Here is a 65,456-nt window from a genome sequence, read left to right as displayed (position 1 = left end):
TTGACGGAGGCACATCATTGAGTGAGACAAATCCATGCTCGGAATTGGCAGACAAAGCAAGAGGCAGTCAATACGGATTATGGCTAAGCCGCCCCACTTTGGCGAGGCACTTTGGACTGGCATCGATAGGCTCTCGCAGGTCTGCCAGRACCCCCAGCCAGCCCCCACTCAGTCTTACCAGGCATGGGGGAGACATTGGGTTGGAGGAGGGCTGGCGGGCGGGCGGGCGTTGGCATGGAGGGTGGGGGAGGATAAGGAGGGGGGAGGCAGAAGGGAGGCTGGGCATCATGCCACGTCTACCCCTCCCATCCTCCCTCCTCCCCCCAAGCCCTTGATCCCTCTCCCCCCGGGCGTGGTGCTGGCACTGCCATGGGCTAGGGTTTGGTGCCAGCTGGGCAAACACTCAAGTCGTTGACAAAATAAACACCTTGTAAATAAAGGCAGAGGTGACACTCAGGCAGCTCCAAGCACTAAACAGAGCAGTAGAGAAATACATCGGCTAGATTTTGCCTGCTTACAGATGGTGATGGATGAAGGACCATCACCTTAACAACTAGTCTGAAGAGTCTATCCATTCTATCTGGTCTTTCCCATAGTTTTTGTATACATATTTTATTTTGCTGATATGGTTTTAGTTCAGAGTATTGTCTCCTGTTGCTATGCTTCTCTAGAATCCCAGGGTGACCTCATACACTCTTAGAAAAAAAGGTTATATCTAGAACTTAAAAGGGTTCTTCGGCTGTCCCCATAGGAAAACCCTTTGAAGAACCCTTTTTGGTTCCAGGTAGAACCCTTTTGAGTTCCACGTAGAATCCTTTACACAGAGGGTTCTAAATGGAACCCAAAGAGTTTTACCTGGAACCAAAAAGGGTTCTGCTATGGGGACAGCCGAAGAACCCTTTTGGAACCCTTTTTTCTATGAGTGTAGATAGATGAATGAGAATATTTTTTTATCGTCTGAATTTTTTAGACGGGTGTCTGTGTTTGGGAGTGTGTGTATGGGTTTGTGTGTGTGGGAAGGAGGGGTGCAATATGTGGACTTGTGATTGTTGACAGTGTGTACGTGTGTACGAGTGTGTTAATATGTATGAGCGTGGTTATCTCCAATGTTGTTGTGCAGGTGCTTGTGAGTATGCATGTGTGCTCGTTTTGATTTAATTTGATTGGTTAGGATCCCCATTAACCGACGCCGATGCCGACAGGTAGTCTTACTGGGGACCTGACACATAACGATAAAGATATTACAGACAAAATACTTTCCAATTTACGCTACCATTCAAAAGTTTGGGGTCACTTAGAAATGTCCTTGTTTTTGAAAGAAAAGCAATTTTTTTTGTCAATTAAAATAACATTAAATTGATCAGAAATACAGTATAGACATTGTTAATGTTGTAAATGACTATTGTAGCTGGAAACTGCTGATTTTTAATGGAATATCTACATTATCAGTAACCATCACTCCTGTGTTCCAATGGCACGTTGTGTTAGCTAATCCAAGTCTATCATAATAAAAGGCTAATTGATCATTAGAAAACCCTTTTGCAATTATGTTAGCACAGCTGACAACTGTTATGCTGACTAAAGAAGCAATAAAACTGGCCTTGTTTAGACTAGTTGAGTATCTGGAGCCTCAGCATTTGTGGGTTAGATTACACGCTCAAAATGAACAGAAACAAAGACTTTCTTCTGAAACTCGTCAGTCTATTCTTGTTCTGAGAAATTAAGGCTATTCCATCCGAGAAATTGCCAAGAAACGGAAAATCTCGTACAACGCTGTGTCCTACTCCTTTCACAGAACAGAGCAAAATGGCTCTAATAGAAAGAGGAGTGGGAGGCCCCGGTGCACAACTGAGCAAGAGGAAAAGTACATTAGAGTGTCTAGTTTGAGAAACAGAGGCCTCACAAGTCCTCAACTGGCAGCTTCATTAAATAGTACCCGCAAAACACCAGTCTCAACGTCAACAGTGAAGATGCGACTCCGGGATGCTGGCCTTCTAGGCAGAGTTCCTCTGTCCAGTGTCTGTGTTATTTTGCCCATCTTCATCTTTTATTTTTATTGGCCAGTCTGAGATATGGCTTTTTCTTTGCAACTCTGCCTTGAAGGCCAGCATCCCGGAGTCGCCTCTTCACTTTTGACATTTTAGACTGGTGTTTTGTGGGCACTATTTAAMGAAGCTGCCAGTTGAGGACTTGTGAGGCGTCTGTTTCTCAAACTAGACACTCTAATGTACTTGTCCTCCTGCTCAGTTGTGCACCGGGGCCTCCCACTGCACTTTATATTCTAGTTAGAGCAAGTTTGCATTTCTTTCAAAAACAAGGACATTTCTAAGTGACCCTAAACGTTTGAACTGTAGTATACGTACATTTAAAAACAGTAACATGTAGTGTGTGTTTCACGCCCTGACCATAGAGAGCCTTTTATTCTCTATGTTGGTTAGGTCGGGGTTTGACTAGGGTGGGTTATCTAGGTTATTGTATGTCTATGTTGGCCTGGTATGGTTCCCAATCAGAGGCAGCTGTTTATCGTTGTCTCTGATTGGGGATCATATTATGGTAGCCGATCTTGTTTTGAGTTAGTACATTTAGCACCTCTTATGTTACGGTTCGTTGTTTGTTTCCTTTTGTTTTTGTAAGTTTCACTAAAATAAAGATGTGGAACTCAAAGCACGCTGCGCCTTGGTCCGACATTCATTCTAACGAACGTGACAGTGTGTGTGTGTGCATCTATCAGTTACACATACATGTCAGTACATACACACAGCAAGTAGGTCACATGGAGAAGAGGCGTTGTGCCGTGAGGTGTTGCTTTATTTATTTTTTTAAACCAGGTATGCTGTTCACTTGCGCTATAAAAGATGGAAGGGAGTTCCTTGCACTCATGGCTACTGGACATTTCCTTAAATTTTTTCTGGACCTGGGGACTGTGAAAAGACCCCTGGTGGCATGTCTGGTGGGTTAAGTTTGTGTGTCAGTGCTGTGTGTGAGTTGACTATGCAAACAATTTGGAATTTCCATCACCTTAATGTTTCTTATAAAACAAGACGTGACGCAGTCAGTCTTTCCTCAACTCTTAGCCAAGAGAGACTGGCATGCATAGTATTAATATTAGCCATATAATTACAATGAAGAGCAAAACTTGTTCTGGGCCAGCTGCAGCTTATCTTATCTGTCTTTCTTTGCAGCACTTGACCATATGACTGGACAATAATCAAGATAAGACAAAACTAGAGTCTGCAGGACTTATAAAATATTTTAATTATGGACAGACCTTTCCCAATCTTTACAACCATTGAATCTATATGTTTTGACCATGACAGTTTACAATCTAAGGTAATACCAAGTAATTTAGTTTAGTCAACTTGATCTACAGCCACACCATTCATTACCAGATTCAGCTGAGGTCTAGAACTTAAGGAATGATTTGTACCATATACAATGCTCTTAGTTTTAGAGATGTTCACGGCTAGTTTATTAATGGCCACTTATTCCAAAACAGACTATAACTCTTTGCGTATATGCGTATARAGTTGAATCATCAGTATACTTGGACACACATGCTTTGTTTAATGCCAGTGGCAGGTCATTAGTAAAAATAGACAGAGTAGAGGACCTAGAGAGCTGCCCTGTGGTACACCACACTTTACATATTTGACATTAAAAAAGCTTCCATTAAAGAAAACCCTCTGACATGTTGAGTTCCTTATTATGTGGTTCTTTGAGCAATATCTTCAGTGTATGTGCATTACGTCTCAGTACTCTGTACTGATTGTGGTTGTGAGTGTGTATGTGTCTTTCTTTACATATGTGTGTCTTTTGGTATATTTTGTATATATCTCTGCATGTATGCAGTTGTTCCTAAAGCCCTGCTAAACTGGTTAATATAGCTGGTCTTACCACTCAAACCCTTACTATGGCACCATTACCCCCATCCCCTTTATCAGTCAGACCCTCAGTAAAGCATCACATTCATCCCTCCACTCCACCCTACCCCAATATCTGTTTACACCTCTAAACATGCACAGCTCAAGTGGCGAGAACACCCACCATGCATCCCCTGGCCCCCTTAAGTCAACATATGTTTAGGCCCAAATCAAAACAAATAATCCATTAAGAAGAAGAATCACCCAATTATCCACTGTTGTGTGTGTAGAGAATGGACAGGGACGAACGTCGAACATTGTCGGAGATATGGACATGTGTGGATATTATAAAATATGTGTGGATATTTTGTATTCATTTTATTCATTCGTTTTTCCTCATTCTTTCGCATGTTATTCTTAAATGTTTATGTTAATGATGGCGGGGGATGGAGAGAGAAAGGTTTTTTTGATGCCATATCTCCATTGGAGATCCTTTGGTTGGCTTAGCGCCACGTCCAAAAATAGCGGTGAAATCAGACAGAATAATGGAGAGGGGGGAGGTGTGGGGTGAGGACAGGGGGGAGGGATTTGGTGCAGCTGAGGCTTTGCATTCAAATCGGTGTCCGTCTCGGCAGAGGGCCCCACGCACTACGCTTTATCGTGTCCGTACAGCCAGCCCTGCTTGTTTATGAATAAGAAATGTGGCACGAGACCAGAGAAGTGAGTTGTCTTTGTTTTGTCAAGTGTGCCGCGACAAAATGCTTCCCCCCTCCACCCTCTTCCCTCTCTCCCCCTCCAGGGACTAAAGAGGGCAGCTCAGAGCCCATGTCGCCTGCCTACCTGACGCACTGTTGCCATGGGAATGGCTGTTTACTCAATGAACCACACACACACACACACACACACACACACACACACACACACACACACACACAACACACACAACACCACACCACACACACACACACACACACACACACACAACACACACACACACACAACACACACCACACACACACACACACACAACACAACACCAACACACACACACAACCACACACACCAACCTCTATTCTTCTTTCCTACTCCAAAAGTTCTGTTAAATATTCATGAGGTGTGACTACAGGAGGGCCCCCCCCCTCTCTCTCTTCCATCTCTCTCTCTTTCTTTCTCTGACTCACTCTCTGACTCTCTTGCTCTGACTCCCTCTCTCTCTTCCATCTCTCTCTTTCTCTCTCCCTGCTGGCCTTTGTCTTAGACTCCTGTCCTGCCTTGAAAGCCGGAGCGAAGCTGTGAAGTCAGYCAGCCTTTGAAGGATTTATTAGACCCTACCGGTTGTCTTTAAAGACAGGCCTGTGGAAAGGTTGATGCTCTGCCTGTCATCTCTGCAGTGAGCATCCACCCCAGCACACACAGCAGCCAGGTCACCCGTGATACAAGTCAGTATTCAACATCCATTCATGTCTGAGGGCATCGGGAGATGACGTGGAAACTGGCTACCAGGGGCAACAGTGTGCGCTCTTACCTTCAAGTAGGTTTCGATTTTGCTAGGGCATTATGGGATGGCGGATGGAAATTGTGGATGGGCGTAAGTATCTGCCTCTCATTCCAAGCCTCTGATTCCAAGCATCTGTTTCCAAAGGTTGCAAGTTTGAATCCAGCGATAGAAAGTTTTTGAGATTTTTGTTTTAAGCCTATTCCAAACCTTAATGCTTACCTCAACCATTCAGAGTTAATGCCTAAACTTAAGATTTCTGAGTTAATGCCTAATCTTAACCCTAACCTTACCAAAATACCCCAAAAATATCAACATAAGCTAAACATGAAATGGACAGAGATGGACATTACTAAAAAATGACCGAAATCTACCCAACAAGAGACCAATAAACATAACATCCAAAGCCAAAGACACAGGACAGAACTCAAACTACAAATGCCTGTGGTGATTTGCTGCATGACATCATCACAGTGCACCAGTGTGATCTCAGCCCCTGGGCTGGTGTGTGTGCGTTTGTTCGTGCGTGCTTGTGTGAGTGCGTGAGTGTATCTATGTTAAACTAGCTCTCACAGTCTCACCTCAGAATTAGATGTTCATCCATGTTTCTCAAACTTCAAATTTCAAAGTTGTTAAAACATCAGAATTCAAAGTGTTTAAGGTTAAGTTTTAACTACCAATTTGGTAGAGTTAGGCTGTCGTAACCAGTTTGAAGAGAGACTTTTATTTTCAGTGGACAGTTTGCGCTTATTTTCCTCGTATTCAAGCAGTCTTTTCAGCATGTCCAAAGGCAAGGTGTTCCCCCCTGTATTTGTGTGCGTGTGTGTGTCTACTCTAACCCCCATGCTGGGGGCTGAGCCCTGGAGGTGGGAGTGGGTTGCCGTCGGGGTGTTCACCCAGGAGGGTCATCACAGTGTAGGCAGGTTTAGCCCTCCTGCCTCTCCCTCCAGTGGGATCATGGTGGTGCCCGCTGCTAGTCTGCCCGCTGAACCATCTGACACACATTCACACCTTGCCCTGGCGGGCACTGCCAGCTTCTGCCACCATGCCTGGGAGCATGTGGCTCTGAGTACACACTCGCCACAGTGTCAGGCTTTACAGTGTCAAAGTCAGTCTTGGTGGCACAGGTGACACTAGGTTTGCAGCCAAGTAAAGTACAGTCCTATCTTCCCTCTTCGTCTATCGCTCTCTTTGATTTCCCAACCCCTTTCTCATGTTCTTTCTGTGCTCTGCTTTCATTTTTTTTCCTTTAAATACCTAGTTTAATATTTATAAGTTTATGATAATTTTTAATCATGGTATGATTTAAATAATATAATATAATTTAAGTTGAAGTTATCTAGGAAATTTTTTTTTTCTATTCTATTATTTGTAACCTTATTATTTATAGTTATTATTGTTTTTATACCATTTTCTTGTTTCCACGTATTTTTAATTTTTTATTTAATTTTTATTGACTATTAAATATTTTTTTATATAAATAATTTTTATAATAATTATATTTATTATACAAATGACTATAAAATTTTTTGTTAATATTTTGGATATCACTATTGTTTCATTTTATCATCTAACCTCAATAATATAGATCAGTCACGATTTTAAAAAATATTTTTTACTGTCAGTTATATATGTAATATTAGCTCAGATTTTTTTCTTCCAAAATTAGTCAACATTACATATTTGACTTATTTAGTTTCAAAATAAGTCAGATTACGTTCAATATTATTTTTTTTAGTAAATTAGTGATACAATGGATTAACGAAGAGTTAGCCTTATACTGTGCGGAAGCATGACTGGATAGTAGTATCTGTGTTATCATTGTTATATAAATTATTTGTATTTTTATATTTTTATTAAATTTATATTTATTTTTATTTTTATATAAAAAAAAAAATATAATATTGTATTTTTTTTTTTTTATCTACTATCAATATTTATTTATTAAAAATTTGCTGTTTACATGGTTTATTAGATTAATTTATAGTACAATATTTATTCTGTGTGGATTCTATCATTCATGTGTTATAATTTTTTATTAGTATTATAATTTATTTATTCATTTCTGTATGGTTTTGTCTAACTGGGTTTTAATTTATTTCTTTTTTCTTTTATATTTTTATATCACTCTCTTTTTATTTTTGTTTTTTTATATTAATAGATAGTGTCTTTATTCATTTGTTTAATTTAATATCTCCTCCTGTCTATGTCTTCGGTATTTGTCACTCCTTAATTGCATTTTCTAGTCTGAGTCATACTCGGGGACCTCTAACTACCTACTCTTTCCTGATTTTAAATGTTGCGCTTCCTCTCTCTCCCACCCCCCCTCTTTCCTCTCTCTCTCTCTTCAGCTCTATTTTCTCTCGCTCGACTGGGAATCACCTCAGCTCTGACGTAGTGTCCGTTCTCCGTTCTGTCTGTCCATATGCCAGAGCCTGACACCAAAATATGGCTGCCCATGTGTGTCTTTGTTAGCTAGTTGCTAGCTGTTTAAATGTGGCTAATCTCCATGCAGCCTTAGCTCAGCGTTCTCTCTGTTCTCTCTTTCTCACACTCCCTTCAGCATTTCCATCTATACCCTCTTCTCTCTTCCATTCACTCTATCTTCTCTTCTCTCTCTCATTGTCACTTTCTTTCCCTTGTTCCCTCCTTCTCCATCGCCACGGAAACTCTCTTCCCCCTCTTTTTCCTTTTTGTCTCCTTCCCTCCTGCCCTTTCTTTACTCAATCGCTTACACTCTCTCCTCTTCTTTTAGCAATTCTCTACGCCTCCTCTCCCTCTCCCTCTCTCTTTTCCTCCTCCTCTCTCTCCCTTCTCTCTCCTTCCTGTCTCTCTCCCTCTCTCTCCCTCCTTGTCTCTCCCCTCTCTCCCTCCTGTCTCTCTCTCTTCTTCCTCTCCCTCTCTCTCTCTCCTCCTGTCTCTCCCTCTCTCTCTCCCTCCTGTCTCTCTCCCTCTCTCTCTCCCTCCAGTCCTCTCCCTCTCTCTCTCATCCTCCTTCTTCTCTCTCTCTCCCTCCCTGTCTCTCTCCCTCTCTCTTCTCCTTCCTGTCTCTCTCCTCTCTCTCCCTCTCTCTCTCTTCCTCCTTCTCTCTCCTCCTGTCTCTCTCCTTCTTGTCTCTCTCCCTCTCTCTCTCCCTCCTGTCTCTCTCCCTCTTCCTCTCCCTCCTTTCTCTATCCCTCTCTCTCCTTCCTGTCTCTCTCTCTATCCCTCCTGTCTCTCCCTCCTGTGTCCTTCTCCTTCCTGTCTCTCTCACTTTCCTCTCCTCTCTATGTCTCTTCCTTCTCTCTCCCCTTTTCTCGTCTCTCCCTCTTCTCTCTCCTCTCTCTCTCCTCCTCCTCTCTTCCTCTCCTCTTCCTCCCTCCTCTCTCCCTCCTCTCTCCCTCCTCTCTTTCCCTCCTCTCTCTCCTCTCTCTCTCTTCCCCCTTGTCTCTCTCCCTCTTCTCACCTTCCTGTCCTCTCCTCCTCTCTCTCCCTCCTGTCTCTCCTTCCTGTCTCTCTCCCTCTCTGTCTCTCCTTCATGTTTCCCTCCCTCCCTATCTGCCACCTCTCTCAGTGGTAAATCCTCTAATCTCCTCCTGCTCAGACTGTGTGGCACACGCTGGCCTCTCGCGGCACACACATGCCCTCTCGTCCGCCGCCATCGTGGGGACGCTCCGGCGCAGGTGTGCCATGGGGCGCAGTCGGCAGGGGGCTCCGGCCGCGGGCATGGATCAGGGAGGGGTGTGGGGTGCAGTCAACGTTCCCAATCTTTCCCAAACGCTCCAGACTGAGAAGGAGAGGGCAGACCAGCCAGACAGAGCTACTTGATAAATACTACCTCCTGCCTCAGTCCGTGACGTTCCAGACATGTGCCGTTCCTTTTTCCTGCTGACTCCATAGGATTTTTTTGGGTTGGTTTGTACTTTTCCCCATCGTTTGGATCTTTTTAATCAATGTTAATTGGCTGTAATTAGTATATGTTAATTAATGATATTTACTACAAATTAAAGGTATGAACAGTCCCAGAGGGTTTCCTGTTCATCTCATTAAAACCAATTAGCTGCAATTAACACGTGTAAATGAGACGCCACTGAGTCCAAAACAGTGTGCAGGCTGCCCGCTTCCCATGTCGTTTAACCTGGCCTGTGTGAGTGTGTGAGTAAGCACTGATGGCTAATTGGACCGCTTGAATCAAACACTACAGAACAAATATCAGATGCACACATTTAAAAGACATACTGTACATTTACAAGACATACTGTACATTTACAAGACATGTTGTACATTTACAAGACATGCTGTACATTTACACTACCGGTCAAAATTTTTAGAACACTACTCATTCAAGGGTTTTTCTTTAATTTTACTATTTTATACATTGTAGAATAATAGTGAAGACATCAACACTATGAAAAAAACATATATGGAATCATGTAGTAACCAAAAAAGTGTTAAACAAATCAAAATTTATTTTATATTTGATATTCTTCAAATAGCCACACTTTGCCTTAATGACAGCTTTGCACACTCTTGGCATTCTCTCAACCAGCTTCATGAGGTAGTCACCTGGAATGCGTTTCAATAAACAGGTCTGCCTTGCTAAAAGTTCATTTGTGGGTTGTGTTGTGACAAAGTAGGGGTTGTATACAGAAGATAGCCCTATTTGGTAAAGACCAAGTCCATATTATTGCAAGAACAGATAAAATATGCAAAGAGAAACGACAGTCCGTCATTACTTTAAGAGATAAAAGTCAGTCATTACGGAACATTTCAAGAACTTTGAAAGTTTCTTCAAATGCTGTTGCAAAAACCATCAAGTGCTATGATGAAACTGACTCTCATGAGGACCATCACAGGAATGGAAGACCCCGAGTTACCTCTGCTGCAGAGTATGTTCATTAGAGTTATCAGCCTCAGAAATTGCAGCCCAAATAAATAGTTCACAGAGTTCAAGTAACAGACTCATCTCAACATCAGCTGTTCAGAGCAAACTGTGTGAATCAGACTTTCATGGTCGAATTGTTGCAAAGAAACCACTACTAATGGATACCAATATGAAAAAGAGACTTGCTTTGGCCCAGAAACACGAGCAATGGACATTAGACCAGTGGAAATTTGTCCTTTGGTCTGGAATTGGAGATTTTTGGTTCGAACCGCCGTGTCTTTGTGAGACGTGGTGTGGGTGAACGGATGATCTCCCTATGTGTATTTTCCACRGTAAAGCATGGAGGAGGAGGTGTTATGGCATGGGGGTGTTATGGCATGGGGGTGCTTTGCTGGTGGCACTGTCTGTGATTTATTTAGAATTCAAGGCATACTTAACCAGCATGGCAACCACAGCATTCTGCAATGGTACGCCATCCCATCTGGTTTGGGCTTAGTGGGACTATCATTTGCTTTTCAACAGGACAATGATCCAACACACCTCCAGGCTGTGTAAGCGCTATTTTACCAAGAAGGAGAGTGATGGAGTGCTGCATCAGATGACCTGGCCTCCACAATCCCCCGACCTCAACCAAATTGAGATGGTTTAGGATGATTCGGACCGCAGAGTGAAGGAAAAGCAGCCAACAAGTGCTCAGCATATGTTGGAACTACTTCAAGACTGTTGGAAAAGCATTCCAGGTGAAGCTGGTTGAGAGAATGCCAAGAGTGTGCAAAGTTGTCATCAAGGCAAAGGGTGGCTATTTGAAGAATGTCAGATATATAATATATTTTGATTTGTTTAATACTTTTTTGGTTACTACATGATTCCATATGTGTTATTTCATAGTTTTGATGTCTTCACTATTATTCTACAATGTAAAAAATAGTAAAAATAAAGAAAAACCCTTGAATGAGTAGGTGTTCTAAAACCTTTGACCGGTAGTGTACAGTACATGACATGCTGTACATTTACAAGACATACTGTACATTTACAAGACCATATGACTCCACATTGTCATTAAACACAGTTATGTAGTTACCTTTTCCTTACATATTCACAGAATCCCTTATTTTGAACGTGTTTTTTCAGTAGTTTAAGTCCTACATTACGGGAACCAATATTGTTGTTTTACATCAGACCTCTTCCACATGTAAAATCCAGCGGCTTTATTAATTGAAATTCAGTCGACAACGTATCTTGTTTTTGTCTGAGAAACCACCATCCGTGTTGAGTAGGGAGAATAATCCCACGCGGGGAAAATTGCCAGGAAATGAGGTGATGTAAACGAGGAAGGGGAGAGCAAAATAAACATAACTCAGTCAAGCATCTATGGCCTCACAGTATAGCCACTATACACTATTAAAGTATGTTGTTCTGTATATATTTAAGGTGACACAATCATTTCTGGACAGTTTATATCAAAGAAAGAAGCATTTACCCCACATTCTACCAATGGCTCTCTCCTTAGCCTATGCAATCTTCTCTCTCCCACTAGCCCTCAGACTTGTAGAGACCAACAAAGGGAGGAATACATTTCTACATTTCCACAGATACAACACAGCATATTTCATTTTACCTGGGTATTAAAACTCTCAGTATTCCCATTACGGGTGCATCCCAAACCTCAGACTTCATTACCCCATAAACACAGCCCAGGTATCAATAAAGCACACAAAATTGACATCAAAGTTTACACTTTGGACACCTTTCTAACGGTGAATAATGCAGATATTTCTCATTGGAGTTTTTTTTGATTTATATTCCCCACCCTCTTAAGGTTGAATGAAGAGAAAAAAATACATCTTTGAAATCCCGGTTCAGAGCAAGCCCTAATCTGAGTTTTTGTGTTGTGTCACGCAGCGTTGACAGGCATCTTTCTGGGTGTAGGGAGCGTCTATGGGAGTGTGTGTTGCCGTTAGTCCAGGTTTAGCAGAGGAACCGTCGTAAGCAACGCCTGCCGTACTTTACCGCTGTAACAATCAGGGCTTTGCGGCTGAGAAGATGACGCTTTGTTCGGCGGATAAGAGTGTGTGTGTGTGTGTTTGTGTGTGTGTGTGTGGTGTGTGTGTGTGTGTGGTGTGTGTGTGTGGTGTGTGTGTGTGTGTGTGTGTGTGTGGTGTGTGTGTGTGTGGGTGTGGTGTGTGTTGTGTTGTGTGTGTGTGGTGTTGGGTGCCGTGCGTGTGCGTGTGCGTGTGCGGATCCATCGTGCGTGCGATCTCTGGTGATGAACAAAAACGTGTGCTGTATTGTGGATGGTAAACACGGCTGCAGTAAGAGGCACCGGATTTACCGTTTCTTATTTTTGAAGGGGTGAGAGAGGGGGCAAGGGGTGCCTTATTTGGAGTGACAGCACAATGAAGAATAGAGAATTTGGGGCAGAGAGGAGGAGCGAAGGAATAAAGGTGGGGAAGATTTCAGGAGTGCCCCGACATGGACCATGTTTGATAAAGGAGGAATTGTAACAGCCGACAGAGAGAGAGAGAGAGGAGAAAGAAAGGACTGTGTAAGTCAAAGATAGTTCAGGCAGCTCTGAGTCCTCATTACCCTTCAGATCTCCCCTCTAAACTCACAACAAGAAAGTGTCACCCCCTTTTCTCTCCCTCCTCTCCCTTGCCCCCTCTCCAGCTCAAAGACCCTGGAGGTGCTTGATGTTCCATGGTGTCACACTATAGCATTTTTAATCAGGGCCAGACAATCAGTCAGACTTTGTCTCATATTCATTACTTTTTCATCAATGTTCTTTGATAGGTTCTCAGAGACAGTCTACAGAATGGAGCCTTCATTTAAAAGAGCGTTATCCATGGGTCATACATATGAATTTCACTTTACTACCACTTGAACTTTTGATGGCCATTAAAGATATGCTCACCCAAATTACAAAAACACACTGGTCCTTACCCTGTAAGAAGTCTATATGGACATTGTATTACATCAATCCATGCTTTGGTTTTAGCTTCCCTGGCACTGTTTCCAAATGCTAATATTCGTGCATTTGTGGCACAAGTCATGGGACAGATATTAGCAGTTTTCGCCATCATGTCCAAAAAATCCAAAAGCATCTAAAATTGATTGTGACGCTCAACAAAGTCACAAATAGATAATTTTAGCAAAAAATGCTAATATCAGTCCCATGACTTGAATGGAATTTTTGCCACAAATCATAATAACGTTAACATGATGTGGATGCTACGCTACAGGACTGTTTTGCTAGCACAGACTGGAATGTTTTCCGGGATTTATCCAATGGCATTGAGGAGAATACCACCTCAGTCATCGGCTTCATCAATAAGTGCATCGACGACGTTGTCCCCACAGTGACCGTACGCACATATCCCAACCAGAAGCTATGGATTACAGGCAACATCCGCATTGAGCTGCAGCTTTCAAGGAGCGGGACACTAATCCGGACGCTTATAAGAAATCTCGCTACGCCCTCAGACAAACCATCAAACAGTCAAAGCATCAATACAGGATCAAGATTGAATCCTACTACACTGGCTCTAATGCTCGTCGGATGTAACAGGGCTTGAAAACTATTACAAAGGTAAACGGACTACATAGGTAAACCCAGCCGCAAGCTGCCCAGTGACACAAGCCTACTAGATGAGCTAAATGCCTTTTATGCTTTCTTCGAGGCAAGCAACACTGAAGCATGCATGAGAGCACCAGCTATTCCGGATGACTGTGTGATAATGCTATCGGTAGCCGATGTGAGCAAGACCTTAAAACAGGTCAACATTCACGACGCCGCGGGGCCTCTCCCTGACAGAGTTTGTAATATCTACATGTTTCAAGCAGACCACCATAGTCCCTGTGCCAAAGGAAGCTAAGGTAACCTGCCTAAATGATTACCGCCCCATAGCACTCACGTTGGTAGCCATGAAGTACTTTGAAAGGCTGGTCATGGCTCACATCAACAGCATCATCCCGGATACCCTAGATCCACTCCAATTTGCATACCGCCCCAACAGAACCACAGATGATGCAATCTCAATCGCACTCCACATTGCCCTTTCCCACCTGGACAAAATGAACACCTATGTGAGAATGCTGTTCATTGACTACAGCTCACCGTTCAACACCATAGTGCCCAAGCACCCTTGGACCAAACACACCTTTTTCTGCAAATGGATCCTGGACTGTCTGACGGGCCGCCCCCAGGTGGTAAGGGTAGGCAACAACATGTCTGCCCTGAGGGGTGCGTGCTTAGTCCCCTCCTGTTCTCCCTGTTCACCCACGACTGCGTGGCCAAACACGAGAGTTTCAAGTTCCTTGGTGTCCACATCACCAACGAACTATCATGGTTCAAACACACCAAGACAGTCGTGGAGAGGGCATGACAACACCTTTTCCCTCACAGGAGACTCAAAAGATTTGGCATGGGTCCGCAGATCCTCAAAAAGTTCTACAGCTGCACCATCAAGAGCAACCTGACCGGTTGCATCACTGACTGGTATGGCAACTGCTCGGCATCTGACCAAAAGGCACTACAGAGGGTAGTGCTTACAACCCAGTACATCACTGGGTCCAAGCTTCCTGTCATCCAGAACCTATATTCTAGGCGGTGTCAGAGGAAAGCTAAAAATGGCTTGCACGTTTTGTCACATTATTGTTTTGACCGTTCTCTTAAAGACTCGTGCCTGACTGAACATTCTACCTAATGCATTCTCAATTGGCCCTGATGAAGATTTTGTCATTTCGTTATCAAGTGCGTTATAGTGGCTTAGAAATACAATCACATCTTTAAAGGACGCACATATTGGTCGGAAATCCTTTTGTCATCATTGTGATGTCGCCAGATTGACTTTAGATGTAGTATAACGTTGACTAGCTAGCTAGGAATGAGGGGAGGGTAACTTAATTGTAACTAGCTAATGTTGGCATTGCTAGCTATGTTTGACACTTTTTGATAGATATTGACAACATTGCCATCTCTCTAAAGTCAATTTGACAACATCGGAATGATGGCAAAGTTGTTTCCTACTAATCATTTATCTTTATTTAGCAATGTCATTGTATTTCCATGCAACTATAGTGTAATTTCAATGAAACAGTCATTAACCCCCGTTCAGAATGAGTGGACACCACTGAATTTTCGGTCACCACGATGGCGGGCGTCGTTTTTAGAATGTTCTTAACAATGGCATGGCGACCGAGTGACGAAGATGCAACCCATGAATACCCGTTCTACTTTAGAACAGAGTTTCCCAACTCCAATCCTTCACTCCACCCCCAACAGCACACATTTTTGTTGTAGCACTGAACAAGCACACCTGATTCAACTCACTGAGGGCTTGATGATTAGTTGACAAGTTGAATCAGGTGTGCTTGTCCAGGGCTACAATAAAAATGTGTACTGTTGGGGGTACTGGAGGACTGGATTCGGGGAGTACTACTCGTAGAGGGTAAGAACAAAGTTGGTACATAACTGTAACATGCAGTGTGACACTAGTGTCATATGTGACCAACAGTTTGGCCTGGGAGCCCACCTCTCCACCCCACCGACAAAACCTCACACAAGTCATTATTCTGTCTTGTTTAAGGACTTTTACATTCAAATTGGTCATTTAGATTTGAAGCATGAAAAATGCATCTAATCCTTTCAAAAAACAGTGAATTACTGAGAGAGACCCCACACACCAACAGACAGAGGAGAGGAGAATACGTCTGGAGTGGCGTCTGATGGCGCTGTGGCTGTCTGGTGTGTCTGCTCTCTTCCTCCAGTCTCTAGATTAGAGCTAGTGGAGGTCTGGCCAGGCCTAGGTAAAGCCTGCTTCCTCACTAATGTTCTCTGTGTTTCCCGGCTTAGGGGGAAGCGACCTCTCACCCCTTCCCTCTGCTGCCTGGCAGAGATAAAAGTTTACAGACATTTATTTTTTCCTTCCCATCCCTCTGTATCTGCGAATTACACGGGGAGTCCGTCCGTCGATAACACGGCCACAATCAGCCTCTCCTCAGTGAGTAGCGTGTTCTTCTTTCAGTGCTGTCATGAAGGAAAGACAATGCAGCATACCTGTACGGTCTCAGAGAGGCCTCTCCGTCTTATTGTCAACATGCCTCTATGGGGAGAGGGGATTCTCAATGAGGATGATGTCTGTTCTGCAGAACAAAGAACTAACTACGGCCATTATCTCCATACAGAGCCATGCAAGTTCCTCATCCCCATGTAGGCTATGCAGTGATGTTGACTACTGGAAGAGAGCCTATTGGAAATCAATCAATTTCTATTTGTCAAGTGTCTTTAACGATTTGAATGAGGCAGTTGGAGTATTTAGCAATTCCCTTCAAAGACGTGTCAGTAGCATGGAGAGAAAAAAAATGGTTCAGGTGTGTGGACTCTTCAGCCAATCAATTAAATTAATTTATCAGTTAAAGACTAAGGGGGATCTAAAACCACTGGGCTGAGGAACTCAGGTGCTAGAGATGTCCACCCCTGTTATATAAGGCATTATGAGAGTGGTCTGTGGAGAAATATTTTGCTATAATACCAGGTCTTTATATGGTTCATTACACTGGTTAAGGGGATCTAAAGTTTGTTTCTAAATGTATTTGTTTACAGTAATTATTAAAGTACTTATTTGGTCACACCACCTCCTGTGGTATAGTTTTAGCAGAATGGGCTGTTCATAGCATCACCACTTTAAGCAGGGCAGGAACATGCTGAAAAGTTTTAGGCAAGGGGAGATTTGGAATTGGAGTGGAGTCAATAAGATACAAATAAAACAAAATATCTGCAGGAAATTGAATTAGTATATCAGAGACTTTGTTTCTAGGGACCAGAACCACTTACTTTGTAAGTAACCTAATTTACTTTTTTCCTTCATTTCACTTCTCTTCTCCTTTTCTTTTTCTTCCCTCTTTATTCAACTCTAAAAGGAATTCCATCCTTTCTCTCTACCTTATAATCATTCCAAGAAAACCTGTGACTTGTGAACTTGAAGAACATTGCGCCCCACAAAAAGGATCTTTAGCATTCACAGGCTGATGATTTCCGATAATCCAAGTTCAAATACAACTCCTGGATGACGGGATTTAAATGACATTATATAGAAATTAGATTTCACATCTAAAGGAACTAAACCTCCCTATCCCAACCTGCTCTAATTATACTATMCCCCCCTTTCCTCCCTCCTCTTCCCATTCTCCTAGCAATTCTTCCACTCTTTTTGTTCATTCTGCTTGAATACAAACTGCTATATTCTTTGCCGGCACAATGCATCTATTACAATACAAAGTAATCCAGGAACTGCATATATTCCTAGTGATGGTAACCCAGTGGTTAGCACCCCAGTTGATAGAATGAGGCTTGACTCATGGTGGGCCACAGGGCTGTTAAAGTGCTTTCTCTTGCTTACATTATCTACCTAGCCATCTACCTGTACCCTATATATAGGTCATCTCAATGGGGAGAGTGTGTGGTGGGAAACGATGAATACGTAAAGAGATAGGGACGGGACAAATGGATGTGTCCCCACACTAATGGGACATCAGTGGATGTTTCCGAGGTCTTCTTCAATGGGAAGTGGGGGGGGGGGGGTTCTCTAGTGGGGAAATAGATTATCAGATATGGGCTTGTTCGCTACAGGGGCAAATTAGCTGCTTCCCTGTGTAAATAGATCCCAACTACTTAAAATGCATGGAGTTTAATGGAATGCCCTTCCTTTGGGTGTGGGCGGGGAGTTAGCACCCGCCACCGCCACCCGCCAACAAACCTCGCTCTCGAATAAATCATGTAATCCCTGATACTGGAAGACAAACATGCCCCTGATCTAATCAGCACTTTAGGATCCTTCTTATCACACCATCCCAGGGTGATGATCACACACATGTATACATCCTCCATACCATACCCCTAGAAGGAAGCTGAGCTGGACTGGGCCACGGGCCAGGGTGATGGGGGGGATAGAGCTGGGCTGGGCTGGGCTGGGCTGGCTGGGCTGGGATGGCTGGGCTGGGCTGGCTGGCAGGCTGGGATAGCTGGGCTGGGGTAGATTGGTTTACATCCCTGGTTCTCATCTCCATGCAGTGCAGGCTCAGCTGGGGCCTAAGCACACGGGGTCAGGGTGGGTGCCATTCCCTGAGATCACTGACCAACCATCAGCCTGCCAGCCCAGCTAATTTATAGCCTCCCCTCCTCCTCTTTGTTCCCCACCTCTGCCCTGCCCTGCCCTGCAACTCAAGGGTGTGAAGATGCCAGTGGCACGCTCCGGCGAAGACAAACCCTGTCGTAAAACACCCGGAGGCCACAACCTCCTCACATTTTCAGCTCATTGGCAGGCAGAGCATGCAGCGAACTACCTAGGCTCCCCGCACCAGCATATCAACAACCACCACAATAACCCAACCAAGCCACCGATGACCCCCCTCTATGCCTTTCCACCCCCCCTCCCCTCCTCACCCCAGACCTCTCAGTGTGGCTCCCTGCTGCTCCTACCTGATGGGCCTATCAGGAACAGAACCATACAGGGAACAAATCTCTCTCCTCCATCGCATCACTGAGGCCCCTGGTATGATGAGGAGAAACAATTTGTGCTCCTACCCACAGTCTCAGCTCTAGCAGTTGAGCAGGGGATGGGGGGTTGAGATCCTCAAGTCAATGAATAATGGCAGTAAGGAGTCCCACATATATATTRATTTGACACATAGTGCTACCAACATGGAGAACAGTGTCTATTCCTGCAAGGAAACTATCAGAAAGGGATATGACAGTGAGTGTAACTAAATAGTTGCATATATAGGGCTTCCAACGGCCACTTTACACCCCCCGCGCCAGGCCTGGAGAGACCCGTGCATGACTGCAATCCCAGTTGGCGGATTTGTGTACTCCTTTACGAAACACGGTAAGCACATGCAGACAAGGAAAGGTGTTTAGAATTTAGGAATGTGTCTGTGGAAGTCATTGCCACAGTCGATGTCTGACGCCTGTGTCTGTTTGCCTGTGTTTGCCTGTGACTGCCTGTGTTTGGGAGCTAGGTAACACCCAGCCCCTGACGTGCCAGTCCACTGATATAAACAAGGTTGTAGCCTACTATTCTAATGCTGAAATGTACAGACTGGTGTAGTTTCAGCGCTGATAATCCCTTCCCAGAAATAAATTGTCCCATTAAAATGAAATGTTGCCCATATAGGTTTAATAAATTGAAAACGTTGGTTTGAATACTCCATAATTTGGACGGAATCCCAAGCATGTCGCAAGGCTTGTGTGAAATAAGATTATTTGCTGTGTATTATAATGTATGCACCGGTTTTATATGGCCAAACAGTGTCAGTGAACCCCCCAATGAAATGTGTGCTTATTTATATGCAGTTATTCAGGTATGCAGTAAATTCCAATTACTTCTTTAAGAATTTATATTTAATCATGGAGGAAAATATGACAGAGAAGCTCTGTTTTTGAGCAGCATTGTAAACTTGTTAACTCTTTTCTCTTCCACCTAATAAAGGAGAAATCTGAATGCATGCATACAGGAAACAGTGAGTCAGATTTTAATGGCTAATGCTCCCAGAAAGTGTGAGGTCGATATCTGTGGTGGTGTGTGGTGTGTGTGTGTGTGTGTGTGTGTGTGTGTGTGTGTGTGTGTGTGTGGTGTGTGGTGTGTGTGTGTGTTGTGTGTGTGTGGGTGTTGTGTGTGTGTGTGTGTTGTGCGCGCGCGCGCGCGTAAATGTGCGTGTGTAAATGTGAGTGGTCCTGGTGTTCAATGTGAGTATGAGCGCGTGCGTGTGTGTGACGGGACCGAATACATTATATGCCCAGCCAGCGCTCAATCCATGCCTGGCTCGGTCCACCGGCCTTAAATCCCCGGCTCTCCCCCTGCGAACAGCCGCTGACTTGCAGCATGTCGAGGCAAGGCGTTTTGCCTATGCATTAGCCATCCATTTCCTTCGGCTGACACCTCTCRAACATAAAACCGTAAGGCAGAGGTAAAATATCTCTCTCCTGGRGAAAATAAAGCTTTGTCTCCKTCCTGATCTYTAGGATATAAAATAAAGCCACGGCTTTGATGCGGGCTTTACCTTATGCACGGGTTGCTTTTTGTGCACACAAAAGGCAATGAAGATGAATGGAGCYGTATTGCCCGTGTTGCGTCTCCTGCGGTCCAGCAAGATTCTCTACCTCCCCCCTCAATCTCTTCTCTCTCTCTCCTCTCCCCTCTTTTATCCTCTGCATTCATCCACAGAAGTTTGTACGGACGGGGACGGCGTTCTTATTGATCAGTGCATTTCGATAATTATGCAGCGTTTCCTCGGTAAAAATCGGATTTGTAAATGTCTTGAATCGAAATTATTGAGATAATCAGTCATTCTAAATGATCTTCCCTTACTCTCCTCTCCATAGGCCTATTTGATTTAATGAGCATTGTCTTCGATTGTGTAGTTTCATGCACAAATTACTTTATGCTCAAAAAATGTTTTTGAGGTATACATCTAGACTACATGTATGTGTCTTTAGATGTCTATACCTCTCATGATATCACCGCGTTCAGTGTCCATGTTCCCTGGCAGAACAACGACTCTCATTCGTTTTGTTCAAATACTACCAATTGCTCAAATTGAGACCTGCCTCAGATCCCTGTTGTTAAACTCAGAGATTAAGAATGTTAGAGATTTTTTAAGAATCATTGGCTGTACATTATGTAATATATATTTTTCTGTCTTTTTACATAAAACAAATGTAGGCCTACCTTGGAGAACATTTAAACTCCATTCTACTTTTAACTTGTGTGCATAATTTTTTTAACTCTTTGAACTTTTTTGTATTTTATATATCAAACATTATCATCTACCATGTGTGCACATTTTCTAATTTAACAACAAAAAAACGAGAGTGAAAAAATAAGTCGAAAAATACATCTTACAGCTATCATCCTGCCTTCCCTGTAGCCCATTTGAATTCAACCCGGGGCACTTGATATCAGAGCCGGGCAGGCTTGCGGGGTTTTAACGCAGAAATCCGCTCCCGTGCAGAAGCTATCTGCCGCTTTTCAGCCTCGCAGGCCGTCCCCAGAGCATTGCCCACTGCGCGATAATATCTCAAAGGGAGTGGTTATCACCACACATTATATTAGAATCATTAGTGAGCCTAGCCCTTTCACCCGTATTGCAGAATAAGCATTGAGAATCATTCATCTAAACTAGACCAACTGTTCCCAAAGACCCTTTCTCTATACATTTCATAAGAGATTCATAATAATAATACTTTCTATTTTCTACCAGACTGTATTTTCTATAACGTAAATTCGCTCTGATTTCAATTTCAGTTGAGAGTATACTAGAGTAGGCCTCGGCCTATATGTTTGACATATATTTGTTATATATGAGAAGAAGGAAAGAAAGAAAGAAAGAAAGAAAGAAAGAGGAAGGAAGGAAGGAAGAAGAAGGAAGGAAGGAAGGAGAGGAAGGAAGGAAGGAAGAAGGAAGGAAGGAAGGAAGGAAGGAAGGAAGGAAGGAAGGAAGGAGAGGAAGGAAGGAACGGAAGGAAGGAAGGAAGGAAGGGAAGGAAGGAAGTGTGAATTTCTATGAATTATGCTTTACATTGTTTCTGTCACATCAGAATTTTGGGATTCAGTAATACTCCAACTACACAGTGCATGGGCCTATAATAATATAAATCAAGAGTTCTGGGGTGGGCCTATAAATAATACATCAGTGTGGGGTGGGCTCTATAATAATAAATCAGAGCTGGGGTGGGCCTATAATAATACATCAAAGTTGGGGTGGGCCTATAATAATACATCAGATTGGGGTGGGCCTATAATAATACATCAGAGCTGGGGTGGCATAATAATACATCAGAGTTGGGGTGGGCCTATAATAATACATCAGAGTTGGGGTGGGCCTATAATAATACATCAGAGTTGGGGTGGCCTATAATAATACATCAGAGCTGGGGTGGGCCTATAATACATACATCAGAGTGGGGTGGGCCTATAATAATACATCAGAGCCTGGGGTGGCCTATAATAATACATCAGAGCTTGGGGGGGGCCTATAATAATAATCAGAGCTGGGTGCGGCCTAAAATACATCAGAGTTGGGGTGAGCCTATAATAATACCTCAGAGCTGGGGGGGCCTATAATAATACATCAGAGTTTGGTGCGGCCTATAATAATACATCAGAGTTGGGGTGGGCTATAATAATAACCTCAGAGCTGGGGTGGCCTAATCTTTATCAGCATTGAATTCGCCCCCTAGTGTTACATGTATTGCCTATACTCGAATAAAGGTCAGTGGGATATCACAAGTTAGTGTGAGGTTATTCAATGAGTAAGAATGAGATTGCTTAAATATAGCCCCATAATAGGCCTACATAGCATCCCACGTCACTGTCTTCTCTTTAAATTACTCATGCAGATAGGAGAATGGGTTTAAACAATTTGAATGCATTCTGCATTATTGGAAGATGGCTGGAAATGATGACTGGAGGATTCGCCCCATCACATCCTCGTATAGAAAGTTCACATTATAGGCCTATTCACGCTGGAACAGACCAGTTCCATGGAAGCAGCACAGTTGTCGTTCAAGCGTTGATTATCGGTTGGGGAGAGCAGCACAGCTGTTCCGGTTATGGGACGGTTCAGAGCAGATCCTATAAGCTTCCATCGATTTCTCTTCTCTGCGATGAGTTGGAAAGTCAGGAAAATGATTGATGTTAGAGATTAGGGGTAAATATTCTGCGAGGTCATCAATTGCATATGTTTGTGCCGATTCCAACAAAATCCAAGCGGAACAACTCGGATACTTTGGATGACTAAGTAGCCTATACATAATCTAGTCGTGAGCCTTGCTTCACACGTTGTATCATTTATCATTTTGATTCACCATCACCATTTCGCATTTCTAAACAATGCGACAGGAGACGCTGAGCCATAGCCTTTTATTTTAGTTTGTTCTCCCTTTTCTTTATTTTTCTTTTGGGGGGCGGGGGGGGGGGTATGTGGTGTATGATATTGCTGTGCTGTGATTCTACTCAGGCTTTGTTTCTATACTTTTCTAATCAGTTTTGACACGCTGTTGGCTACAGCTGAGCCGCAGGCCCTCTCCTCACGTCGTGGACGCGGACGGTGGCCCGCGCTCTGTTTGAGATGTGGTGAGTGACAGCACACTCTCTCGCCTGCCTCCTTGTCCACGCGGTGAAAATAAATACGTTTTATGAATACAACATGCTTGATGGTGAACCTATTAGAATGATCCCGCCCTGCCCCTTACCCTTAGCTCCGTGACGCACGTGCACAATAAACATGATATAGGCTGTCTTGTCAGAAATAATTATCTTGCGATCTTCCAATACGATTTATTATTTTTAGTGTGTGAGAAATAATCTTTTGTGAGGAAATATATGAACTCTTAATGGCAAAAGAGAGCATATTGTTTATTTATTTTGTTAGTGTGTGCAATTAAAATAATATACATTGACTTTGTTAAACTATGCTAACATTGTCAGATGTTTCACTTTGTGTTAATTATTTTTCTCATGACAGCAACAGGATTTTTTTATTTGTATACATGTACTAATAATTCAAAACATTTCCAAAATGTCGGTTTTATCCATGTATTTCGTTTAAAGTGAATGGGCATCCAACAATAATAATCAGTCATTCAAGATTTAATAGGAATGAATTAAACATTCATGATAAATACTGCATTTGTCATCACAGTGTTTTCTTCTCATGCAACCTAAGTAATAATTCTGATAATAGTCCAGTTATAGACCTAGGTACTACTAAAACGAGCATTTTAGTTTTTTATCTGCAATTAGGTTGTCCCACCATTTTAGAAGTTTAACATTTTGTAATCGTAGGTCTACTGTTAAGTTATTTCATATAACCTATCCCTTTTTCATATTTGATCAGGAAGGCTGAGGTCTGAGAAAGAGGCCTCATCTTTTTATACTCTTCAGTTGTAATCCTAACGAATTACATGAGAGCAAAAACAACAACACATTCATTTCTATGAGCTCAATATGGATTTATGAATGGGACGTGCCTATCGGAAATCCCAACTGGATGGTGATTGTACCCAAACAGGGCTGTGGAGCGGTGGGGGCTATAGGGAAAGCCTGCCCGCCCACGGCTCCTCTCTCCCCCCTCCGACAGTGCTCTCGGCGGTCCTCGGTGCGCTCAGCTGATCAAAGCTCCAGTCAGAGGTAATATTTCTCACTTTATTACCGCAGTCACGGCGTGTCTGCACGCCTAGCGATCACAGAGTCCACTGCCGCTTTCAACTCCCACTCGCCGGTCACGTATCAGCAGCACACAAAAATACAACTTATTTTGTTAAATGTATAGGCGTATTTCGCATATGTAGGCCTAGTGAATAGCCTAAACTAAAATAATGTGTTTGTTGATAATAAAAAAATACATTTCAGAAAAATATTTTTATTAAACCTGAAAGTAGGCTAATCATTATCTTCAACGAAATAGCGTTATTATCTGCATCTAGGATGAGTGGCATTGACACGCTATTTAGAATATTAATGTATCATTTATTTTAGAAAATAAGTTAAGAATTATTTTAAAGTGGGCTCTATTTAGATTTAGGAAATTACACAGGGCCAGGGCCTATAGAAGGCAATGTTGGCTACATTACGTTTTTGGCTAAATTGTATTAGGGGATTGTCTGATTGTATGACGAGTAGAAATGTAATAGAATAGAATAGAAACACAGACAAAAGTGCTCAAAATAAGAATAGCTTACACCTGTCACATGAAAAATATTTGTATATCTAGGCCTTACCACCGCTGACAATAGGCTATGCAGTTTAAGTCAACACAGTCAAAAACAGATGCTTCGAAAAAAGTTAGTAGCCAATCTGACATATCCTACTCAACAGAGCAGGTCTCATCTTTTGACTGGAGGAGAATGTGCAATGAGATTTAGTCCATGCTAGTTAGTGCCCGGTTTGGTTTGGTTTTGTGTTGTGTGTTTTTCAATCGATGGCTCCCTCTAGCCTTGCCCCAACGTTGCTCCCTGCATATACTGTAAAATAGCAGTAGTAAAACCAAGCTCCCCTTGGAGCAGTCTGTCGCTGAGTATGGACATAAAGTGAGGACATATACTGTAGAGGCAGATATTAAATTATATAGAGGCCTGCCTTCGTCTTGTTTTGTGGTGCCTATCTTAGAATTTTGGAGAAACTAAGGCATCTTCAATTGTGCCAATTGTAGCACATGGGTAGGCCTATACTTTTTCTTTGGTTAAATACAATTCGAATTTACCCCTTCTGGATACGAACCGAAAATGCGTTGACTGGGTGAAAAACATTACTCCTATACGTATTACAGCAGTAATCCTTTTGCATTTAATCGCGTCATTGCCTCGAGGGGTCCTGAGGTATTCATATATGTCTGATTTAGTTTTTATTCATGAATTAATCTCATTCTGTGGGTTATGCTGTACTGAATGGTTTATTCTTCTAAATCAGGAAAGATTATTCCCTGTGTGACAAGTCAGATTTTACTGGTGCTGAAAATAACATGTAATTTATTTACAGCTATTTAGTATGTATATACTTCCCATATGTTAGTATCCTAGTTAAAGTGTAAGAAGACTGTATATCCCTCAGTCAGAGCTTGTGGTATAGACTATGAAATCATTTTTGGAAGGCTAGATATCTCACATAATAGTCTCTCCCTTTTATGCTCCCCTGAAAAGTTTGAACATTTCAAGCTGTCATTTGTGGCTGAGTTAAGTTTCATCGCCTAACTGTCAAAAGTCTTCAGACAATTTTCTACCCCATTCTCTCTCTCTCGCTCATTTTACATTTAACATTTTAGTAATTTAGCAGACGCTCTTATCTAGAGCGACATACAGGAGCAATTAGGGTTAAGTAACCTAGGGGCGGCAGGTAGCCAAGTGGTTAGAGCTTTGGGCTAGTAACCGAAAGGTTCGAATCCCTGAGTTGACAAGGTAAAAATATGTCGTTCTGCCCCTGAACAAGGCAGTTAACCCATTTAACAAATTGTAAATAAGAATTTGTTCTTAACTGACTTGCCTAGTTATATATATATATTTTTAAGTGCCTCGGCTCGTGGAATCGAACCACCAGCTTTCTGATACTGACCAAACGGTCTATGATTGTTGTCTATATTTATGGGTAAAAAAAAATCGAATTTTATCCAATTACTTCAAATCCCAAATTGCTATATGAGGATGACTATAAACGTCTATATATTTATTATTTATGTGAAAAAGTTGACCAAACTATATGGTCTGAAGTGTCTCCGAAGGCCCCCCCCTACTCTCTCTCTCATTTCAACTTATGGGAAACATATGTTTACATTGCCAAAGCAAGTGAAATAGATAACAAGCAAAAGTGAAATAAACAAAAAATGTACGGTATACTTCACAGTCACAAAAGTTCCAAAAGAATAAAGACATTTCAAATGTCATATTATGTCTATATACAGTGTTGTAATGATGTGCAAATAGTTAAAGTACAAAGGGGAAAAAAATAAACATAAATATAGGTTATATTTACAATGGTGTTTGGTCTTCACTAGTTGCCCTTTTCTTGTGGCAACAGGTCACAAATCTTGCTGCTTTGATGGCACACTGTGGTATTTCACCCAATAGTTATGGGAGCTTATCAAAATTGGATTTGTTTTTGAATTCTTTGTGGGTCTGTGTAATCTGAGGGAAATATGTGTCTCTAATATGGTCATACATTTGGCAGGAGGTTAGGAAGTGCAGCTCAGTTTCCACCTCATTTTGTGMGCAGTGTGCACATAGCCTGTCTTCTCTTGAGTGCCAGGTCTGCCTTCGGCAGCCTTTCCAAATAGCAAGGCTATGCTCACTGATTCTGTACATAGTCAAAGATTTCCTTAAGTTTGGGTCAGTCACAGTAGTCAGGTATTGGGCCAAATAGCATTCTAGTTTGCTCTGTTTTTTTGTAAATTCTTTCCAATGTGTTAAGTAATTATATTTTAGTTTTCTCATAATTTGGTTGGGTCTAATTGTGTTGCTGTCCTCGGGCTCTGTGGGGTCTATTTGCGTTTCTGAACAAAGCCCCAGGAACAGGTTKATCTCTCTGTAGGTGATGGCTTGTTATGGAAGGTTTGGGAATCGCTTCCTTTTAGGTGGTTGTAGAACTTAACGTCTCTTTTCTGGAATTTGATAATTAGCGGGTATCGGCCCAATTCTGCTCTGCATGCATTATTTGGTGTTCTACGTTGTACACTGAGGATATTTTTCAGAATTCTGCATGTAGAGTCTCAATTTGGTGTTTGTCCCATTTTGTGAATTCTTGGTTGGTGAGCGGACCCCAGACCTCACAACCATAAAGGGCAATGGGTTCCATAACTGATTCAAGTATTTTTAGCCAGATCCTAATTGGTATGTCGAATTCTATGTTCCTTTTGATGGCATAGAAGGCCCTACTTGCCTTGTCTCTCAGATCGTTCACAGCTTTGTGGAAGTTACCTGTGCCGCTGATGTTTAGGCTGAGGTATGTATCATTTTTTGTGTGCTCTAGGGCAATGGTGTCTAGATGGAATTTGTATTCGTGGTCCTGGCAACTGGAACTTTTTTGGAACACCATTATTTTTGTCTACTGAGATTACTGTCAGGGCCGAGGTCTGACAGAATCTGTGTAGAAGCTCTAGGTGCTGCTGTAGGCCATCCTTGGTTGAGGACAGAAGCACCAGATCATCAGCAAACAGTACACATTTGACTTCAGAATCTAGTAGGGTGAGGCCAGGTGCTGCAGACTGTTCTCGTGCCCTTGCCAATTCATTGATATACAGTGGGGAGAACAAGTATTTGATACACTGCCGATTTTGCAGGTTTTCTACTTTACGATGTCGAGGTTGTAATTTTGTATCATAGGTAACCTTCAACTATGAGAGACGGAATCTAAAACAAAAATCCAGAAAATACTTGTTGATTTTAAGTAATTAATTTGCATTTTATTGATGAATAAAGTATTTGATACATCGAAAAACAGAACTTATATTTTGGTACAGAAACCTTTGTTTGCAATTACAGAGATCATACGTTTCCTGTAGTTCTTGACTAGGTTTTGCACACACTGCAGCAGGGATTTTGGCCACTCCTCCCTACAGATCTTCTCCAGATCCTTCAGGTTTCGGGGTGTCGCTGGGCAATACGGACTTTCAGCTATCCAAAGATTTTCTATTGGTTCAGGTCTGGAGACTGGCTGGCCGACTCCAGGACCTTGAGATGCTTCTTACGGAGCCATCCTTAGTTGCCATGGCTGTGTGCTTCGTGTCGTTGTCATGCTGGAAGACCCAGCCACGACCCATCTTCAATGCTCTTACTGAGGGAAGGAGGTTGTTGGCCAAGATCTCGGATACATGGCCCCATCCATCCTCCTAATACGGTGCAGTCGTCCTGTCTTTGCAGAAAAGCATCCCAAAGAATGATGTTTCCACCTCCATGCTTCACGGTTGGGATGGTGTTCTTGGGGTTGTACTCATACTTCTTCTTCCTCCAAACACGGCGAGTGGAGTTAGACCAAAAAGCTCTATTTTTGTCTCATCAGACCACATGACCTTCTCCCATTCCTCCTCTGGATCATCCAGATGGTCATTGGCAAACTTCAGACAGGCCTGGACATGCACTGGCTTAAGCAGGGGACTTGCGTGCGCTGCAGGATTTTATCTCATGACGGCGTAGTGTGTTACTAATGGTTTTCTTGAGAGACTGTGGTCCAGCTCTCTTCAGGTCATTGACCAGGTCCTGCCGTGTAGTTCTGGGCTGATCCCTCACCTTCCTCATGATCATTGATGCCCACGAGGTGAAATCTTGCATGGAGCCCCAGACCGAGGGTGATTGACCGTCATCTTGAACTTCTTCCATTTTCTAATAATTGCTCCAACAGTTGTTTCCTTCTCACAAGCTGCTTGCCTATTGTCCTGTAGCCCATCCGCCTGTGCAGGTCTACAATTTTATCCCTGATGTCCTTACACAGCTCTGGGTCTTGGCCATTGTGGAGAGGTTGGAATCTGTTTGATTGTGTGTGGCAGGTGTCTTTATACAGGTAACGAGTTCAAACGGTGCAGTTAATACAGGTAATGAGTGGAGACAGGAGGGCTTCTTAAAGAAAAACTAACAGGTCTGTGAGAGCCGGAATTCTTACTGGTTGGTAGGTGATCAAATACTTATGTCATGCAATAAAATGCAAATTAATTATTTAAAAATCATACATGTGATTTTCTGGATTTTTGTTTTAGATTCCGTCTCACAGTTGAAGTGTACCTATGATAAAAATTACAGACCTCTACATGCTTTGTAAGTAGGAAAACCTGCAAAATCGGCAGTGTATCAAATACTTGTTCTCCCACTGTATAGCTGATAAGGTGGGGCTTAAGCTGCATCCCTGTCTCACCCCCTGTCCCTGTGGAAAGAAATGCAGGCCCTCATGCACCTCACTTTTTTTTAAATCAACAAAGCATGAGAAGACTTTGCCTTTGTTTTGTTTGTTTARCAATTAGGGTGTGCAGAGTGAATACATGGTCTGTCATGCAATAATGTACAAGTCTGCTGTTAATGCAGAGGATTTTCCCAAGGTTGTGGTTGACACATATCCCACTGTAATTATTGGGGTCAAATTTGTCTCCACTTTTGTGTATTTTTTTWATTTAACCTTTATTTAACTAGGCAAGTCAGTTAAGAACAAATTCTTATTTACAATGACGGCCTAGGAACAGTGGGTTAACTGCCTTTTACAGGGTCCGAATGACAGATTTTTACCTTGTCAACTCAAGGATTTGATCTAGCAACCTTTCGGTTACTGGCTTAATGCTCTAACCACTAGGCTACCTGCCACCCCAAAAAAGGGTGATCAGTCCTTTGTTACATATATTGGGGAATATGCCAGAGCTGAGGATGGTGGAAAAGAGTTTAAGTATAGCCAATTGGAATTTGTGGTCTGTTTATTTTATCATTTCATTTAGGATACTATCAACCCCACAGGCCTTTTTGGGTTGGAGGGTTTGTATTTTGTCCTGAAGTTCAGTCAATGTAATTGGAGAATCCAGTTTGTTCTGGTAGTCTTCAATAGTTTATTCTAAGATTTGTATTTGACCATGTATATGTTTTTTTGCTGTTTGTTCTTTGTTATAGAGACAAAAAGATTGGAGAAGTGGTTTATCCATACATCTCCATTTGGATAGATAGCTCTTTGTGTTGTAGTTTTTGTTGTTGTTGAGTTTTCCAATTTTCCCAGAAGTGGTTAGATCCTATGGATTCTTCAATTACATTAAGCTGATTTCTGATGTGCTGTTCCTTTGTTTCCCATAGTGTATTTCTGTAATGTTTTAGTGATTCACCATAGTGAAGGCTTGCGCTCAGGTTTCCATGGTCTCTTATGTTTTTGGTTGGATAGGTTTCTCAATTTCTTTCTTAGGCTTTTGCATTCTTCATCAAACCATTTGTCATTGTTGTTAATTTTCTTAGGTTGTCCGCTTAAAATCTTTAGATTTGGTAGGGAAGCTGAGAGGTCAAATATACTGTTTAGGTTTTCTACTAAGTTTACACGTTCACTATTACAGTGAAACATTTTGTCCAGGAAATTGTCTAGAAGGGATGGAATTTGTTGTTGCCTAATTATTTTTTTGGTGGACTTCCACACTACTTTCCTTCCATCTATAGCAATTCTTAGTATTATTCAGTTCCTTTGGCTTTGATGCCTCATGATTGAGATTAGCTCTCTCTCAGTGAGTTATTGATGGAAATGTAACCAGATGCTTAGCATATGAATTAAAATTTCTCACAGTCACACGTAGAGAGAGAAAGAAAGGGAGATACCAGGTTGCGTGGATGTTGTGTGTGTGTGAGAGAGAGAGATGATAGGGCTCGAGGATGTTGTGTGTTTATCTCTTATCTGTTATTCTTCCCCGGGGACAACACATGTCATCGAAAGGGTGCCGCAGTCAAAATAGGCACTCCCCAGACGCAGCTGTCACCATGTTTTTATAGTATGGGGCCGGTCGCGGCCTTGTCCTGCCCGCACCTCCATTTTACAAGAGAAGTAACCCATATGCACGAGGAAGCGTGCTATTGATTCCAGATTTCAGACTGTAACGTTTGCACAAAAATCCACCACTGCCCAACAGAGTGTGTGTGTGTTTGTGTGTGTGCTTGCGTGCGTGCGTGCGAGTGTGCGTGCGTGCGTGTGASCGCGTGTGAGCGCGTGTGAGAGAGAGAGAGAAGTGAGATAGTGATGATGTAAGATTAGGTGTCATGAAGAAATGTAATCTCATAGACTAGGAGAGAGTGGGAGAGGAGGCCTTTAGGATGATGGCTCCCTGTTGTGGTGTCACCCCATGACAAGTGCGAACGGCATCACTTTCCATCCCAATGTCTGAAAGTATCCAATCAGTCACAAAGCATTTAGTGTCAACACTTCACAAATAAAACTATTACAACTTCTTTACTATTAATACTATATTTATTAAGCTATCATTTTACAGACGTTCATTTGTGAAAGCAAGAATTCAAAAGATTCAAAGAGTATTCAACTTCCATTGAGCTTTAAAGACAGGTCTATGAAGGATGATTTAAAAACAATTGCAAAACTAAGAAATGTGATGGCTGGATATGTGAAGTCACCATGAACCTAACTAAAAACACATCAATTGTAAGAACATTTAGACATTCCTAAAAAATTAAGAGCAGTTTTGGTCCTGTAAAACACATGAATATTTCTTTTTACTCTGAAAGTCTTAAAATACTTTCAGAGTTTTCAATAGGTCCACATAATGCATAGCCCCAACTATTTTGGAGTCTGCAAGCTTCTAGGTAAAGTTTTTTGCTCCACTACTGGTAAGTGGATTGAAAGGCCTTAATTAAACGTCCTAAGGTGTTGAAGCAATCAGCAACTGTCACAATAATCTAGKAACCTCTAAACTGTTGAGCCTCTTCGTCTTTCACATCACCCATGCTCCACAAAAGATCAAAGAGAGTACAGCACTGCTGAGATGTATTGGTGGGCAACGTGGATTGAAATAGTGATTAAATTATGATCATGGCAAATAAATGATAACATGCATAAAAGGTAAGAAGAAAGCTATAAGCAGCTGTCAAGAAAAAGATTTCAAGTAAAAGCATATGATGAAAAAAGTTATAACAGCCACCAGGACATAGCCTATATCTCTGATTATTTCGAATTGTGAAACATAATTCCTGTTTTGGGTAAATACTGATTTCTTGCCCATGCCAATTTCATTTTCCATATGTAATTTACACATAATTGCGAATTTGTCTCTAAACTATAATCTAAAACGTTTTAATCCTGAACCACCACATTCGTCTTGGCACATTGGAGAGGCTGCCCATTCTAATAAAAAACATTCGGTCAATATAAGTCTGAAATCAGACCTATGAATTATCTCTTTTCATTGATAATTGAATAACCTATTGTATGGTTAAAGTCAAGTCACTTCTGTAGCCTATATACTATATGCTAAAACTTAGTCAAAATGAGATTTTTCCACAAAAAAAGAAAGAAGAAAGCAACAAAAGCATGCATTCCATCCCATTTTGTTATATCAATGTAAGATAGACATGCTACTGTTTTTAAAACGAAGACTAGCTCTCTCTCGCCCACGGGGAGGATCCATGCAGGATCCGGAGAGAACGTTAATATGCCCATATCTACCTTATCAAATGATTCTTCATGTCCATTCCCTCGCCGCAGACAATTGYTAAGCGGATGATTGTGCTGTTTTTACCTCAACGGTCGTCGTCTTTCCGTCCACATACATTCACTAACATATCACCGTTTCTGGGAATATTTGACAATTGGTTTCTTCAGTTCCCCATAAATAGTACAGAATGCACCGGCTTGGCTTTGAAGGGATTGCTAATGGTTACTTGCATGGCGCGCTGCTGATTGGCTTCTCCACTGCCTGACGTCACGAGCCTGTGAATAAGGCTGGCTCGTGTGCTTTCAGGAACATGCAGAGTACTAGAGACTGTACACGGAGATGTCACACGCATCCTACCATCACTAGCATAATTTACCAAAAGAGAGCTCGAGGGGACAGCTAGCCAACAGAGCAGGAGGAAACCCACTTTTCCTTGAAATATTTTGGTGGTTAATTGTTTCGATTCTTATCGGGTGCTCAACAGTGGATAAGCGGTCATGTCAAAGAACATTGAATTATTTATAGGCACGCGCGTCTTGTTGTGTGACAGTATTGCCCCAAACCCATTTTGTTAGATGTGCGTCTTCAACAGTGACTGGCACACATAGCTTTTTCGGCCAATGCTTCACTTTGACGACCACGGATACTTGCTGATAGGCTATGGTGCTCGCAGTATAACCAATCTTCAGAGGTGGCTTGATAATTTTTGCCATTTGGTTGGCTTCATTTAAGCCGATGTGTGTTGGGTGTATGGGAGAGGATCCAAAGGACTGATTTTCGAGGCGTCAAAGGCTTTGGCACTACCTCACCCGGGAGGACGCATCCTGGCTAACGGTCGCCATCCTGAATTGCATCCTGGCTAACGGTCTCCATCCTGTACTTGGATCCTATAAACCTCCATGCTGACCACTTCAGAGGAGCGAAGAAGAGGTAGGATAGCGACCAGGCTACCCATCGACTGTTTATGTGAACACATTGATCCAGGACCTCCGAGCGAATAAGGAACCAAATATTACAAATACAAAACATCCAATGATCCGTGTGTGTTGTTGATTTGTTTCCTGCTCAAGTCAGAGTGTGAGTGAGACGACCACAACCTCAGGAGGCTGAACAGACCACGGTTGCAGAGTGGGTGCAAATCCAAAGACGATGGTCCACTGTGCCGGGTGCGAGAGGCCTATACTGGACAGGTTTCTCCTCAATGTTCTGGACAGAGCGTGGCACGTCAAGTGCGTACAGTGTTGCGAGTGTAAATGCAATTTAACAGAGAAATGCTTTTCTCGAGAGGGGAAACTATACTGCAAAAACGACTTCTTTAGGTAAGCTTGACCGGTGGGAGCTTGCTCCCTTTCATTCGTCCTTTACTACAGGAATTATTATTTGAAATGTACAGTCTTGAATAAACATTTGCTATGTTTCTGTTTAGTAAACACTACTATCCTAATGTTCTTAGTCAAATGCACAATTTTCCCCAAAAAGACTCCTAAGGATATATTTCAAATACAAAACATTTTCAATATCATTTATTATAGGCTAACAATGAACATATAAACCGTTTTTTGTTTAGTGTAACAAAAAAAAAACAGAGGTGAATCTCTAACTACTGAACTAATAAACTCAAAAGTAGAGCCTATAACTCATTTTAAAATAAATGACATACGATAATTACACCTCATTCCTTCAAATTGTACTTTAGACAACTGTGAAGACAGTACTTTTCTGCCTTTTTCTATCAAAACATTTACCATTATCATTTGCTTATACAAAATGATAGGCATACTCAAGATTAAATACTTAATGAAATGTATTATAGATAGCATTTATTAATACATGAACCACTCTAAATATCAGTTTAAAAAAAGTATAATATCGTTCAAATAGATAAATAATTCCTCCAGAATTTCTAATAAGTGCTAGGTGTGAAGGTGGATTTGGAGGTGGTGCTTCGGAAGCTTTGATTAGGACAGCCAGTAATTAAAGGCATGTTAATTTGTATTCTTATGCTAAAAGCTGGACAGCAACATTAAACGCGTGTGTACTCGTCCTCTGTATGGGGTATGAAGGAAATCACACGTTGTTTATAATGGCGTAGAGGTGAAGAGAAGCGGCTAGAATCAATACTTCATCAGAATAGTGTGGAGGAAGTGTGTCTCGGGCCAGTGGCAAAGCTATCTGCCCAGGCCCTTGTGTTTGCACGGCTCCAGTGAGAAGGATGTGATACGTGGATTTAAATAATAAACCTTTTTAAAAGATCAAACAAGCAGACAATGCAATCACAGACTTGCAGTCAGTGTACACCATCTCAATACACATTAGTTTATGTTGCAATCAACAAACATAGGATCATTACACATTAAGGTAATAACTTGTATATTGCAATGTATATTATGGTGTATAAGTCTTTATTTTCCCAAAACCATAGAGAACATTATTGCCTAATCGTGTTCAACATTTAGGCCTGTTGTTTTGTGTAATTACATGATGATATTCTTTGGTCATAATGATCAGCTAAATTGCGGAATGGACAACACAATTTTTTTTATATCCAAATAGATCTTATTAGGCTTAAAATGCAATTCTAGGCAATTATCTTATTTACACAAAAATATATTTATAATGGAACAAATAATTTTGGATTGGGAAAAGTAAGACAAGTTTTCCGTTGARAATGAATGCAGAAATATAAAATAAGGACAGGGCCTATTACAGTCAACCATAATAATATAGAACAGGACCACATATGGCAATTATGGAATCATTCTCATCTTGAACCATTGTAGGGAGCCAGCAGGCCTATTCATACACTTAGAAAAAAGGGTTCCCAAAATGGTTCTTCGGCTGTCCCCATAGGAGAACCCTTTCTGGTTCCAGGTAAAACCCTTTTTGGCTCCAGGTAGAACTCTTTTGGGTTCCATGTAGAACCGTCTGTGGAAAGGGTTCTACATTGAACCCCAAACGGTTCAACCTGTAACCTAGGTTGAAGAAGGGAAGGTTAAGACAACGAAGTAATTCCATACGGAAGTGTTCTAAAATAAACAAATGAATGTGACCAACTCCATTGATAACTACTAGCGCCGTTTCTAAATAGCAACGCTGGTCCGGTGAATTACAAAGAGTTATGGGGTATTAGAACCCTCTTGTCTTAACCTGTATATTTTGAACATAGCCTGCAACCGAAACGGTTCTACATGGAACCAAAAAGTGTTATTCAAAGGGTTATCCTATAGGGACAACCGAATAACCTTTTTAGGCTCTAGATAACACCTTTTCTTAACAGTGTTGACCAAGCTCTGACCTCTATTTAAAAAATATGTATTTATTCACACTCTCAATATGAAATCGTTGTATACTAACATATATTGTTTGTTTTTGTGCTTAAAAACATTTGAATAATCATGCATTATTCCTGTGTCCCCTCACAGGAGGTTCGGGACAAAGTGCGCGGGCTGTTCTCAGGGCATCTCCCCGAACGACTTGGTCCGGAGGGCAAGGAGCAAAGTGTTTCATCTCAACTGCTTCACCTGCATGATGTGTAACAAACAGCTGTCCACGGGAGAGGAGCTCTACATCATAGACGAAAACAAATTTGTCTGCAAAGAAGATTATCTAACCCATAGCAATGGGAAAGACACAAATCTTCTCTCAGGTAGGCCTATACGGCCAAATGGGCTTTATAATTTTGGGCGCATGGATACTAAATTGTGATGGATGTGACGTGTTCCACCCATCGTTTGATGTTGAATGATCATGCATCAATTCAATGTTTTGATGAAGAAAATTGCCGTACTCTTGCATATATTGTAGGCCCGACGCCTAAATTATTTTATTTTATGGTAAAAACTGAAATAAGGATTTGCGCAATTGCATAGCCTATATTTTCACAAGATTGCTAGAGATTAATTTGTATTTGAGGTCTATTTATGAGCCGAAATATCAAATTCTATTTGCATAGATGTTAATTATCGGCCTTTGGTTGTATGTCTATTGTAGACCCATAAACCTATTGATTTTATTATAGGCCCATTTTATGACATTTAATGAATTGGTCGCTGAAAAGTAACTGATGGACAAATAGTGTTCATAAAAATCATTTTAATCTGCAGAGGTTATTATTAGGCCTATAGTGTAATAAGCTTTACATAAATGCCTAAAAAGGCAAAATAGGCCTACACAAACAGGGCAATATTAATCATTCACGTTCCTCATTTCATTGAACTTATAGGGTTACACATGGACTGTGTGTCTAAGCTTTTCGTGTCCTTTTTCGTTTTTACAGTAACAGCATGTAGCGATCCAAGTTTATCGCCAGATTCTCAAGACCAGTTACAGGACGATGTAAAGGACACTGAAATAGCCAATTTGTCGGACAAAGAAACGGGTAGTAATGAGAACGATGGCGAAAACCTTGGCGGTAAACGACGTGGACCGCGAACCACCATCAAAGCAAAGCAACTGGAGACCCTGAAAGCGGCCTTCGCTGCCACCCCCAAACCCACAAGACACATCAGGGAGCAGCTCGCGCAGGAGACGGGGCTGAACATGAGAGTAATTCAGGTAATGGCAATGACAAATGCACTATAATGACGTAAATATAATTCCTGACACAGCTAATGTCTTATTGGTATGAGAGTGGATGAGGACGGTATATTGCAGAGGGAACGGGCGGTTGTGAGAGGAGGGGAGCTGGGAGACCCTCACGGTGTGCGCTTTCATGGTTACTCACTTATTAAAACGTATGATATAGCAGCTTATATTTTATGGAAAGTATCTCTCTGAGCGCCTGATCAACAAAAAAAATGGCGGGGGCAGGTGGAGTGGGGTCTTGGTTGGCAATTGTTTCTCCATGTTGGGCACCGTGTCAACAGTTCACCACAAACAGTGAGGCTTCATCACAATCACTCCGCTCCTTTCTCATCTGCCTTCCCGCTTAAAGATGGGGTTGCCTAGAAATTGCATGGTCACATTGAATTGAACGAGCGAAAAATTGGCTGCCTTCGAGGTTTATTTGGAAAGCGTAATTTATATGGGTATTTTTGATTCTTGGCGTGCAGGCTGGGTAAACACGCCAACTGGACTGAGACTGGTGAGAGCAATGGGAGTCTTGGCAACGCTGTGCAATCACGTTTTGCGACCACATTTAGCCATGCTGTGACCATTTTCAGTCAAGTGTAAACGCATAAATCTGTTTCAGGAGAATTAAAAATGCCTCCTTATCCCCCAGTCTAGTCTAGGCTAAATCATTTGAAATAGGGTAAATCATTTGAAATAAGCATGCTTTATGTTGACATATAATAATAACAAMAACAACAAACTCAATTATTATTCATAGTTTTAGTATCAATTTTAGTGTTGTTGTTGTTGTTGCTGTCGTTATTATTATTATTGTTATTACCAGTGGTATTTATTTGACATGTTTAATTTTGACAAATTGCGCAACATAATTCTAAAAAGTAGGCCTATCATAAGGATGGCTTTTTTGTCTGGTGGCATTATTTGTGGCCTATTTTCAAGAGTTTAAAATTAGGCTACTAAAAATGAGGCTACTGAAGATGAACCCCTGATTTCAAATAGTTTAGTTGCTCTCTGTATCGTGTCACCTAAGTTAGAAAAATAAATCCTATGTGGACACAAATAAGCGCGTCAACGCAGCTGAGTCTTCCATGATGGTGCTAGTGCTGCCGGGACGTAGACAACTATTAACAAAAGATTAAACGGCATATCATGTAAAAAAAAAAAAAAAAAAAAGAAGGTTTATGGAGATTAATAAAAGTGGCGAGGTTGGATATATAAGAGCGTCAGGGAAGAGCATAATTAGCACAAGGAATTCAAGGGTGGATATATAGATTACGAAATAATAACCTCGCGGAGCCGGTTAATAAATCGGTAACAACCCTCCTATTAAGTATTAATTAGAGATTTTAAAGGTTCCCGCTGCTGCCCCCTCAGTCGGGTTAAATGGAGGGTTAAAAGATCATTACACTGAGGTTAGATCTGTGAGTCTGGAGTGACGATAATTAGTAGTAATCTTGTCCCTGCATACGACTTCACTCCATCACGTCACCACGCACCGAACCTGACCATGCAGGGCAGCGCGCGCACGGGCACAAACAGGGCACCCAGGTTATGCGTGGCCTAGCCCTAGGTGTTGCTTTGATGTTGATCACGGATCTATAAACAAAGCAATGATATTAAAACGGTAAAGGAGTGATAATTCTAAACAAACTGACACCATACATAATGCTTATATTGTTGGAATAGATCTGATATCAAAGTTAGGCTACTTTTGATATAGGCTACCAATCTATAATGATATTTCTACAAATATTTTGACTAACTATGCAATTTCGATTCTGCACATTTACATCATGTGTGTATTCAATGCTTTATCTTAATTAATATATTGAGATTTGTGGTCAAACGTCATTTTGGAAACAGAGGCAATCTTTGGTGTGAGCCTCTCTTTGTCTCCAACTCTCCAGAAGTAATATGTGCACTTAAATTCTTCCAATCCATTTCATTTTCATTAACGTTGCTCTATGCTGACTTGTGTGCTCCGTAGGTATGGTTTCAGAACCGGCGGTCTAAAGAGCGACGGATGAAGCAATTGAGCGCCCTGGGCGCGAGACGGCACGCGTTCTTCCGGAGCCCGAGGAGAATGAGAACGCTAGTGGACCGGCTGGAACCAGGGGAATTAATTCCAAACGGTCCTTTCTCTTACTACGGAGGTAAGACGAGTGATGACACGGCTTGCGTTTCCCAGCGGGTTTATCGGTTTCACATGTTTTTCTGAAATGTCGAATAATTTTACGTGTCCATCAAGTGCTGTTTCCATTTGTCGCGCTGCCCCAGGACGCCTTTGATGACTATCATGGCTTATCAGTTGAGCACAACACACATCATTGGAATATGACCTGCACGGAGAGGAGTGCTTTTAAATGTTTCGGTGTGGATGGACATTATCTACAGATGGATTAGTTAGGATGCTGTGCCAAATCTTCACGTGTTAAAAAAAGTGATTTACAATGGGAGATAATTAACCATTACGCACGARTATGCATGTGCCAAAACACCACAAAAAGGTCTGAAGTGATTCTAAATTGAGTTTGTTAAATTACAATGTTTAAATAACGTGTCTCTTTAAGTATTGTCTCAGATTATAAACTCCAATCATCTGACCCATGTGTCCAAACTAGGAAATAAAAATAAATCAAATAGTGCCAATAAAAAGAACAATTACAGTAGTATGGAGAATCGATCTTGATATGGTGTCCATGTAAGCTAAACAGCGCGCAATAACAATTAATGCAAGATGCCTGAATGAGTCATTAAATATGAATGAATAATTACTAGTACACTATTAATATTGTTCTCTGTATGTCAGGTATATTACGTCAACATTCAAACTGTATTAAGAGGGGAAGATGCTCATTACCAAATTCCCGCGGCCTTCTCTGTGATCCTGTCTGGAATGGGTCCGTTAATAAGTAATACATCCATATCATTTAGGTCAATGGGTTAGTTCGAGAGGGCTCCAAGCCATAGCGTTATCTCACTGACCGAAATTTCTTTACCTTTTCCCTGACAAGATGACATTCACATGCAAGAACGGTGCATTTGTAGGCCTACTCTTTACACCAAAGATTGCCTCTGTTTCCCTGGAAGGTGCTTGAAAATGTGGTTGTGACATGCACTTTGCGTTTCTTTGAGAAATATTTAAAATGTTGATGCTTGTAGAGGGTATTTGCATTTGAGAAATAAACTCACATTAAATTGCGAAGAATTTAGAAAAATGATTAATACACAAAGTCAATCGAATATGTTTATCTTCTTTTCAAAGGACACTGTTTTTGGGCAGTTCACASATTTTTCACCTTGGGGATTGAACTTGCAACATTTCAACGCCCTCTGAATGTAATAATGTAGAATTCTCTTGATTGTAGTGTGCATCCTTATTTCAATTTTCCTATCATGTTTTGTGGATATCAATAGTGTGTGGTGGACTCTGGTCCTTTGTGGTGTACAGTGGGCCTAATAGTATTATGCTGAAATAAAGAAATGGATCTCAGATGGTAAAATCTCTGATTAAATGGTCCCCATTTTAATTAATTTTGCTGCTGCGTTGTCCTCCCCACCCAATTGCAGTTTTGATTTAAGTGTAACATGCTTTGACTAATGTGCCTCGGCGAGGGTTTCTCCTTATGCAACTTCAGGCTATGTATATTCAATGAATTCCTGAATATTTCTGAGATAATTTGTTTCCAGGCTAACCCAGATTTTTTGTCGATCTGCAGATTATCAGAGCGAGTACTACGGTCCAGGAGGGAACTACGACTTCTTTCCTCAGGGGCCTCCATCGTCGCAGGCACAGACCCCCATAGACCTCCCCTTTGTGCCCTCCTCAGGCCCCACAGGCACCCCTCTAGGTGGTATGGACCATCCCCTGCCCGGGCACCACCCCTCCAGTGAGGTGCAGCGCTATTCTGACATCATGTCCCACCACCCTGGGGACTCACCCAGCCCGGAGCCAGGCATCCCGGGGCCCATGCACAGCATCTCCTCTGAGGTGTACGGCCCCAGCCCGCCCTTTACCTCACTATCCCTCAATGGCAGCGGATACGGCAACCACCTGTCCCATGCACCCTCGGAAATGAATGAGGGCACCGTCTGGTAGCTCTAGAGAGCGGACTGTACCATTAAGAGATTCAATAGGGGAGGACAGGAGAGTGGACATGGGTAAGGGCAGGGGTAGGGACACCAGTCAAATCATTTTTTGTCAATCATATTTAATTATTTCATTTCCCCATATGATATTTTTTGCAGGGAAAAAAAATATGGCGAAAAACAAAACGTGGACAATGTGGTTGTAAACATTTACCTTGGTATTGTGTTGATGTTTCGATTGCTTCTTTCTCTAAACCCGAATAAAAAGACCGTCACACATAAAAGACTGTGTGTGACTGTTGACCCTGTGGGCCCTTGGCTGCCCCAGGCCCCTGCTCTCCATGGCTGTGACCCTTCCTGACTCCTGTCAGTGGCCTAGCACAGCGACGCCCCTCCAAACACACGCCACTGGGAAAACAACTATTCTGAAAACAAGTAATATGTCCCACATCCACAAAAACATCATTAGCTACTGTCAAAGACTCAACAGCTTTACAGAAAAAAGAAGGAAGGGTGGTTGGTCTGAACGCTAACCTGTGCCGCTGGCATTAGAAGAAGGCTGAAAGGCGTCAGACTCTATTTATGGCACTAGACGTGTCCCTTGTATTTATTCAAAAGCTCCTCAGACCTCTTTGCCTCTCAAGGCTCTGCCATATTGACACTTAAACAACCTTTTTGACACTAAATATATTTCTGAAGGCCAGGGGAAATACATTTTTTTCTCTCCATCTGGACAGTTTCCTTTTCTTGGTTAAAAAAATCAAACCACCAAATCTGAAGAAGTTGGCCTTCAAAAGGGAAACAAAAGGCAAAGTTATATGGCTTGTGAACCCTTTATTTAAATTGAACAGAACTGGAAATGTTGTTAAATGAAGTCTACCTTCTAAAAATATTTTAATGGGGGTCTGAAAGGGACTTAGAACAGTCAACTGTTTACGTAATATATTTAATTCAGGAGTTAAAAGTGTCAAACATGTTTTAGATTCTCTTGATCCAGATAAAATGTTCCAAGCAACTAACCAAACTTTTGTATTGATTTTATTTATATTGTATGAAGACAAACACGTTTGCTGGGGTTGTGGTTCACTGTGCTAGTTTGTACAAGATGTTGTTTACAAAAAAATAACATAAAAAAACACACAAGTAGACAGTTGCCAAATAAAAATAGCACAAATACTGTAAAAGTGCTTTGCACCATCATCTGCGGAACATGTTGAGTTAAAAAATGCTAAGGAGTAATTTACTTCTTCATTTTTGTCGTCTGCTGAAAAAATTCATAAAGTTGTTAATATAACATACTTAGACAGGTTTTATTTTTGTGTCTTCAAAGGAATCCAAACTATTAAATTAATGGTCGAATATGCAGCTAGCAGCTGCTACTTTCTTTAAATATCAAGCCCTCATGGTATGTCTGTTATTGTTCTAATACCTAAGCTTATGTGACCTCCAGTGCATATTAGACCATTCACTGTATAAATACAACATGTTGAAAACAATTGTGAGTTTTTAATAAAACTAGAAAATATACAACTTGAATGATAACACATTTTCTTTGGACGGATCATCTTTTACCTTAGCTGCATTTTATATATTTAATATTTAAAAATGATACAACTTAAGTGTGGGTTATTTCTCTTATATGTTCTTTTTCAATTTAGTATGAGGGAACTGTTTATGTGTCTCTTTACTGAAGTCAATTGAACAGATTTAGGATAATAAACGATGCAGTATAGTATTTACTAAATGCAAGCAGTTTGATCTGATTTGCATATCCATACAGTGAATGGAAATGTCAACTGCTGTTTTTGCCACACACACACAACCACACACACACACACACACACACACACACACACACACACACACACACACACACACACACACACACACACACACACACACACACAGTAATAACCACATAACAACTGGATGCCGTGCTGACTAGCACTGTAATCACACCATAACACTAATGCCATGCAATGTGTTGCTATGTATGGCGGTGCTCGTCACACACCAATCTGAAGGGACATTTTCTCCAGTATCACAGCAGAGCATGGAACATTGTGCTTGCAATTTTGCGTCTCTCTCTGTTTATAAGAACAATTCATATATGCATTACTGCAGAGATTTGAATAACAAGGAAATCTTGCTGACTTGAGTTATCCCCGTAATAGAAATGGTTGACAACGTTACAGCAGCCAACACAACGGGGACTTCTTCAGTAATTCCACAGAATTCATTGATAAATTATGCTGAAATCGTTTCTTTTCCCACAGTACTTGCAATGGTTTTGACCTCTTGGAAGTTATTCCATTTCTTGGGGTCATGGAAGAACTGTGACGATGAAGAAACTATGAATCTGGGTCTCTTGTAGTTTTAGTAATCCTACCTCATAGGAAGAGATACCTGGTCAGTTGCACAAGTGAATGCATTAAACTGAAATGTGTCTTCCCAATTGAACCCAACCCCTCTGAATCAGAGAGGTGCAGGGGGCTGCTTTAATCAACATCCACAGCACACGGGAAGCAGTTGTTGTTGGGGGTTAACTGCCTTGCTCAAGGGAGAACGGAAGATTTTTCCACCTTGACCGGCTCAGGGATTTGAACCAATGACCTTTCAGTTACTGGCCAAACACTAGACTACCTGGTATTATAGGGGGGTTCTAATCCTTATGTAGACCACATACAAACAAACAAACAAATATAAACAAACAAACATCAACAAACAATAACAAAGTGAAACAAAATAACTTAAAACAAGTACTGGAAGTGCAACATTCTCATACTTCTGATTTATTTCAGTGTATAAAACATAATGACCAAAGGAATGAAATGCATTGAAATGATCTGGTGTTAAAATTATTCATAGGTGTGGGTGGCGTGGCGGTGGGTATAGGATTGTGGGATGTATCCAGGGGAAGAGGCTTTTATCTCTGGGAGCCTGTATGGCTACCTGCTAGCCTGAACGCTGCCTGACTGCCTGCCGGCCTGCTAGCCCCCTGGCCTCTCCAAGGGCCCGGCCCCTGGACCATAATCCACCATGAATTAATCATGGTCCTGAGAGTTAACCAGGCCTGTGGGGCCGAGGGCTTGGGGCCGGTGTGTGTGTGTGTGTGTGTGTGTGCGTGCGTGTGTGTGTGTGTGTGTCTGGAGGATAGGACTATCCTGAGCCCCAGGGCTTAGCCCCAGCACTAACACTACGCACTGCCACCCACCCTGGGGCCATGGCTCTTTAAATTCAAATATCCTATTGATCGTGCATTGGCTATTGGTTCAAACTGACCTTGTAGTCGAGTTAAAAATAAATACAGCCTTAACTGCATTGAATGATTTTAAATGACGCTTTGAATTCCTGAACGAGTGGATTTGAATATACGTAGCTCCCACTTTATTAAATGGGTCACTAGTCACTTTAATAATGCCACTTCAGTCATGTTTACATATCATGCATTACTCATCTCATATGTATATACTGTATTTCATACCATCTATTGTATCTTGCCCATGCTGCTCTGTCATTGCTCATCCATATATGTATATGTACATATTCTTATTCCATTCCTTTACTTAGATTTGTGTGTATTAGGTAGTTGTTGTGGAATTGTTAGATTACATGTTAGATACTGCTGCACTGTCGGAACTAGAAGCACAAGCATTTCGCTACACTCGCAATAACATCTGCTAACCATGTGTATGTGACCAATAAAATGTGATTAGATTTGATTTGAGCCTCTGGAGCTTGGGTTAGGAAGGGAGGAAGCAGAGAGGCGGGGTGGACATGATGGTTTACAGTAGTGCAGGGCCAGGATGGACCAACCAAAGACGATATGCCCCAGCAGACAGATGCCACGATAGTTCTGCACTGCAGCCAAACTGAGAGGTTTTTACAGCTCCGCTCCATATGAGTAGCATTTGGCTTGTGCTTTTAAGGCAGAGGGGCTCGGCTGGAAGTGCACTCTCCTCTGAGTGGAGTGGGTAAGCAAACAAATACATGGCGTGGCGCACGTCTTCATTTTCTGCCTCAAACAAATGACATGTCTAGGAATGGATTCTGAACCAAACCAGAATACTAATTAATGGAACAGGCCGGTTGAGCAGACTGATTTTCTTAGTTGTATATACATATTGAGCTGCTGGGCCAGGGTGATATCCAGCCATGCAGCTGCCTGGCAGGCTACTGCGGCTTTCTGCTGACTGGCAGGGCAGGCAAGCAGGCGGAGGGAGGGAGGGAAGGAGGGAACACTGCCTCGCTATCTGCTGCTTGTGGTCCTCAACTACAGATGTAGGATCTTAATTTGATCACTTTTGTTGCTGAGAATTTTCCTGCACCACAGGAAAAAAAGACTAGCTTTGTGATTTACATAAATTCACTGAAAACTGACACTAACACATGGTTATATTAACAGTATTGCACTTTTCATGTTTACTACTTTTGGCCAGCTAATAGCCTAACCACTGATCAAGCAACATTATGAACTAAACGTTAAAATCTGGTTACTGCAGAATTATTTTGCCGTGACAATATAGGTCAAATTAAGATCTTACATCTGTACTGAGCGCTAGCTAGCTGACTGCATTTGTACACAGTAACTGTAGTAACATCATTTGACAGACCTAATGAAGCCTGTACTGGATTCTGATGATCTTCTAAAGTCACATCTCTCACTCAAGGACCACTGATGTAGATACAGCTAAGGCAACTATAATGCAACTTTTTTTCATGAATACCAGTAGTCCAATACTCACCAGTACTCATGACCTGTGAAAGGTAAAAGGATGGGATAGCTGTCATCATCTACCAAGAAGACCTTTAATACTCGTGGTCAGGAAAGATGGAAATTTAAAAGGAAGCACTGATGTAACCTGTAAAAGCTACAGCGTATAGCAACGATACATTGCTAGCAGATGCTTCTAAAAGTGGAGGATATAGTCATTGGTTTCACCCTGGGGTTGTCCTGATGGCACAGTATGTTAGCGTGGGGTTGTACTGATTAACACAGAGCATGGACTGTATCTGCACCATCTGACAGACTAGAAGAGAGATTCATTTGTCATTCAGCACTTGGAGAGCGACTGCTGTGTCATAGCTAGGGGCAATAATTCCCTCGATGAGTTGGTGGTTTCTTTGTACTGTGCCAGTAACATTTCCAATAATACAGTGAAGTTCTCCCCCTTCAGTCATATTTGAGAACATCAGATGAATGTAGGCCTACACAGAACAACACCCCCAGCAGTCTGGCAGATAACATACTGCAGATGTATAGTGATGGGATTGTGTTCATGAGAATTGCATTGTCTTTATTTATTTATTTTTCCCAGTATGAGTAAATATTTCTTGAAATAAATACCGGTAAGTAATCTAAGTATTCATATTTTTCATATMAATATTTAATATTAAGCCAGTAGACTTGGTTGAGCTTTTCAGCAATATAAAATATCCGCTTCAACATTATCGGAGTGTATTAATTGAACCAGGTAAGCACAGCTACAGAATGCCCTTATCACCCAGTGACTGCTGGTAATGTGAGCTCCAGGTGTTTGTTGCCATGTTACTGTATAAAGGCACATGGCAGCACAGCGTGTTTAATTAAAGCAATCCCTGATTATCCTAAGAGGGAAATACCTGGATTAGAGAGAGATTTGCAACTCAAACCTGAGACATTGATAATCAATTTAGCCATTATACAATTAATTTACTTTTGTGAGTACTGCGGATATTGCATGGACTAATCTGGCCTGTAGTTGTCACTCTGTGTACTGATGAGTATTGAACATATGGTGTACAAGGTTGACTGGAATGGGTCTGAGCACTAAGCATGTATGCTGGGAGGGAATAAACTACACCAACACTGTTTCCTGTTTGGTACCTGTATGTATGTGTGTGTGTGTGATTGAGTGTGTGTGTGTGTGTAGTTGTGTGTATGCATGTGTGTGTGCATGGAAACAAGAGGATGTTCATATAAACTTGCTGAATAACAGCTTTCAGAACATTTTGGCTAAAAATAGAAAATGGTTTGTACATAATCCCTAACCAATACATACAGTATGTTCTTTATTTTAGGTATCTGAAAGCATCCACTTTGATTTGCTTCTGCGAGCGGAAACAGTTCTTCCAATTTTAACACTAACTCCCAGCAGTTTTGGGGAATGTGCTCTTTGCTCAACACAGCAACACACTGTCCTTTACCTTAGAAAAATCTGACAGGATATTTCGTCCTTTTTTAAAACATTCATTCCAATTAAAGCAGGCTTGTGCAAGTGCAGCCAAGCAGCTCTGTTATTCAATTCTATTAGAATGTATAGAGCAGCGGCATGAAACCATGCAGTTAACAGGAATTAAAACCATAGGCAAGATGACGGATTACACATAAAATTGTGTGTGTATGTATGTGTGTATGTAAGTGTGTGTGTGCGCCTGTGCGTGTGTGTGTTCTGTTCTACAGTATCTTCGTATTGCATTGTATTGCAGCCTAAACCTAACACYGACGACGCTGTACCAATTGTTCGCCGCCCTATGGGACAACCAATCACGGTCGGTTGTGATACAGCCTGGTGATCTTTTATTTAAACATATTTTGTCGTTTTTATTGTTATATACAATGAAGTGATTGAGATGGGGACATAGAGGAGAGGAAATGGAAAGTGGTGCAGTCAGAGTTTGAGCCTACGTTTCCAGGGGCAGTGTGTGTTTTGGGGGCAGTAGCACTACCTACATCTAGACCAGAACCCATCACTTCTAATGCTGTTCTAAAGAACCCAGCACTCCTTAGGCTGTTCTAAAGAACCCATCACTCCTTATGCTGTTCTAAAGAACCCACCACTCCTTATGTTGTTCTAAAGAACCCATCACTCCTTATGCTGTTCTAAAGAACCCATCACTCCTTATGCTGTTCTAAAGAACCCATCACTCCTTNTGTGTGTGTGTGTGTGTGTGTGTGTGTGTGTGTGTGTGTGTGTGTGTGTGCCTGCGTATTGTGGCATGTATCTACTGTTTGTCAGTATTTATGTTATGTGCAAATGAATAATACATAAAGTCAATATAGTCTAAACACAAAATATATCAGTAGGGGCATTCCTGTAGCATGTCTTTGAATGCACTTGTCATTTCACAACGTTCCTCAGCTACAATCATGTGTGATGTATGTTAAAAGGTTTTAGAGGAGTAGAAGGAGCTGTATGATTCTACTCGTGCTGCAGATGAGGCTGGTGGGAGGAGCTATAGGAGAACAGGCTCATTGTAATGGCTGGAATAGAATAAATGGAACATAGTCAAACATATGGTTTCCATATGTTTGATACCGTTCCATTAATTCCATTCCTCCGATGTGCTATGTTTATGGGAATATGACAGTTGGCTGTCATTAATCATAGTAACTGTAGAAGACCTGAATAGCAGATCCTTATGGTAATCTTTAATTTAAACATATTTTGTCATTTTTATTTATAGATACCGTGAAGAAGTGATTAAGATGGGGAGATTGAGGAGAGGGGCATAGAATGGAAAGTGGCGCAGTCAGAGTTTTAACATGCCTCCAGGGACAGTGTGTGGTTTGGGGGCAGCAGCCCTACCTACCACTAGATCAGAACCCAGCACTCCTTATGCTGTTATAATTGTATAGTTTGAGCATTTAAGATATAATCAGCATTGTTATAGTAGGCTCACATGTCTACAAGCACTAATACTGTATATAGGTCTCTGCAGATGGTTTGTAGACTGGCAATAAGTTGGATAACAACATGCGTGTGCAATGAGTGGGTGTGGCAGCATTGGGTTCTACGGGCGTCTCTAGACTCTACATCTGTAAAATGAGACTGTCCTGACACACCCCTTTTCAGCTACAGCAGAACCTTTACAGAGTGGACTAGCCATGCAGTTAATTAGAAACAAAAGCTGGAAATAATTAATTAGACTTCAATTCCTCTCTTTTTTTTACCACTCCTGCCAAACTTTATAATGGAAAAGATTGGCTTCCAGAATTACTGTACATAGAAAATAAATCATTAAAGTTCAAGTCAGGGGGAGGTCTGTAAGATGAATGGGAGTGATATTCCACATCGTTGCTGTAGTCTTTCTGTGTGTGGTGGAGGGTCGGTAGGTGGTCTGGAGTCTTTCTGTGTGTGGTGGAGGGTCTGTAGGTGGTCTGGAGTCTTTCTGTGTGTGGTGGAGGGTCTGTAGGTGGTCTGGAGTCTTTATGTGTGTGGTGGGTCTGTAGTGGTCTGGAGTCTTTCTGTGTGTGTGGAGGGTCTGTAGGTGGTCTGGAGTCTTTTCTGTGTGTGGTGGAGGGGTCGTAGGTGAGTCCTGGAGTCTTTCTGTGTGTGGTGGAGGGTCTGTAGGTGTCTGGGTCTTTCTGTGTGTGGTGGAGGTCTGTGGTGGTTCTGTGAGTCTTTCTGTTGTGTGGTCGGAGGGTCTGTAGGTGTTGGAGTCTTTTTGTGGTGGTCTGTGGTGGTGTTTTTGTGTGTGTGGAGGGTCTGGTAAGGTGGTCTGTGAGTCTTTCTGTGTGGGTGTGGCGGGTCTGTAGGTGTCTGGAGTCTTTCGTGTGTGTGTTGCGGGGTCTGTAGTGGGTTCTGGAGTCCTTTGTGTGTGAGTGGGGTCCTGTAGGTGTCTGGAGTCTTCTGTGTGTTTGTGGAAGGTCTGTTGGTGGTCTGGAGTCTTTCTGTGTGGTGGTGGAGGGTCGTAGGTGTCTGGAGTCTTATCTGTGTGTGTGAGCTGGTAGTGTCTGGTCTGTGTGGTCGGGTCTGTATGTGGAGTCTTTCTGTGTGGGGTGGGGGGTCTGTAGGTGGTCTGGAGTCTTCTGTTGGTGTGATGGAGGGTCTGTAGGTGGTCCTGTAGTTCTTTTGTGTGTGGTTGGAACTGGGTCTGTAGGTGGTTCTGAGTTCTTTCTGTGTGTGGGTGGGGTTCTGTAGGTGGGCTGGAGTCTTTTCCTGTGTGTGCGTGGGCGGTGCTGTGTGTGGTCCTGGAGTCTTCTGTGTGTGTGGAGGGTGTGTGTGGTCCTGAGAGTTCTTTCTGTAGTGTGGTGGAGGGGTCTGTAGGTGGTCTGTGAGATCTTTCTGTTGTGCTGTGAGGTGTGGGGGTTTGTAGTGTGGTCCTGGAGTCTTTTCTGTGTGTGTTTGGAAGGGTCTGTTGTGGTCTGGTATGTTCGCTTTTGCTGTGTGGTGGTATCGGGTCTGTTTGGTGGTCTGGAGTCTTTGCTGTGTGTGGTGGAGGGTCTGTAGGTGGTCAAGCCATAAGACTGCTGAACAATTCATAAAATCGCCACTGGACAACTTACATTGACCCCCCCCACTCCTCCCCCATCCCCCTTTGTACACTGGTGCTACTCGCTGTTTGTTTGTTACCTATGCATAGTCACTTCACCCACACCTACATGTACAGATTACCTCAACTAGCCTGTACCCCTGCACACTGACTCAGTACCGGTGCCCCCTGTATATAGCCTCATTATTGTTATTCTTATTGTGTTAACTTTTATTATTACTTTTTATTTTAGTCTACTTGGTAAATCTTTTCTTCTTCTTGAACTGCACTGTTGGTTAACCATGGCTGGCTGGCATTATGGAGAGATATTCATGAACTTTTCTAAAAGGGGATGTTGGACCCTTTGTCGTGTTTTATTTTGCAGAGTGGTGTGAGGATGTGAGGAGGGGGGGGGCTACAATTGAAAAGCCTACGCTTAGGCAGTGAAACAGATGCCTCACACTTGAGCTGAGATATGCGTGATTTGTGGCAATGTGTTATTTTGCATTGCCATGTTTGTTTATTTCAATTACAGGCATTATGTGTGGGCTGGAGCCACTCAAGCCTGTGATCACATCTAGATGCAGATGCTTCCCCCCCACCCTGGCTGATGGACGTGGAGTGGTCCAGGAGAGCTAATGAAGCATTTGGGGCCAATGTGGGCTCTCGCTGGAGAACACAACAACAGGTACCTGAAGGGCCCTTCCTCGACCCAGTACAAGAGTCTCCATGTTGGGCATGGAGATGTGGGCCAAGGAGCCATGGAGGGGGGTAAGGTAGAACCAGTGCCCATTCTCTTCACCTGCTTTAACCTCAATGAATTCCCCTTCCGTCAGGCTAGATTATCATTAACCAGATAAGGGGCCTCCTCAAATCCAATGCTTTCAAATATAATAAACAGCTGCCACACCAAGAGGCTGTTGAATGAAATTGCTGTTAGTTTGTGGATAAATCATTGTCACAATGTTTGTTGACACAAACTTTGTTTTGCCCAACCTGAATATATTTAAAAAGGGACCATGGAACTGATAATGGGGTGTAATTGATGAGCAGGTAAGGCATTTGGGAACAAAACGGAAGAAAAAAACAACAGTTTCATGAAAGGGAAAGCATTCACAATCAAATTAGTATTTTTTAGGCCCCATCTGAATGAAAACGCCTTAAACACTGATTTAATGTATGTAACAAGTCTTTAAACCATGGCTGTGAATCTACCCACTCTGTCACTGTCTTGTCCACTGAGTGAATCAGTTCCATTCAGATAGCTCCCAGTCCAGAGACATTGATAAAGGCCTGTGTGAAGCACGAAGGCTAATTCCGAGAGACGGTGTAAAGCAGTTCACTAGCTGTCCATCACCTCCCATGTATTTGCATTAGCTTCAGCACCAGATCAATGCTGGCCCAAAGTGAGCTCTCCACCTGAGTTAGATACTGCCCTCCATCATTCGCCATAGGAGCTGGTTATACGTCTTGTGTTGTTGTAGGCCCTTGTCGAATAGATATTTGGAATACTGGACTGTTCCCCGGCTTACTGTTGGCACAGGGAAGGCTGGAACCATCTGTTTTTTGAGTGCCTTGCACTTCTTCCTTCATAAAAAAAGTATTACCAATATTTGGTTTATAGAACCATGGTTGGAAAGAGAAAGAGCAAGCAATTGTAATAGCAGCATAGTCTCTGATACACACCCTTACAGGCCTATTTTTTGCTGCTTTGAACCCCAGAGCTGACTAGGTGAAAATCAGTTGATGTGCCCTTGAGCAAGGTACTTAACCCTCATTACTCCTGTAAGTCATTTTGGAGAAGAACGTCTGCTAAATGACAAAAATGTATTTTGACTATTTGTCTGGTTTTTCCTGGTTTTTAAGAGGTTACGTCCATTGTTTTCTCCCTCTTCTCTGTTTGTCCATTTCCCCGACCCTCCTCCTCCTGCCTCCAAAACGGTTCTGTGTGCATGCTGTCTCAGCCGCATTGCCTCCCAAAGTAGCCAGTTCTGGTTGATGATTTACTGCAAAATTGCTTATAAATTGGAGTAGAAAATGTTTTGCAGACCTGGCAGCTTTTAAGTCCTGCTCCCATTTGTCACCCGACATTTCCTTTTGTGTATAGTACAGGAATTAATTAGCCCGCACGGCGGCAAAAGTTTACGGCCATCATTTATGGGAGATAGGATTCCTTGGACAGCAGCCATGTTGGGTATGGCTGTTATTTTATTGTGGTGGTTTTTCTTTAACTTTTGGCTCAGCTCGGCCATGCATATACAGCCTGGTCTGTGAAACGATGGGGCTTTTCAGGTATTTGCAGCTTGCACACACGCATGCACACACACACGCGCACAGACACACATACACACAGAAAAAATACCTAACTGATGTTAAGCTTGTTGCTTTTGTCAATGTTATTGTCATTGCTCAATTGGCAATCTTGAATGCTTGGCAAGCCCCATGAAAATGTCTGGATGGAGACAAAGCACGTTAGGATTAATTACTAAAACAAAGTGAAGCAGCTTACTGGCATTGAAGGTTTGTCAGGTTCTTTTTTTTTGTCTGTGTATGTTGTGTTTAACGACCAGTTTGTCTCTATACTAATCCGGGAAACCCCTCCAAAACACCCGCAAACACACACATGCACATGCACGCACAAACGCACATAACAAGCGCAACACACACACAACACACACACACACACACACACACACACACACACACACACACACACACACACACACACCACACACACACACAACACACACACACACACACCACACACACACACACACACACAACAACACACACAACACCACACACACAACAACACACACACCACACACACACACACACGCCACATCAGTCCTAAATCTGACCCAGCAGAAAGAAATGGTTCACCTTCACCTTGAGCACCTCATCTCCCACTAGAATTTGCATGTGTACACATACGGATGCACCCAAGTGGGCCGTAGTACCTCTCTGCACATTGCTGCTCTGTGAGCCATTAGGAGTTGTTTGGGATCAATGGTGGATAATTGGGTCTCCACGCGACATAATCTCACATTAGTAGAGCCAGCTGTGCATTGAGCGTGTCGAGGTCCCTGTTTCCTGTGGGAGGGGGGGTTGTACACTGCCCAGGTAGGACAAGCACACATACATGTGCACTAGGTGTAGTGTGTGTGCGTGCGTATGTGTGCTTTTGAACGTCTGTGTGTTTGGACAAAGGTTGCCCATCCTGGCCAGATCTAGATTTAGATGTTGTATTGGAAACCCTAAATAACCAGTCCTAACTAGGCTGTGAAGGTATCCCAGTTTGTTAAAACCTTTGTAATCTATCTCCGTAAGCTATCTCCGTAAGCTATCTACTATGCCCCCAGCCTCTGGAATAACCTGTCAGAGAACCTGAGGGGGGCCGAAACTGTGGACATATTTAAAAGAGATCTTAAAACACACCTTTTTAGCTTTGCTTTTCCTTACAGGCTGACCACACCGCTCGCGTCGCGTGCGTGAGCGTTGCAAAATAAATTTAGAAATCTATGTTATTCAATTATTGCACCCACACTGCTCGCACGATCCAAGGAGGGTTTGCCTTGCCAAGGGCTAAAATAGAAATCAGTTCTATTTCTGACGCAGATCACGCTGCAAGTCCTGCCTCTCCCATCTCCTCATTAGTTTATAGAAGCAGGTACCCACGTGCCATCTCTAGGACAACGTAGCTAGCAAGTGCAAGCTAGCTAGCTAAATTGCAATACAGGTTTAATGCTTTTCGAGCTGTCCCCAAATTAATGTCATTGGTTCAGAGTTTGTTTTGATGTTTTAACCTGCGTGTCGTGATCGCGTTTTTGTGGGGGGACAAAATAAATGTATGCACGATGGCGCACGCGCGCAGCCGGTTTGGGTTCCGTGTTAGGGTGCTTTTTAGTCTTTCACTTTTTATTGTTATTCTTTAGTTTTTTATCTTCTTATGTTGGTTGTGTAGTTTTTATTTTCATTGTTTTTCATAGTTTTTTCCTGTGAAGGGCATTGTGTTGCATTCCATGTCTGAAGTGTGCTGTAGAAATAAAGCTTGATTTGATTATTATTTTTATATCGCACCCCACTTCCATGCCACCCCCAGTCTTCTTAACTGGATTTTGCACCCATCAACCCCCCTTGCCCCCCCATCCGAAATCACTCATGCCGCCTTTGTAATCAATGCCTACAGAAATGGGATTCCTTCGGCCGCCGGCAATTAATACATTTGTGTCCTTTTTTACCACTAGTGAGCCGAGTTTGAAATTACCAATGACTGGCTTCAGCTCATTTGCATATTTATTGCGGAGAATAGGGGGTGGGAGACGGGGGTGGGGTGTGGGGGGGGAGAGACCGGGGCGAATGATTGATGTGGAGCTTGCCTCCTGCATTCCAAACAGCCCATTATTACAGAGAGAGAGGGAGAGAGAAAGGGAGAGAAAGAGAGAGAGAGATAAGAAGGGAGAGGGAGAGAGAGATGACAAGCGGTCAACGTACAGTTGATTAAAGTTGAAGACAGTGGGATCAGTCTGCGCCAGAGGTTTTGGTTTCCCTTTCTCCTCCCTTCTTTCTTTCTGCTCCATATTTTGTAAAGATGGCCAGTTCCGGAGAATGAATAACATACTTTAATAGATACTGACAAGGAGTGAACCAACAAAAGCCAAGGCGAAGGATTTGCTTGAAAAGATTCAATCAGACGTGTTTTGCTGGGATTAATTGTGTGTGGGGGGGGGGGGGGGGGGGGGGGGGGGGGGGGGGGGTGGAAGAACGCTGCAGAGAGGTGTGAATGAGCGGGATTGTTTAGGGGCTCACCCCCAGTGCCTACCTCTGTCATTTTGAGCGATAGTTTGGAAATGTCTTTTGAATGATGCTGAAGAGCGACCCCCTCCCCTCGAATTATGAGTATTATTTCAAGGAGGGGGGAGGATGTGGCGGGCAATGGGACAAGTCTACACTGGTTTGATTGGATGTGTCCTCTCCTCCCCACTCACACACACACAAACTGGTGGGATTGAGACTGATGACAGGTGTGTGCAGATAATTGGAGACAAGCGTTCCTGCTATAGGGCAGTTAGGAATCACAATGACCTCAGAAGTTCACACCAGGGACACACTATAGGTGTTACGCTGTACATGCTAACTTTGACATCTGATTGAGCTCCCACCCCTGGCCTATGGGTGCAGGTTCTTGGGGTCTTTTTGAAATGTACCCTTCGGAAACTGGTTGAAAATTCCCACCTGACTGCCCTACTGTGGTAGGGTGACATGGGTGCTGTGACAGTCATCTGGGGGGAGGGAGGGTGTGGTCGGTATGGGGGCTTTAGTACGACTGGAACGACTGCCCCTCCCCCGAACAAGGCTCTCCGCAGCTCCAACGTAAACTTCCTCAGAAGTGAGACCGCAAAGTCGTCATTGGTGGGAGGAGTGCACACGCAGCAAATTGGCAGCTCAATCAAATTATGCCTGCACGCCGTAATCCACCGCACCCAAGCCCGCCAACCCCCGACGTGTAACTTTTGTCAACGTAAACGCCACATTTCATGCTCTGCCATTAATCTGTCGGATTACAGGATGGTAGCAGTTCGGGAGGGGGAGGGGTTGGTGAAGAATTCCTCTATGTTGGCTTAACTCTGGGGTGGGGAGCAGGAAGTGGAAAGCGAAGGCACCTCAATCAGGCCCTGTTTGTCATCCTCTTTTTCTTCAGACTCCTTGAGGTGTTCTTGGAGTGAGAATCCACACTGCTCTCTGTCTCCTGAGGGATTCCTGGAGAGAGACCCCACACTGCTCTCTGTCTCCTGAGGGGTTCCTGGAGAGAGACCCCACACTGCTCTCTGTCTCCTGAGGGGTTCCTGGAGAGAGACCCCACACTGCTCTCTGTCTCCTGAGGGGTTCCTGGAGAGAGACCCCACACTGCTCTCTGTCTCCTGAGGGGTTCCTGGAGAGAGACCCCACACTGCTCTCTTATACACATCTAGATGTGTATAAGAGACAGGCTCTCTGTCTCCTGAGGGATTCCTGGAGAGAGACCCCACACTGCTCTCTGTCTCCTGAGGGGTTCCTGGAGAGAGACCCCACACTGCTCTCTGTCTCCTGAGGGGTTCCTGGAGAGAAATCCCCCACTGCTCTCTGTCTCCTGAAGGGTTCCTGGAGAGACTGTGAGGGGATGTCATGCATAGAGGACCTAACTGCTGGGGAGGTGGAGAGACTAACCTGTACCCCTGCACATTGACTCGGTACCGGTACCCTAGCTAAATAGCTTCAGAATTGTTGTTTTATTGTGTTACTTTTTCATACATTTTTTGCTTTAGTTTATTTAGTAAATATTTTCTTAACTTAACTATTTCTTGGACTGCATTGTTGGTTAAGGCCTTGTAAGTAAGCATTTCACGGTAAGGTCTACACATGTTGTATTCAGCGCATGTGACAAATAACATTTGATTTGATTTGATTTGCCACCGAGGTAACTGGTCTCTCTCTGGGTGCATGTGACAAATAACATTTGATTTTATTTGATTTGCCACCGAGGTAACTGGTCTCTCTCTGGGTGCATGTGACAAATAACATTTGATTTGATTTGATTTGCCACCGAGGTAACTGGTCTCTCTCTGGGTGCATGTGACAAATAACATTTGATTTGATTTGATTTGTTACAGAGGGGTGCTGGTCTCTCGCTCTCTCTGGGTGCATGTGACAAATAACATTTGATTTGATTTGTCACAGGGGGGTACTGGTCTCTCTCTCTCTGTCTTTCTCTGGGAAATTGGGTAGGATTGCTGAGGATGTGCAACTGTCAACCAGGGAGGACCATCTCTCTCTCCCGAGGAGATGGGAGACTGAAAGCCTGTCACACTGGGGGTCTGGTCTAACTCCTGGGGATCTGTATTACTCCTGGGGTCTGGTCTAATTCCTGGTGGTCTGGTCTATCTCATGGGGATCTGGTCTAACTCCTGGTGGTCTGGTCTATCTCCTGGGGGTCTGGTCTTACTCCTGGGGTCTGGTCTAACTCCTCGTGGTCTGGTCTAACCCTTGTGTCTGGTCTAACCCTGGGGGTATGGTCTACTCCTGGGGTCTGGTATACACTCCTGGGGGATCGGTCTTAACTCCTGGGGGCTGGTCCTTACTTCCTGGTGGTCTGGTCTACACTCCTGGGGTCCTGGTCTAAACTCCATGGGGTCTGGTCTAACCATGTGGTCTGGTCTTAACTCCTGGTGGTCGGTCTATAAACTCCTGGGGGTCTGGTCTAATCCCTGGGGGTCTGGTCTTACTCCTGGGTCTGGTCTAAACTCCTGGGGGTCTGGTCTAACTTCCTGGGGGTATGGTCTTACTCCCTGGGGTCTGGTATAATTCCTTGGATCTGTATTACCTGAGGATCTGGTCTTATCCTGGGGGTCTGGTCTTTACTGCTTGGGTCTGGCTTACTCCTGGGGGTCTGGTCTAACTCCTGGGGCTATGGTCTTACTCCTGGGGGTCTGGCATAACTCCTGGGGATCTGTATTAAATCCTGGGGGTCTGGTCTTACTCCTGGGGTCTGGTCTATCCTGGGTCTGGTCTTACTCTGGGGGTCTGGTCTCACTCCTGGGTTCTGGTCTTGACTCTGGGGGTCCTGCGTCTAACTCCTGGGGGTCTGGTCTTACTCTGGGGATCTCGGTCTACACTGAGAAAGAGGACAGCCCCCCCCCCCCCTCTCCTCTCTCTCTGTCAGTCTCCTGTGGAGATTGTAGAGACTGAGGGGTTGTAATGCTGTTGGACTGGCGTGTGTCTCTCCATGGTGCTGACATGACGTCCCCTCATGCCAAGACGCCACTGCTCCCACGCTCAGGAATAAATTGAATGTCTCTGAGAACGGCGTTTGTAAAAACAAGACAAATAATAAATTACCCTGCCCCTCATCCCTCATCTCCTCTCTCCTTCTCAGCTTTTTTCTGCCTCTGTGTGGTTCTGCATTCTGGTACTATTAGTCTTTTCGGTGCTTCGATTATTCTCTGCCTTTCTCCGTCTCTCTCTTTCTTTTTCTGTCTCTATCAGTCTTTCCCCTCCCTCTCAATTTCTTGCTATCTATGCACAGATATGTGTTCCTCTTGCATGGCTATAACCTCACACTCTTCTCTATCTTTGTGCTGTCAATGCTAACAGTACATGCTCTTACTCTCTCCCAACTGTTATTAGGTGGTGGACACACTCATTCTCCCTGTATAATCTGCTGCTTCATGCAAGGTGGAGATGTGTCCTCATAGATTCCTATTGGAAAAACTGTATATTGTCTTTCCTTTTTCTTTTCCATATGGAACGTTGTAGCTGCAGAAAGAATGTCATAGTAAATGAGGGTATGGACAATGTCTGCATGTATAGTACGTACAGTATGTGATCACAGTTCAATAGTAGGTCAAAGGGTTTGTCCATATGTCTTCTGAGAGGATGATTAGGACTCTGATTAGGACGAATAAGAATTATGGACTAAGGGGAATTTGAGACCTTGAGAGAACAAAAGCAGTGAGCATTCTTCCACTGTAAGAAATGTTTGTCATCATCACCTTCTAAAAATATTCTACTTTTCCAAGGACATTCATTTTTTTGAACGGGAATTCCAAAGCTTCCCCGGGAATGCTGTTCAAGCTGTTCAAAGCCTTGTGCCGAAGCGCCGATGCTCTGTCTCCGCTCGCGCTGGGAGCTAGAGACTCAACATGGAGTGAAAAGTAAAGTAGAGCTGGATGCCTGGCTGTTGAATTGCAAGGAACAAGTCCTGACTACTTATATCCCCTTTGATCTCTGTTTCCTGAGAGGGGATTGTCTGCTTCGTCCCGTGGTTACATTTCTGTCAGAGTCAGTGCTCCGTACATCATCCTCCCTGTGAACAACTCAGGCTTTTCCCCTCTATCTATCCATATCTCTCCCCTTCACTCTTCTCTCTCACTATTCTTCTATCGCTTTCTCTCCTTCTCCCCGTTCCCTTTGACTTGGTGTGGCCTCTAATTTCCTTTCTTCAAGGACAAGCATCTGCAGCACATCATCTGAATAAGACTCAGAGTCTCTGTGGCCTCCCAGCGGCTTAAGTCCACAGAGCCAGAGAGCCCTTCCCTCCCCTCCCCGGATCCACTTTTAATGTCCTGTTCTAACACCAGACTGTCACTGTCAATACCCACTTGACAAAAACTGTTTCCATGTCATTTCAGCAAAGAAATGCAATGTGTTGACGTTGAATCAACATGGAGAACAGATTTGTATAAAGTCATCAACATAATGGAATTTCCTATTTTGTTTCACGTATATTTTAACCTTAATCTAGTGAAAAGTTTAATTATTTTGTTGATTTCACATTGAATTCACATTAGTTGATAAATCAACCYAATCTAAATCAAAACTAGATGTTGAAATTACATCTTTGCCCAGTGGGTACATACTGTCTTAACATCCAGAGGGTGTTCCCCTCATCACATGTCTATTGGATATGGGAGTGGCTGTCTGGAGATCCAGTGAGGTGGTTGTTGTGCTGATGACCAACTCCTGGGGTTAAGGTTATCGGGTCCATCCCTAGCAGCAACTGCAGCAACAACAGCAACTGCAGCAACAGCAACAAATGTAGCAACAGCAAAAGCAGCAACAGCAACAGGAAGCACAGCACAGCCGCAGCAGCAGCAAGCAGACACAGCAAACAGCAACAGCAACAGCAACAGCAACAGCAACAGCAACAGCAGTAGCAACAGCAAAAGCAGCAACAGCAACAGCCCAGCAGCAACAACAACAAACAGCAACACAACACAACAACACAACAACAGCACAAGAGTAGCAACAGCAGCAACACACAGCAACAGCAACACAACAACAACAGCAAAAGCAGCAACAGCAGCAACAGCAACAGCAACAACAACAACAGCAACAACAACAGCAACCAGAGTAGCAACAGCAAAAGCAGCAACAGCAAACGCAGCAAACAGCAAAAGCAGCAACAGCAGGCAACATGCAACAGCAACAACAACAGCAACAACAACAGCAACAACAGTAACAACCACAAAAGCAGCAACAGCAAAAGCAGCAACAGCAGCAACAGCAACAGCAACAGCAACAACAGCAACAACAACAGCAACAACAGTAGCAACCGCAAAAGCAGCAACAGCAGCAACAGCAGCAGCAGCAGCAGCAGCAGCAAGAACAGCAATAGCAACAGCAGCAGCAGCAACACTAGTATCATCCCTCTCTGTCCCTGTCTCTACCTCCTATTTTAGCTCCACCCCTAAACCCAGATTCATTACCAGAAATAGTAGGGGTATTAAGATACAGCCGCATTAACAAAGTTGTCCTGTATCTTAATTGAATCTACCCCTGGAGAGCAGAATCTGGATTATGTTTACCTGAAATATAAGCAGCTCACTCTGTGCTGGAACATGGCCCTGCTGATAAAACACTGGGTTATTCCTCTCAATCCTAATCCCCACTGTAATTTGTTCCCCCGATGGACGTGGCCAGCGCGATGGAAGCCCATGATTGGGATTCCGAAACTGGGAAGCATTTGCAGGTAGGTTAATGTATTAAATGTATTAAATGTAGGCGCGAGGAGGCTGTACTTTGGCCACAAAGACACAGCCTATTCGTCCCCCACTGAGTGAGTTAGCATGTACCAGCTTCGCCAGACAGGCGAGATTTATCAGACTTGGATCTGGGGTTGCAGAGTTTACATAATCTATTTCCTTCTGACATGGAATATTCACCACTCCTTTGCTCGGTCACGATATACCATTTATTTACTTGTTTAACGATTTAATTTGAAATCGCAATCTCCTCCTGGACAATTTGTTAAAGTGGTGGTTAATGCGGTAATTTACCATTTAGTCAGAAACATACTGGCCTCTCCTGACTACACTGTCCATAGTGAGGACTTGGAGCTGAGGGGATGCAGTGCAGTTAAAGCACCTTGCTCAAGGGCATAGCCCACCTAGGGTCTGTCCCCTGACCTCTCACCCCATCTCCCCACACCCTCCACTCTGAGGCTTTGGTCCACAGACAGACTGTGCTGGGGTTGGGAGGGTTAGGTGAGGTTAGGTTAGGTTAGGGACAGTCCTGAAGAGTGGGGGGTCCTATATGAGGGATGACTCTGTGTGACTACAAGAGGCAGGAGGCAGGTCCACAACCCTTTTGGTCCACAAACCTTTTGTCCTTTACAGGACATCGTACCCTCCCTCCCTTACCCCTTGTCCCTGTTCAGCCCCCCCCTCCTCCTTGTTCACATTCTGGTAGGATGGAGGGAGGGGATACAGGTGAAGGGGAGGGCAGTGAAAGGGTCCAGCGTCGTCTCAAAGTTAGCGCTGATGCAACAATGTTGTGATCTAGCGTTGTGCACACCCCACTGGTGGATCAAGTGTGCAAGGCGGGGTTGGAGATGCTGGAATGATGGGGGGCTGAGGAGGATGGCACCCCACTCTGAAGTACCCGTTTGGTGTGTATCCCTAAGGATGCAGGGAGGGGGGCTAAACAAATCCACCTAACCATCTGTGCGTTGCACACCAGGTCTACTCTCATGTCTACCATCGACCTACAGTACATCTCTACCAGCATAGGAGGACAGCTGAATAACAGCCTCTCCCACCATAGTACCTCCAGGCTAGAAAACACATGCATGCTCCAATACAGTCTTATCTGAAGAAGGATAGCTTAAGATATAAACCACAGTATAATTATCACCATCTCACCATCTCCCTCTCACCTTCCCTCCCTCTTTCCCTCTCTCCCTCCTGCTGGCCCAGACTGTGCCATGTGTAGCGGTGCTCAGGYACAAGGACCCCCGGGGCCCCATGGAGAGCCCGGAACAGTCACTGTGCACTCAACGTGATACCCGCCTCTCTCTTTCTCCGATGACAACGAACCGAATGGTGTCGCCGTCTGTGGTCACGCTGTGCCCGACTCTCCTCGCTCGGCTCGCCCGACCCCGGTCCCCTTGAACAGATGCTGGTAGTGTGGCTCGCACTCGCGACGGGGGAGGAGGGTTAATTGGGGTAGTAGTGGGGGTTAATTTAAATTAAAATTTCAACTAATGGAGGTCAGGGAAGTGTCTGCAAATACCTGATTAAAACAAATGGTCCTGCCAGTCAAAACTTTATCTTGGTCAGCCTTCGGCAGAGCATCCATGAGAGAGAGAGAGAGAAAGCGAGAGAGAGAGAGATAGAGAGAGAGAGGAGAGGAAAAGGGGATGACTAATGGGAAGGGGGGGGCACTTGTTAGCTTAGTATCTGCAGGGAGAGGAGAGGGTGAAGAGAGAGAGAATGTAGTGTCTGTGTTTCTCTCTCTCCATTTCTGTGTATTTAGTGGGGGAGGGAGACGGGGAGATTAACTGTCATCCTTGCAGGAACCCAGGCTTGCTGTGCCACCCCGCTGCCACCCTGTTCCGCCACGCATGCCACAACAGTTCCCAACATCTGGTGTGGGCCCTCCAGGAGAGCGCTGGGGCCCCGGTGCCCCGCCGCGGCTAAATATGGCGCAGGGTTACGCTGCGCGTCCCTAATCACTTAGCCGCTGTCTGGCAGCCACCACACCGCCCCTCTCTTTCCCTCTACTTCTCCCTCCACTGTACGCTGCTCTCTGCCTGCCTCGTACATCACCGCCAGATATCTGCAGGCCCGCCAGGCATCTCTCTTTCCCCACTCACCCGCTCTCTCACTTGCTTACCCACTCTTCCCTCTTTCCCTTCTATCACTCCCGCTCCCTATTATTTTCTGTTCCTTTCTTAGCTCCCCCTTTCCTTGCTTTGTATGCTGTCTCTCTCCCTCCCTGTGTCACGTCCTGACCTTAGTTCCTTTTTTGTGTCTCTATTTTAGTTTGGTCAGGGCGTGAGTTAGGGTGGGCAGTCTATGTTATTTTTTCTAGGTTGTTGGTTTTCTATGTTTGGCCTGGTGTGGTTCCCAATCAGAGGCAGCTGTCTATCGTTGTCTCTGATTGGGAGCCATATTTAGGTAGCCTGTTTTTCATTGTGTGTTGTGGGTGATTGTTTTCTGTCTTAGTATTAGTTTCCAGACGGAACTGTTTCGGTTGTTCTTTTTTTGTTTACTTTGTATTATAGTGTTCAGTTCAGTTGAATAAAATGACGAACACTTACSACGCTGCACATTGGTCCGATCCTTGCTACTCCTCATCCGACGAAGAGGAYATCCGTTACACCCTGCTTCTCACTTCTCCTTTACTTTCTTACCTCTTCTTCTGCCTCTGTTTTTCTCTTTGTCTCGTTTCTCTTCTCACTCGCCGGTTTTCTGTCACTTCTCTGCTTTCTCTTTCCTCCCCCTTCCTATGTTTTCCCCTCTCCTCTTCTTTCCTCTCCTCCCCTGTCCTCTCTGTTTGTTATAACAGTCTGTAAAGATGACTACCTTGTTGTGTGGTAGTAATTGTTGGTACCATGTGTCTGAGACATGTAGTTAGCCTGTCACGTGGGAGATTGGGCCTTCAGAAGGGCTGTCATCACTTGGAGGCGTATAGTGTCTCTAAATTAGTCGAAACGTTATAAATAAATATCATCTGGGAGCATGAGCAGCAGTGTGCAGCGTTTTCCTTTCTGTTTTCCATGAATTCACCTAAAACTCCAGCACCTGCGGAAACTACCTGGATGTGCGTATGCTCTTCAGCTTTTTGTACAAGATCTCTAAATTAGCCCATGGAAAGGCCATGGCAACATCCTCTCCATTTGCTATGGCACCCTGCTCTGTAACATGGAAACATATACAAATTCCAGTTTGTTTGTCTTAATGGTTTGCTGGGAGTACTGCCTCCATTGGGAAATGTTTGCAACCACTGTACACACGTACACACACACACACACACACGCACACACACACTCACGCACGCATGCATACACACACTTGTCACCCCATGGTCCCAGAAGTGCACACTGAGCCAGGGCTCTCCATGAAAAGCAGCAGCTTTATAGAGCTTGTCCCCAGGCAGCCCCTGTTTACCTGATATACACAGCTCGCCCACGCATCACAACACTGCAGATGTGTGTGTAGAAACAGAATTTGGAAGCTTGAATTTAGCTGCCAGGAGTGACAGTGATGAAGTAGCAGTCATAAACTGATAGATTGGCTGCCAGCGCCATTTTGGGGGGAAGGAGGTGGAGCGGGGGTCAGATAAACATGGCAGAGGAAAAGGCTTGCAGTGTTCTGGTGATAATAAACTTGTTGTTCTCCGTCGGCTGCATTACACCCCAGACCGGAGGAAATTACCGGGAGAGGGAGAAAGAGAGAGGGGGGGGGGGCCAGAGAGTAGGGGCATGGAGAGAGAGCCAGAGAGAGGGAGAGGGAGGGGGTGAGGTGGGGGGAGAGAGAGAGAGATAGGGGGAGGGGGGCAGAGAGGAGGGATATGGAGAGAGAGAGGCAGAGAGAGAAAGAGAGAGAGAGAGGCAGAGAGAGAGAGAGAGAGAGAGCGAGAGAGAGAGAGAGAGAGAGAGGGGTGGTTGAATAACTTCCCTCTTCTCTCCTGTGGGATTCCAGTGTCCTGCCAGTATTACAGTAACATGCCTGCGAGAGTTGCAGTGAGAGTTGCAGTGAGAGTTGCAGTGAGAGCTTAAGGCTCTGCCTGGAGACTGATGGGATCCCAGATCACTGGATAACCAATCATTAGCCCAACCCATACCATCAACACCACAAAGCTGATATGAGGAGGTTTTCACCAACTCGACACGTGGAAGATATGTGTGTGTGTGTGTGTGTGTGTGTGTGTG

General features: G+C 43.3%; 1 protein-coding gene across 2 annotated transcripts; it reads left to right on the top strand.

Annotated features, from left to right (window-relative positions):
• The first annotated feature begins 33,196 nt into the window (after window positions 1-33,196).
• On the top strand, window positions 33,197-43,076 carry LOC111949644 (LIM/homeobox protein Lhx1). Of its 2 annotated transcripts, XM_023966984.2 has the most exons (6): window positions 33,197-33,799; window positions 33,940-34,188; window positions 36,292-36,515; window positions 37,146-37,423; window positions 39,429-39,594; window positions 41,161-43,076. In XM_023966984.2, the coding sequence occupies exons 2-6, from the start codon at window positions 34,019-34,021 to the stop codon at window positions 41,538-41,540; spliced, it is 1,218 nt and encodes a 405-aa protein (XP_023822752.1). In that variant the 5' UTR covers window positions 33,197-33,799; window positions 33,940-34,018; the 3' UTR covers window positions 41,541-43,076. The 2 variants fall into 2 exon arrangements, with proteins under 2 accessions (XP_023822752.1, XP_023822751.1); XM_023966983.2 differs by having other exon boundaries at window positions 33,197-34,188.
• The last annotated feature ends 22,380 nt before the right edge of the window (window positions 43,077-65,456 follow it).

Source organism: Salvelinus sp. IW2-2015, linkage group LG22, assembly GCF_002910315.2.
Source record: "Salvelinus sp. IW2-2015 linkage group LG22, ASM291031v2, whole genome shotgun sequence".
NCBI classification, from domain to species: domain Eukaryota; kingdom Metazoa; phylum Chordata; class Actinopteri; order Salmoniformes; family Salmonidae; genus Salvelinus; species Salvelinus sp. IW2-2015.
This window is presented reverse-complemented; position numbering and strand designations above follow the sequence as displayed.

Bases quoted from the DNA above. Each gene is read 5' to 3' on its own strand.
- LOC111949644 (XM_023966984.2), top strand. From the start codon at position 34,019: ATGGTCCACTGTGCCGGGTGCGAGAGGCCTATACTGGACAGGTTTCTC. The intron at 36,516-37,145 runs GTAGGCCTATAC...TCGTTTTTACAG, and splicing joins AGACACAAATCTTCTCTCAG to TAACAGCATGTAGCGATCCA. The intron at 39,595-41,160 runs GTAAGACGAGTG...GTCGATCTGCAG, and splicing joins TCCTTTCTCTTACTACGGAG to ATTATCAGAGCGAGTACTAC.